Source organism: Chiroxiphia lanceolata, chromosome W, assembly GCF_009829145.1.
Source record: "Chiroxiphia lanceolata isolate bChiLan1 chromosome W, bChiLan1.pri, whole genome shotgun sequence".
Lineage (NCBI taxonomy): Eukaryota > Metazoa > Chordata > Aves > Passeriformes > Pipridae > Chiroxiphia > Chiroxiphia lanceolata.
Window position 1 is genome coordinate 10,271,523 of NC_045670.1, and position 66,432 is coordinate 10,337,954.

General features: G+C 41.1%; 1 protein-coding gene across 2 annotated transcripts; it reads right to left on the bottom strand.

Annotated features, from left to right (window-relative positions):
- Window positions 1-7,283: 7,283 nt before the first annotated feature.
- On the bottom strand, window positions 7,284-42,879 carry LOC116780031 (ubiquilin-1-like). 2 transcript variants are annotated; one of them, XM_032674534.1, is made up of 11 exons: window positions 42,721-42,879; window positions 34,858-35,009; window positions 17,847-17,962; window positions 16,460-16,722; window positions 15,507-15,665; window positions 14,628-14,868; window positions 13,978-14,120; window positions 12,810-12,893; window positions 10,527-10,642; window positions 9,160-9,328; window positions 7,284-7,436 (listed from the first exon to the last, which is right to left on the bottom strand). In XM_032674534.1, exons 1-11 carry the CDS (start codon window positions 42,877-42,879, stop codon window positions 7,284-7,286), a joined length of 1,755 nt encoding a protein of 584 aa, XP_032530425.1. The 2 variants fall into 2 exon arrangements, with proteins under 2 accessions (XP_032530425.1, XP_032530426.1); XM_032674535.1 differs by lacking the exon at window positions 12,810-12,893.
- Between the last annotated feature and the right edge of the window lie 23,553 nt (window positions 42,880-66,432).

The following is a 66,432-nucleotide window of genomic DNA, read 5'->3' on the forward strand; positions in this document are numbered from 1 at the left end:
GGGCCGTGGTGGGTAGTGTGGTGTAGAAAACCCTATCTGCCATCCTTCTTTTTCCCCTGTTGCTCCACTGCTAGTCACTAGATGTCCTGGAATTGAGAAGCTTGTATTTGTTAAATTTTGGGGTCCAGCCATGCCACTTCATGAGCACATGTTTCTTTCCTTTTTTCCCTTTTGCATCAATGCTCCTCCCAATTTTGTAGATTCTGTCCTCAGAATTCAATAAAGTTCTTTAGGGCAATATGTCCCCTCAATTGCTTTATCATAGTCTAATAAGTGGTACACAGGTATCTGTCCCCTTTCTCACAATTTCAGCTACCATGAAAATTTCGTCTGAGAATGTCTGCTCACAACCTTTCTCAAATATGTTTTGTGTCCCCCCTTTTTGAGCACAGGTGCAGATTATTTCATTTTAAACACACCACCACATACGGTTTTCCATACCCTTGTGGAGTTTTGAAGTGTTCACATCCACAGGCCTGGCTCGATAGTTCAGTGGAAGCTATAGTTTTATCTCTTTATAAACTCTGACAACACGTCAATGTAGCAAAAATGTTGAATGCTGTAAAAATATCTCCACGTCTTTCTTTTGAGCATCCTGTTGAAATGTTCTATGACTGAGGCTTTTACTTCATCATTAGTAATGGGTGAACATTACACTGCTTTAACAGCTTGTTTAAAGGCTGGTTTAAAAATTCTTTTCCTTGGTCAGTCTGTAATTTCTGAGTCTTGTACCCCCTGCTAAAAATTGTATTAAAAACCCTAGCTATTTCAGAACCTGTTTTACTTGTTTAGACTAATGACCCTGAGCATTCTTGGATACTATGTCTATCACCATTCAGATGTACTTAACAGCATTGTTGTGTTTGGAAAAGTTTGCACATCCACCAAGTCTACTTGCACTGTGCATCCACCTCTGCCACAATCACCTTGCTTCTTTTAAAGTGCTTTCTTGTAGGCTTGTGTAAGCTGCAAGCATCCTGGCTTGCAAGCCAGGTGGTTGCTTGCCTTCTTTTCAGATTGGCAATTTTCTTTTTAGCAGCTTCAAAAAGGTGATTTATACCCCCAAAGCTTCCCATCTCCCCAGGAACATAGTAAATCTCTTTTTACAGAAGCAGCAGTGTACACATGTCTACTGACATGCTGCTACTTCACACATGCACAAAATTAAACACTGGACAATCAATTTAACTCAAAAACAGAGAAACTTTATTAACAGGGTAAGTGGGGAGTTAGTTGCCAGTCAGACTTCTCCAGGTTTTTTCCTTTTTTTTTCCTTGAACGCATTTGTCACTTCTATGCTCACTTTCTTTGGTTGATGCAGGCCCAAACAGGAAGGCAGACCAGTCACAACATGCTCCAGACTTTTCAGTCAGTCGGATGGAGTTTTATGAAACATTCTATTGGCTATTCTAACTATAAGGAAACACATATAGCACCAGCCTGTATCCCAGAATGGTCTTACAGGTAGCTGTAAGATCTGATGCAATGATTGACAGAGGTAGCTGCCTCCTACCACCAACCCTCTCTGTGTGGTTCATCTCAAAATTCAGTTTACAGATCATGGACTCATTGGTCAGTTGTTCTGGTTTGCATGGTCCTTTTTGGGAATCCCTTCGGGTCTTTTCCTTGTTGCCCCCACTCACATGTTCTTTTCAAGTTGGCATTTTGCTCTGGCTTTTAATTTTCACAGCCAGCGTTACCTGTGTCTTGCAGCACTGTGCAAAGCCCAAAGTCTGCTCCAGTAATCCTGCATGGTCATCCTATTGTGTTGGGGCCAGATGCAAGGGTCTCTCAGTCCATGTCAAACAATTGACCTCTTTGCATATGAAAGGGTTTGTGCAGGTGGCTTCTTAGTGGGTCTTCTAGGAGGTCTTTCCATAGGCATGCTCCATCTTGTCCATGCTCCCCCACTCTTTGGTCACCCCTCTACCCTCTTGAAGTTCTCCCACACCCCATACATATCAGGGCTTGTCCTGCAGCCTGGTAAAGTAGGGGCCTTTTACTTCTGTTGAATTCCTTTCTATTCACATTTAAACTTTATTTATTCATCCCACCAGCTCCTAGTAAAAAATGTTTAATCCATTTTGCATGTATGTTTTTACCTGGAGATATATATATTCTATAGTTTTATAAATGTGTATACATATAAATATACACACATATAGAAGTATATATATAAAAATGTACCAATGTATAAATAAATAAAATATATATACACTCTTTTATATATATTTCTATATATGTATATATGTTATTGAAATGTATATAGTTTATATCTGAGCACTTCCTGGTCCAAAGGAAAAAATCAGCCAATCACAGTGATGCCTAAAATGGAAGAAAAATTCTCCAAACAATATTAGTATAGATAAGATAGAGAGCAGTCCTTTAATGAAGGCCTTCAGGTGCACACAATACATAGGCGCAACCCCTGTGTCCAGGGATTCTACAATTTTATAGTATTAATCCATCCGATCCGAGAACTATCTGCCCTCAGATCTTACCCAGATCTGCCCCCCCCCAGCAGGCCTCCCCAGAATTGAGTTGGAGGTCTCAAGATCCCTTTTTTCCTTCTCCTCCTCCTCCTCATTGTCTTTGGAGCTTCTCCAAGGTTTCTGGACCTTCAAGGTTGCTTTGGCTACAATGATATCTTATTTTCCCGGTCCAGGTGCATATGTCCTAAACAAGATGTGTTTGCTAGTGTCTTTTTCCTTGAGAAGAACATTAAACAAACCTAAAGAATTTAGAAAATTCAATATGAAGCGTGAGAACAGGGTTTGGGAACTGTCAACTGCTATTCTAAAGTGTGAGAAACTTTGCAGCCATACTAAAAATCCGTATTTGCTACAAATCTTAAAAATTCTAAGGCATCAACAGGGTTGGTTGACTTCCATTTGTGCACACTGAAATTGTGTGATCCTGCCCCTCTACTCAGCCCTGGTGAGGCCACATCTGGAGTACTGTGTTCAGTTCTGGGCTCCTAAGTACAAGAGGGACATGGAGATCTTGGAGCAAGTCCAGTGGAGGACTACAAAGATGATTAGGGGACTGGAGCATCTCACTTACAAGGAAAGGCTGATGGAACTGGGCCTGTTTAGCCTGGAGAAGATCAAGAGGAGATCTTATTAATGTTCTCCATGCAGTAGATATAGAGTACCTGCAGTGTGTTTGCACCTGAGAACTTACCCAGTCCAATTGCTGCTATGCTGCCTTCTGTTTGACTGCTATGAGCGCTGTTTGAGCCTGATGGCATGTGCTGCTTCCACATAACTGCCGATCCAGCTACATTGAGAGGGACTTTGACATCAGCAAGTGTCTTTTCTCAGGTCTGGTGTGTTTGAAGCGCCATTAGGAATTTGCTTCTAAGTCTAGTGTTCTTGACTTCAGAAATATTTTCCTGCAATCCTTCCACTGCCTGGCATTTTGGGGGTACCTGTGTGTTATCTTACTTCACGCTTCCATCTCAGCCTATACCCAGTCCAATATACACTTATGGATAGGTTTTCATACAACTGCTTTAAAACCTAAGATCAAGCAACTTCAAAAACATATTTCAACTTTTTTTGTGATCAGAAACTTCTAAATATAGTCAGTTACATAACTCACAAAATTTAAGGCTAAAATCCTCTTTTGAATTGACAAAAGGGTTTTTTAAGTCCTTGTTAAATAAGAGATGCCTCTTTAGCTTAACTTCATGAAAACTCTGTAGATAGTTTATGTAAGATTCTACAAGTCAGACCTGAACAGAATCATTGCCATATACAGTTAGCATAGATTATCATTTTTAACTTTGCCATGCAAATTTAGTCACTATGAAAATTAAAGCAAAGGCAACCTCTTGTGGTACCTTTGCTTTTAATGAAGTCTTCCTATTTTCCTAGTATACCATTTTACAAGCAAAGAACTTTTTGAATATACTCACTATTAAATGCAAATTTATGCTTACTTTTTTTAGACACAATATAACTAAATAATTCAGGAAACTACAGTGATAGGAAAGCAGCTGCATGACATATTTACCAAGCAGTAATGTTATGTTTCAAACCTTTATAACCAACAAGAAATTGGACATCTTCAAAAGTGAGTGCCTAAAAGACTAGAGAGACAGTGGCGAGAGTGTGCAAACAAACATTCTATTATGCCATTAAACCAAGTGTGATGTATCTTTTATTAATGAACACAATACATTTTTACCCCTATTACAAACCTTGTTTCATCTACTGCCACTTTTAACAATTAAGGTCTTCTCCTACAAAACCAAAAGTTCTCCTACACTAAATATGTCTCAGTGTTTTACCACTACTCAGTTACTAATTGTTATAACTAGTTGACAGTAGTTACATAGTTAAATTAATTATTAATTGTATCTCAACTTAGTTCAATGGTTCATTGTACAGTTTAGGTCAAATTCTACTTTTTCTTAAATTCTAATTGAATTTGACTTAAAATATCGCATCTCTGTTTTACTTACATAGGTGAACTGGATCTTGTCTCAAAAGAATATTCAATGGAGTTAAGATTCAGTACCTTAGTGATGCCTTAAGCCCCTAATGGTTTTTTATTTTTCTAATATTGGTAAGCCTTATAAGTTTTATAAGTAGATTCTAAAAGCAGCAACCCTCCCTCCTTTGTCCCTTGTCCCTTATCCTTTTCCCTCTAGTACCCTTGTTTACACATTCCTTAACCCTCTTACCCCATTCTATGTTCCCTATATCAATCCTACTCCTGAAACCAGTAGAAATGTTTAGTCTTTTGTCAAGGCAAGGCCTAGATTGTTGGCAGAACAGCATATCAAGGCCTAAACCACAGAATACGGTCAAGAATTAGGTAACTATGTACCCTTTGTGCTCTGACGATGGTGAAGATGGGATGAATGGGGGGTCCCGAAATACACCCCAGACCCATTTTAAGGGGTGGGCAAGAGTAAAGGCCACAGGGTGGACACATCTGGGATTGGATGGATGGTATTATAAAATGTAACCTCTCAGGCACGACCGGCGCGCGTCTTGTAACATCTTAGCCTTGGCAAATAAACCCTTTCTTATCTCACCCCTAATTAATTGCTCTGGAGATTTTTTCAGCACCTAAATCCCACGGCAACATTAGCAAAGCTTGGCAAAAGTCTCTCCCCTCCCTACTTCAGCTTTTCCCTTTCCATTTGACAGTGACCTTTTTGCAAGTTATGGATTGTATTCTTAGAAGGATATACCTTCTGAATTACTAGATATCTCACTTTTTTAAAGCAAACTTCCTACAGGGCATACTATAAGGTCAAGTTGAATTAGTTACTTTGAAGATCCTAAAATTAATTGTTAAAAAGTAGTGATTATTCTACAGAAACTACTTGCTATCACTTCCCTAAGAGCCTCAAACTCAACGCAGTGAAAGATACCCAAACAGAAGGCACTACGAAGGTCTAGTGCCTTGCAGGTTTACTATCATTGACTAAGAAATAAAAGTAATAATAATTTCCTACCCAAACTTTAAGTATTTTTAAAAACTTTGATCATATAAAACTCAAATCACCATGAGATTCTATTTTAATTGTTTTATTTGTTTAATATTCTACATTGCTTACCTATGAGATTTTGATCTAGAGGCAGAGATCTGTCAACCAATATATTTTCTTGAACTTTACGCAGCACTGTGCATCAGTAGTATTTGATCTATTTACTTACTGCTGAAGTAAGAGCCAAGATTACTGGACAGTAAAAACTTCTGAGAGAAGAATACAACACAGTTACTCCCTGTAAAATCTGCATGCTTGGCTTTGCCAAGTTTTATTAATTTCATTGTATGTAAAAGAAAGTGTGCTCAACGCCCTCCTTTATATCCCATTATAAATTTGTTTCATTTAACTTATTAACAATTTTGAGTCAAGGACAGTAACTTTAAACCATTTGCAAGCAATGTTTTTTTAGAACAAACTAGCTTTATATATGTACCAAAAGATTGTTCAGATGAAGCGTCTAATGAAATACAAGAATTAAATCAGAATGTTCACAATTACACTGACACCAAAGACCAATAAAAAGTAAGTGCTATTCTGTAACACACAGCAGAATGCTTTATTTCACTACTTTCACTTTATCTAAACAGTCTTCAGTATCATATGAGCCTTCCTCTCTGTCCTCCACTTTATACTCCAAGTATTGTTTGTTAATCTTAGCCCAAAGTCTGTAAATAGCCCCAGAGCTGACACTTCAATCATCTTGAGTCATCTTGAATGCTGGATAATCACCCATTGCAAACACACTGAAACAAGATGCTTAAATACTTTTAAATTAGTTTATTACCTGTGCACAAGAGGTAACTACCAATAAAAAATCAAGAGATATACAGTATTTTTTTACATGGTGGTTAAAATAATTAGAATATCACATGACAATGGCTGAAAGTAATGTTTCCAATTAAAAATCATAATGCTTGTTAGAATCTCAATGGAACAAGCCAAAATGCCTTAGAAACCTTTTCAGAGCACAAGGCAGTGCTCCTTTAATTTACACAAAGGTAATTTACAGTTAATCTGTAACAATGTTGCAATGAGACAATGTTACAGTGCAAGTTTCTTTATGGCTAGATGTGAAGATATAACTAGAACAGCAATTCTAATATATTTTAAGCGAACTTGCCTAAGTATTTTTTCTGAGATGTTTACCTAATATGCTGGAAGATTCTACACTAAACCCCATGTTTTACTACTTTTTTTTCCCCTGGTCTTTTTTGGTTACTTATAATTTCATTCTATTGCAATGTATAAATTTATAGAAATGAGATGTCTCCATTGTATATGTCGTGTTTATACTTCATCCAAATAAAAGCAAAAATGGTAGGTTACTCAAAGTGGTATAAATTTTACAGTATTTTTCTAGCAGAAAAAATACATGCCGAAATAATCATAAGCAGCACTGGTACCTACATGTTATAGCTTTCAATTGTTTCCTTTTGAATTTGTATCCTACATAAATTACTACTGAAGGCTAATGGTTTAGTAGTAAATAAATTGGACAGTTGCAAGTCAGACAAAACCTACTCAATCAACTGTGAAAGCTGATATTGTTCCAAAAAATTAAGAAATAATGAAGAACAAAAGTGATGCATACAACAACTGAGTGAAAATGCATCAATTCCCTATTTGAAGAAAACTACTGCACTTGACCTTAAAATGCATGACTTAGTTATAACAAGGAAAACACAAGAGTCAGAATGAAATAAAGCAACTGTTTTAAAGATTTAAGAGCTGTTATCAAAAATAAATTACATTTTTTCAAGTTAAAGAAACAGTGCTATGAAAGCTGAGCACCAAGCAGCCTTTCAATAGCTGCACTGATATCTCCTCCTGTTGCTATCAGAGCTTGTAAGTTTGCTTCATGGTTCAAAAAGCCCATTGCACTCAGCTGCTCCAGTTGTTGCTGAAATCTAACTTCTGGATTTTGTAACTGCTAAGAAAAAAAATCTCAAGCTATAAAAGCATAATACATATTTGGCAAAGTACAGGATTCAAACATAGTTGTTTCAGAACCACTTCTTGTCTTTAGTAATTTCTGAATGCATCTTTTCCAAATTCCCCAAATTTCATTCACAACTGAATTGTTGATGAAAGAAGTCAGATTAGCCTCAAATTTTAAGAGTACCTTCACGTATGTGACATTTTTGAACTACAAGCACAGTTGCTTGTTTGATAAAAAAGGAACACTTACATCTGATAAATGTGTCACAAGAACAGTTTGTTAATGATGCACATGCAGACTTTTTTTTTTATGAATTAATCTAATCTAGTAGTGTGGAATAGAAAATTTTTGAGAATTTCACTGCTGGCAACAGTGAATGTGGTAGGTTTTTTTTCTTCCTTGACATAAAAGTCAGTTGGTAAATTTAGTCAACAAATACTTGGAGCATTGTTGACTAAATTTACCAAAATTCTAGTTAAAAAGTTCAGCCTAAGGCAAAGTGACAGCTGTGCTTTATGAGTTGATCTTGCTCAAATAAATTGCTCATAAACTAAAGATAAAATTATGAATAATCTCAGTTGTATCATCTTCATCTTAGAGGCATTTGTGAAACAGAACAATTATATGAAAATATACTTTAGGTATATAAGGTCAGAGTAATTCTGAAAAGCTAGTTTTTGAAATGAGTGAGACAGTTTACATATCAACACAAGATTTTTGCACCTACTGCTAATTTTCCTTTTGTTCTACTTAAAGTTTCATCCAATTGAGAAATTCCTACCAGTATTTAAAAACTGCATATACTTCCAAACTAATAAAATGCAAACATACTGGTTGAAATGTAAACATTCCCCCCCACTCAAAAATACAAAAAAGAATACTGAATTGGTAGCGTAAGATCTAGAATGATAAAAATATCTATGAGAACATGGCTTCCTATAGCTATTCTTACCACCGTTTTCTCATAATTACATAAAGTAACATTTTTCTGCCAAATCAGCAAGCTGAACTGACTTATTCTGTGGCAACAGAGGAGATAAGAACAGCAGGTTTATCAACAGTCTGCCATTACACTGGATATGTACCACAGTGTATTGGTTCTGTTTCACAAAGCTGTCACCTTTGTTTGACTTCTGGAGCTCTCCAGAAAGCCTAAATCCCACTTGGTATGTTAACACAATGTACATTGTGCAATCTGAATCTGCAGGATGTCAGGGAAGCATGCTACAAATTCAGGCCCCAAATAACCTGAGCTACAACCATCAACACAAAGTACAGAGATAATGATGTTCAGTACACTTAAGTTCTTTTCTTGTCTGAGCCCACATTTCAGTTGCCAGGGAACCAGTCCTCCCTTTAACACCTTAATCTCCCTTCTTTCCAGGCATTTCAGAAACTCAAGGGTATGAAGATAGGTGTACCTATCAATCAACCATTCAGAGGACACTTTTACTCAAATGTGATGTTTTCCCAGCATTTATTTGCACAACTAGAACATCACTTTTAATCGTCCTCTGCTCTCCTTTGACCAGAAGCATTCTGTTTGTTTACAGTGGGGAAGGGTGTGTGTGTGGGATGGGGGGGAAGGGGTGTGTGTGTGGGTATCTGTGTGTCTGTCTCACTGGATATTTAAAAAAACTCAAACAAACAAAAACCCCACCAACCACACACACACAACAGACACACGCTAGAATACAGTGATCTACTTTACCTGAGCATTTGCACCAGCAAGTGCCTGTAACATTTGTTGGACAAACTGCTGGTGACCAGGATCAGTGGCCCCTGATGTTGGACTTGTATTTTCACTGGGAATTGAACTAGGTACAGTGGACCCTGTAGGAGCTCCAGTGCTTCCCAATTCACCTAAACCAGGATTGAATCTGCACAAATGACAGAGAAATACATCACTAAAGTAAAAAAATGGCTTAGTTGTAATGTCTTCCCATGAGATGTAATTACTAAGTAAAAATTCTGTCAAATAAAAAATGGATGACAACTTAAGCACTAAAACAAGACCATAGTCCGTTGTTTAAAAGTGTGTTGCAAACAAAAGTGTATGTCCTAGTTTTGCTTGCAGGTGCCGAGAACAGGGAAGAGCCTAGAACTCTGTGGGCATGGCTAGGTTGCTATTTGACACCACCCACTTCGTTGCTGGGGGGTGTGGTTTTGGGGTAAGAAAATATGAACACACTCTGGAAGCAGCGCCATTTTGTTCAATCTTTGCTTTGGGGAAGTTGCTGAGACCAGCCTTGTGGACCGTGTCCTTCTGCCACTGCCACCCATCCCTTCCCGTCCCCTTGGGAAGAAAGCAACTCCAAGCGTCAAACACAGTTAAACCCAGTGGAGTCCATGCGTGCGCCAATGCTGGAAGCAGCCGCGGGGAACGAAGCAGTGGCAAACCAAGATGAGAGGAGCCGAGTCCGAGCACAGTGGAGCAGAGTGGTCTGAAGCGGCGGTGCGGTGTGGGATTGAACTAGCAGATTGGAGCAGTCTGGAAGTGAGTGGTGCAATGCAGACAATCCAGCTTTTTGGGAGTTTGTCCAGGATTGTTTCTTCTTGTCTCAGGCTCAGGGGTGGGAAATGCTAGTTGTGGGAACATCCATCATCATGTCTTTGTCCTGGGACGCTATGTAACACTAGTCACGGGAATGTCCGTCATCTCATCTTTGTCTCAGCGGCCATGTGGAACTGAGTCAAGGTGGTGAACACCTTTTTTGTGTGTAAAGAACCTTCTCTTTTGCATACTTGCGTTATTAATATTGTTGCTGCTACTCTGTGTTTCTTATTTCGCTACTGTCTGTTTTCAGTAAATTGTTATCTCAACCCATAGTCTCTGTCTTTGTCCCTCTCTCACCAGGGGAAGGGGAGCGGTTTATTTAGAGTTTAATTCCCAGCTGTTTTTTTAAACCACCACAGTGTGACAGATTCTAAAATAAGTTGAGTGAAACTAAAAAATGCAAGAGGAACGATCTGTAAAAACTGGATAAACCTCTATATGTTAAAAAGAAAGACAAAAGCTGACAAAAACCCAAACACAAGAGAAAAGTTCTTGTATAAATTTGTATGACCAGTTCTTACCCTGGTATAAGTCCTGGTGCTTCCGTTGCTAATGTCTGCAAGCCCTGCTGAATCTGTAGCAAAGCCTGCATTGCTCTAGGGTTTGACATAGCTGATAACGTGTCAGGATTCTGCATCTAAAAACAGGAAACTCATAATATACAGATATTCAAAGTTGATCTTTATCACTAGATGTTTTATAGACTCTGATATCCTTTCAGAACTTGCTGTTTTTCAACTTTGTATTTGAATATTTACATTAAATCCTTCAGATTGGGTTTTTTTTGAGAAAACTTTCACAGGAGATGAATGAGTTCTCTAGACTCCTTTTAAATAAGGAGAACATAAGGAAAAGTATTTATCATTATTTCTTCTAGTAGACTTTATCATCTTCCAAAGTCATAGGAGTTTATTAGTTAAACATAATTCTAAATTAGTCTCCTATATCATAATACTGGTAAACAACAGGGCTGAATACAGTGAAACCTAAGAAGGTATCTAATACAGAAAGCTATAAAACATCTTTTTCTAGCTAAATTCAGACTACAGTTATTTGATAATTTGTGCACGTGTTCCTATCTGTAGTGCCATCAACATCTACTCTGCAAAACATACTAGCAAACATAATATTCATGAACCCTCATTCTTTGATTATCAGGACACGTGCCTAGTAGATGAAAAGAAGACAGTGGATGCAGTTTTTCTGGATTTCAGGAAGGCTTTTGATACTGTCCCTCACAGCACCTTTCTGGATAAGTTGTCCAGCTGTTGGATGAGCAGGTTCATGGTGCTGGGTGAAGAACTCACTGAACAGCAGGGCTCAAGAGGTTGTAGTGAATGGGACTACATATGGCTGGCTACCAGTCACCAGCGGTGTTCTTCAGGGCTCAATTCTAGGGCCAGCTCTGTTCAATATATTTATCAACAATCTGGATGCAGGAATTGAATGCACCATTAGAAAGTGTGCTGGTGATACTAAACTGTGAGGTGCTTGTGACTCTTGTGAGGGACAAGAGACCTTGCAGAGGGATCTAGATAGATTGGAGCATCAGACAATCATCAATGGCATGAAATTCATGTTATTTATTTTACTCATAACACTGGAATGAGATCCCAGCAGTACACATTTACTTTGAATTGTAAAGAGTGCCTAATGATAGAACTCATACACTGGATTCAATTTTTAATTCCGAAAAATTTTGCTTAGTCCTATTTAAAGGACACAATCCTTGTATACACTGTGACAGCTAAGATAAAGCAAATACTGGGGCTGTAACCACAACAGTGTAAGAGGGAAAGTTGGTGGTAAGGCAATCTTTAGAGGCAAACATCTTCAGAATCCACTTCACTTCTTTTGAATTAGCTTATGACTTGCATCTTTCAAGGCATGCTGTAAGGTCTCTTTACCCCAGATAATCAGGGCAGGGTGGAGGAAGTATGAGAAAAGTACCGTTAAAGCTTATCTTAGTAGTGGGAAAAGGAATAATATTTTTTCTTTATTTTGCAAAAGAAATCATGTAGGAAACAGGTTCTCTCTGGCTGGTGGGCAGTAAGAACAAGTAATTACTTCTAAGCAAAGGCACAAGAGCAAATCAAAGCAGTTGTGCTAGTCACAGACAAAAACATCCACTAAAAGCCAGATTTAACTTTTGAAAGGGATGGAGAGATAAATCAAGCATTTAATTATCAAGGGATGTAGGGACAGAAAGTTTAAACGTGGAAGATATAGATATATTCGAGGAGGAAAAAGAATTTTGCTCAAGATTTTTGCTACTGGAAAAACTAGGTCTAGGAAAAACCCAGTGTGGGAGAAAATTCTTTCCCATGAATAGTGCTACCTATTTTTCTGCCTGCTTGCTTTGAGAAGTTAACTCCCCTGTTGCAAGAAGAGATAAAAGTTCTCACAGACATGCTTCAGGGTCCTGCTGAGTGAGAGGGAGACCATAAAAAGCATAGAGGAGAACACAGACTTGAAGTTATGTGCATGCAAAAGGTGATGTTATAAAAGCACCATAATGGGCCTCCCGTTGTTTCTTTTTTTTTGCCCACTGCATGATTGAGCAGTGTATTTAGGGTTTCCAACTTCAGAATAAACTTTTCCTTAATATTCTAGCTGTGGTTTGGTCATCTGGGTTAACTTGTGTGTGTATCAATTCTTACAAGGGATAATGCAACTCAGTGTCTAAAGCTAATGAGAACACAGAATGCAGTTTTAAGTGAAATCAAGGAAAGGTAGTAGTTTGTTGCAAAAATTGCTCACTGAATTTCAGACATTAATTAACAAGACTTAGTATCTCATCTTACTCGTTGAAAGAAAGTAGGAAGCTGTCGTCTCATTTGCTCCTGAAGTTGAGAATTTCCAGCAAATAAAGGATTATTCAACATCATCTATGGGCCAAAAATATTTAACATCATGGATCAAGCAGTAGATCAAAAAGTAAATACTAGAGTGGATTTTAAGACAACTATTCACCATATACAAATCAGATAACAAGATAACAAGATAATAGCCTGTGATAACCTCAGAGTAATTATCTCCTTTGGCCAAAACTTGTTCTGAAAGAATGAACCACCACCCTGAGAATTGCCTGAAATAATTGGTGGTGTGGCTGTTGTTTTTTTGTTGTTCGGTTTTTTCTTTGTTTGGGTTTTTTGTGTCTTTTTTATTTATTTTTGGGTGTAGTTTTTGTTGTGTTTTTTGGGGGGATGGGGAAGTGGTGGCATTAAACTTCTGAAGTGAATCCTTGCCAGATCCTCACCAAAGCAACCTCAGTTATGCAACAAGAAATGCCTTTTCTAATCAACCTCCACTACTGATGTGATGGTTTCCCTGTAAATATTGTTTGCAAAAAACTTGGGATATTTCCAATTAACTGTTTAGTATACAAAATAATATTATCTCAGGTCAAGATTTGATTTTGGATATTATTGCTGTAAGTAAAATTGGAAAGCACTTCTACAATACCATTCATAAAACAGCAGTATCAACACTTTTATTGCACGCAAGGATCACAGGTGAGAAAGGAAAACCAGAATAACAGCTAGATATGGCACCAAATCCTTCCCCTCCACTTCTGTCCTCCCAAGCTAAGATGGATATGTATTTACAAGTAGATCTACCTTAATTTATGATCAAAGCATTTGTTTTGTTTAACTGGTTCTTATGCTAAGTCACAAAATTATAGGGCTGTATGAAACATACACAAACACAAGTTGTTACAAGAAAATGCCTGACATGATGTCCAACGACAAATTGAAGAAACTTACTGCAACAGATTGTTAAAGGTAACTAGGTAATAATTTCAGTAAGTCAGACATTAACATAATTTAAAAACTGGACCATTTGCAACAAACAGATTATTGTTGAGAAGTTAGCACGGTTATTCTGTATTGAAAATATAACTGTATGATAAATTCAACTCCTTTTTTCACTTCACTGTACACAACTCATTCCTACACAAAAAGCATTTACCTGTATTGCAAGATCAGGATTCTGGCTCAATGACTGCATCATGCTTCTCATATAGGGTGCAGACAACATATTTTGCATAAGTTGTGGATTTTCTGTTATCTGCTGGAACAAGCTCTGCATTCCTGGTGTGTTGAACATACCAACTTAAAAAAAAAAAAGTAAAAGGTCACTTTAGTAAAAACCTTGACTATAATCAAATTAATTAGACTGCCTAGAACTGGGATACAACTGTGTGGTTTTGTTTTGGGTTTTTTTAATAAGCTTTAGCCCCTTAAATACATCTCAGTGTGGTTCTGCTTACACAGATGCATCTGCCCTAGAAACAAAATAAGCCAGAAGTCATATCCAACAAACAGTCAGGTTAAGTATCTACATTATTAACTGTTTTCCTGTTTGTCTCCAAACAGAAAAAAATATTATCATTCATGTACAGATTCCCTACTTTTATTTTAAGACAGTACACAAGTATTGTTAGCGCTCTTGGTTTACTTTTCATGTTTGTTTTCCCACAGAGGACTTTGATACTAGTTAAATATTCAATGGAAATTAACAGCAACACAAACTTTTAATCAAAACATCAATAATAACAAAATATTTTCACTTAACTCCTGAATATTTGCAAATATATACAAGTGCAATAACAGACACACCTCCTAGTCCAGATCCCAAATTTGGTATAGTTGCACTCTGTCCCATACTAGCAGAGGTGCTATTTCCAACATTACTACTGCCACTGTTCTCACCACTGGTGCTGGTACTTGTGGAATTCTGAGAGCTGGACTGAGGAGCCCAGGGATTTGGTAAAGGATCTCTATTTTCTGTACGAGATGGTTGACTGTCTCCTCCTGATGATGCATTGTTTACTAAGGAAGCAAATGGGTTACCTCCAAACTACAGAAGGAGAAACAAACACATATTATCTATTAGTCGACTATTTTTAAGTCTGCTAGAAATGAATGGCAAGTTACGGTAATCAATTATAATCACCATCCTAAAATAAGTCATTGTAAATATTATCGTCAACAAGAAAAAAAAAGATAAGTTAATTACACCTTGTTTTAAATGCAGCATATGCTACAACACTAGTACTTTGATCACAGTAAGATTATATCTTGCATAGTGGTTTTCAACTTAGAAAAATTTCAAAGCCTCTTTTCTTCCCACCTTAGGTTCCAAGTTATACACTCAATTTTTCCTGAACCTCAGTAACTTTATAAGTCCAAGAATTAAACATAAATTTAGAATATATATAAGAAAAAATTATTAACATTAAAATAGCTTATCAAACTCACATAACAATCTTTATCCCTTCAAGTTTAAAAGAGCATAGGAACAAACCACACATTGACTTCAAGCTTCAAGAAATTAAGTTTTGACAAGTACACATTTGAAAAGTTACATTATTTATCTTCTTTCATATATGAAAATAACCCAAAAAACAACCCACAAAACCACACAAAAAACAAACAAAACCCCAACAACCAACTAAAACCCACTTACTTTCAGTGGCCCCTACAATCATTTCTCACCTGTTCCTGAGCTGCATTCAACATTGGCTCCTGAATATCTGTGTACATACGTTGTAAGGCATTGTAGCCACCTGGTATGCTTTCAAGGTTGCTCAAGGCTCGGTCTTGGTTTCGCATCATTTCCTGCATCATTGCAGGGTTTCTAGCAAGTTCTAGTGTCTAATGAAATAGAACGTAATTTGTATTCATAAAAAAATCCATTCTAAAGTGAAAACATCAGCATTTAGCAGTACCTCAGTTACTAATGTCTAACTCCATTTGAAATTAAGATTAAAGCCAAATCAAGACGTCAGTTTAGTGAGAGGAGACTCAATAGAATTTTGTATTTAGACAACATTCTGCCACAACTGTCAGTATGCTAGTTGAATCACAATGCATTGACTAAACAGAAGAAAAAGCTCTTGAATGTACCATCCTGTTCTTTCTTGTCTCATCTCAACACAATATGTTTCTCCCATTTCTAACCTCAGTCCAGCATGCATCTTGAAAAATAAATACCTACAGTTTCCAAAGCCTCCACTTGTTTCTTGATGCCCTCTGTCACATAAGGCATATCTTACATAACTTTAGAAGCAATCAGAAGTACCCACAGTTACATAAACTGGAAATAAGCAGTACTTTGGAGAATTATTACTTTATAGTAAACTCACTGTTGACTAGACAACAGAAGATTTCAAGTGGCATTCGACTGTTAACTCAGAATATATGATTATACAGTCTTCGGCATCTTTTAAAACTATGCTAGGTTTTTTTGTAAATTATCAGCTTATTTCAGACACCAGCAGCTAGAAAAACACCCCATCTATTTCCTATAGTGACCTTTTACAGATTGTCTAACAAGCCTAAATTCCTCAACAGTATTTCAGCACTCATATAAGCATGTCCAATTCTTGCTCTTTTATTCCCAGTTACAATATAATCAAAGTCATGACCTTAGAGTTCTTTCTACATACCTGTCTCATTATATCTGGATTATTCAGCATGTGACCGATTTCTGGATTTCTCTGTACCAGTTGCTGCATTTGAGGGTTAGCCATAATTAACTGTCTCATCAAGTCAGGATTTGAAAGCATGCTCTGAACAAATGGATTTTCCATTATCTGAACCATCATTTCTGGGTTGGACATAAGTTGTCGTTGCATCTGACTTTGCAACTCTGAAAAGTTTGATGCATTTAAACCCAGGCTACTCAGGCCTGTCAAACCTCCAAGGTCACCTTTAAGATGAAAGGAAAAAAAATTAAACTTTCAGTTTCTAATATATTTCTAAACACATCCAGGTTCTTTTTAAGTACAAAATACATAAATATAACCCACACTTCAAAATAATGAAATTCAATGGAAATTCTATCTTTGCAAGGTTGTTAAGGAGTCATTCACTAGGAGTTTGTTTCTGTACATAATGAGACATCTAGAAATCCAAATTGCATCTGAAATATAACTTGTTATGATTCTAACAGCTTTTCTTCTACTTTACTGTAGCTGAGGTACAAGGGATGTTTGAGTTTTAAGGCCTCAGGTTAATTCCCAACACTTTCCAATACATTTGTAATAATCATTTATAGAGACCACCACCATGAGGAATCTCTTAACATGATGCATACTCTATTCTAAACAAAAAGTAGAACTCTTCTTTTTGCTGATGCAACAAGAACTAATAATGCTTTAAATTCTCCTTTGCAGAGTTCAGTAAACAAAAGTTTCACATTTTTAGAAGGTACTAGTCAGTCTGGAGAACTGTTTACAACTAAAAAAAGCCAATTGCTTACCACAGTTTTCTGTTGTTTCATTTTTTGTTTTTAAAAAGAAAGCAAAGAAAGAGGATGAAGAACAAAATGTAGCAACTCTGAAAAAATATATTTTTAAATCAATAGACTTCTGTCTCTATTCCTTATAAAGAAGACCAATAATTCAATCAGACTCAGAACCTGAGAAATACTGGTTTGTAAGATATGAGTAACTTTGTTACTTCTGCTCCAAGTCATGATGTTATGGGTCCAACTTCAGTACTCTCTTCAGGCCAATTCAAATGCACTGTTAAGGAGAAGGAGACTGGAAGGAGTTTAATTACCTATAGTGCCAGAATACAAGATCAGTGGCACCTTATTACTGAAGATGAAACAGCACAAGCCCAAAGTTCTGTACATAAAAATTAAGGAAACAATTTACCTCTGATAACTTACTGATCAAAAACTTATCCCAACCAACACCACAGATTTTTGCAATCAGTAATTTTATAATATTTTTAAGTCCAGTTTACATTAGAATAAAGCTCCAGAGATCCTTAACTGAAACCAAGATACCTAAGATAGCCACCATGTTATCTAACAAATATTCTTACCCAAGGCAAAAGAATTGATATTTGTTGAAGTTGGTGTTGAGGTATTACTGCTCGATATTGATGTGGTAGCAATACTGCCAGTAGTGTGTGTTTGTTGATCTGGATGGTCTTGTGATCTATAAAAAGCAAGATTAAAAAATTACAATTTGAACAAGGTGCAGTAAGTTGACCCCAACCAGTTAAATCCCCACTCAGTTACAACATTATTTTCCCCTCACCCCAGGCAGGATGGGGGAGAGAATCAGAATGGTAAAACTGAGAAAAACTCATGGGTTGAGATAAAAACAGTCTAATAAGCAAAGAAAAAACCCCCAACCAATAAAATGAGAAAAGTGATGCGAAGACAATAACTCACCACCAGTCTCTGAGCAACAGCTACTTCGGAAAAGTTTCCCCTCAGTTTTATTGCTAAGCATGACATTATCTGGTATGCAATATCTTTGGTCAGCTTGATTCAACTGTCCTAGCTGTGTCCCCTTCCCAACACTAGCCTACTCACTGGCCATGATGCTGTACGAGCACTGTTCAGCAATAGTTAAAACATCAGTGTGTTATCAATGCTGTTAGGTCAAGAATCCAAAACACCTCACTATACAGGCTGCTATGAAGAAAGTAAAACTCCATCTGAACCAGATCCAGTACACAAGGTCTGGCATTTAATATAATAATGACATTTAATACAGGAACAGTATCATACTTGAAAATCCTAATTTACATTTTTTATTATTTCTAGAACCCCCATAAACTCTAGATGACTTCCTGACCAAACTCAAACAGAAAGTATACAGAGGTGGAAGCAAGGATGGGCAATCTGGGAGGAATACAAAGATATTGTCAGTCTCTTATATCGAGTTATGAAAGACAAAGCCCAAATGGAATTGAATTTGGCAAGGGATGTCAAAGACAACAAGAAGGGCTTCTATAAGTACATAGGTAACAAAAAGAAGACTAGGGAAAACATGCAACCGCTGCTTAATGAGACATGGGACCTGGTTACATAGAACACCAGGACAGAAAAGGCTGAGGTACTGAATGCTGCCTTTGCCTCAGTCTTTACTAGCAAGACTGGCTTTCAGGAAAACCAGGCCCCTGAGACCAGGGAAAAAGGCTGGAGCAAGGAAAATGTACCTTTGGTGGAAGAGGAACAGATCAGAGAATACTTAAGCAAACTGGACATACATAAAGTCCATGGGCCCTGATGGACCCATGAGGGTCAAAAGAGCCAGCAGATGTGAAACAGGAGGCTAGGCCCAAAAGAGTTAACTAAGAAATTTGGGCCTGCTAACAAGTTACTAACATCCAAAATGATCTGTGCTTGTTCTGTTCTACTTGCTGGACCAAAGCTTAAGAGAATAGTACAAGAACATGTAATAGGTCTAGAGGTAATAAATTAGAAATGCAGTAGGATAAGGTAGACATTTGAATAGAAGAAATAGACCAGGAGTCAGGGCTTTTTCCAAGCTTCAGTGAGCGGGTCAAGAACAATGGAAGAGAAGGAAGGTCAAGTTGAGGAAGATGAGTTTAAGCCCCCAGACCCATGGAGAAAGAGTGGAAGTACCCTCAGGATTGAGGGCCAAGAGAAGCACTGCCCCAAGCCCCGCCTGAGCTCCACCTATACTCCGCCTATTATTAATATGCATAGATAGATGTTGTAATCACTTGAATATGCATTTAATCACATCTGAAGATTGTATAAAAATGCTGATTTTGTGTGAAGCCTTCGAGCAAGTTTGTCCAGCGCGAGTTGGCTTGTTCCCAACGTTGAATAAACAAATACCTTGCTGCTTAAAGATAAAAAAGTCTCTGAGCAGTTTCTCGGACCGATTTTTCGGATTCATTTGGCGACCTGCAGCAGTACACCTTCTCCACCTGGCTGCAGAATCCCTCGGAGGACGGGACCCCCTTGGGCGTCCTCGGGTAAGTCTTTTTACCCAAAGGGGCTCCCTTCTTCGGTGGCTTCTTGCGGGGACTGGACAAGAACACTGCCTGTTGATAAAAGGTATTTGTGTCTGGTTTCTGGTTTTGTTTATTCTGGTTCTGGTTATTCTGGTTCTGGATACCCGTAAGTCGAAGGTGGGACACCGTCTCTCGCAGGGATATGGGAGAGGATGTTCTCCCAGGGGAATATCCCCTCTGGTCTGGTCTGGTTTTGTTTGTATTTGGTCAAATATTGTTATTGTGTACCTGATATATCTTGCTTACCTTGAAACATCCTGGAGCACATAGTTAAAGGTATTATCATGCTAAGAGTTACTATATGAGAGGTAGTGCTGAAGAGTTAACTATAAGCACATCACTTTGGATAAGACCTAGAATTAAGATTTGCCAGTTTTGCAACTGTTAGTTATATGTATGAGTCTTGTGTAACAGATGTAAGGTTTGCCTCCCCAACAGACAAAGTTGGGTCAGAACCAGTGTGCATATTGCAGAAAAGAGGGACACTGGAAGCAAGAATGCCCTGAATTAACAGGTGGAAATACAGGCACAGGAGGGGCTGTTGTTGCTTACAGAATACTGAGTGAAGGGGGGAGCCGGCAGGCCAGTGCCTAGGGGACCTGCTGGTAAAAATTAAGCTAGGGGAAGAAAAAGAAGAATTAGATTTTCTAATTGATACTGGGGCTACATTTTCTGTTTTGAATTAATATCTAAAAGTGATAAATATGTTTAAGTCGTGGGTGCCACTGGCCAATCAGAAAAGCTTTCTTTGAAACCCCTAAAGTTCAAAATTGGAAAACAAATGGGAGTGCATCAGTTTTGGTATTTACCAAATTTATCCAAACTCTTATTGGGCAGAGACCTACTAGAAAATCTGGGAGCTGTAATAGAATGCAAACAAGGTAAAATTGAACTTAAGGTAAAGGAAGAACAATTAATAGCAGCTCTGAGTTTAGCAATGAGCTATGTGGAGCCAAGTCAGGGTAATTCAAATGTCAATCAAATTTTAGATCAGGTATATCCAGGAGTTTGGGTTATTGAAACACCAGGAAAGTCGAAAAGGGCAGCTCCCATTGAAATAGAATTACGGTCAGGAGCAAACCCAGTAATTAGGAAGCAATATGCACTGAGGCTGGAAGATAGAAGAGGAATTGAGTCAATAATAGATAACTTTTTGAAATTAGGGCTTTCGTAGAGTGTGAATCAGATTTCAACACCCCAATTTTACCAGTCAAAAAGCTAAATGAAACACATAGGTTGGTTCAGGATTTAAGAGCAGTAAATAAAACAGCTAAAACATACATGCAGCTGTTGCAAACCTATATACCCTATTAACAATATTAAAAGAAAGTGTAATTTGGTTCACAGTATTAGACTTAAGAGATACCTTTTTCTGCCTTCCCTTAACACAGGAAAGTCAAAGGATATTTACCTTCAAGTGGGAAAATCCCACCATAGGAAGGAAAACTCCGCTCATTTGGACAGTGTTACCTTAAGGGTCCGAAAATATTCCCACAATTTTGGGAATTAATTAGCTAAAGAATTGGAACAATGGCAGTCACCACCGGGAAAGGGTGTACTTTTATAATATGTGAATGATCTATTGATTGTTACTGAAAAACAAGAAGAATGTGTCCAATGGACAATAAACCTTAAACTTTTTGGACTTAAATGGGTATCAAGTCTCTCAACAGAAAGCACAGCCGGTGCAGAAACAAGTGGTGTACCTGGATTATGAAGTATCTGAAGGACAATGATCACTGGGGACAACAAGAAAGGAAACCATCTGTCAGACACCGAAACCACAGATGGTGAGAAACCTCCAAACCTTTCTAGGAATGACAGGTCGGTGTTGTTTATAGATATATCAGTATGGACTAATTGCAAAGCCTTTATATGACCTGCTGAAAATAACTAAGGGCAACCTTATCTGGACCCCCGAAGCAAATGGAGCCTTCAAGCAACTGAGATGAGAACTCATGAGGACTCCGGCGTTGGGATTGCCTGACGTAACGGAGTCCTTTTGTTTGTTCTCGCATGAACGGCAAGGAATGGCTCTGGGGGTCCTGGCTCAGCAACAAGGGCCATACAAAAGAACAGTAGTCTACTTCTCCAAGCAATTGGATGAAGTAAGCAAAGGATGGCCCACCTGCCTAAGGGCAGTAGCAACAATGATCATAAATATAGAAGAAGCCAGGAAATGTACAATGGGACAGAAAATGACTGTGTTAGTGTCCCACACAGTATCTACAGTACTGGAACAGAAAGGAAATCATTGGTTGTCACCCTCCCAGTTTCTGAAATATCGGGTAATCCTGGCTGAATCAGATGACATAACCATTCAGGTGACTAACATTGTTAACCCAGCTTCATTCCTAGAAGGAAGAATCTCGGCTGCACCTGTTGTGCATGACTGCCTGGAAACCATTGAAGCAGTGCACTCCAGCTGCCTGGACCTTAAAGAAGAACCACCCCTGGATGCAGAAGACTGGTTTACTGATGGCAGCAGTTTCATAAGACAAGGTGTGAAGATGGTTGGGTATGCTGCGACCACCACTACTGAGGTAATCAAATCAAATCCTTTGCCTGCAGGAACCTCAGTCCAGAAAGCAGAACTGATGGCTCTCATTCGAGCTTTAGGATTGGCAGAAGGAAAACAAATTAACACCTGGACTGACTCCAAATATGCCTTTGGCATAGTTCACGCTCACGGAGCAATTTGGAAAGAAAGGGGACTTTTAACTCTTCAAGGAAAAGTTGTGAAATATGCTGAAGAAACTCTACAATTACTAGAAGCTGTACAACTCTCCTCTCAGGTGGCAATTATGCACTGCCAAGGACACCTGAAAGGTAACACTATCCTGGAAATAAGAAACAGAAAAGTTGATGCAGAAGCTGAATTAGCTGCTGCAAGAAGTAAAGAGATACCAGTAGCAGCTTTAGTGCTAGAAGAACTAGACACAGATCAACAGGTAGAATATCAAGAAACAGATTATAAGTGGATATATGAAAATGAAGGTAAGGTGTTAGACAATGGGTGAGGTTAACTAAAAACAGGTCAGTTAATACTATTAGAAAAATTAGTGTGGCAATTTGTAAAAGTAAAACATGATAAAACTATTGGGGCTTAGACTCATTGTATTAACATTTAAGGGCCAGAGTAGCAGGACCAAATTTATTACCACAATAGAGCAAGTCACATCCCAATGTGAACTTTGTCTGAAATACTGGAACAAAAAATACACCAAGGGGCATTTCCCAGGTGAAATTTGGCAAATTAATTTCTCTGAGCTCCCAAGAAAAGAGGGGGGAGTTCTGTTATCTCTTAATTTTGACTGACACATTTTCTGGATGGTCTGAAGTTTTCCCATGTAGAAAAATGAATCAAAAGGAGTGGTTAAAGTCTTGTTGAACGAGATTATACCACAGTTTGGAATGCCTAAGAGCATCTCTTTAGATAGAGGTTCACACTTTTGTGCACGAATTGTACAAGCAATAAGTAAAGCACTAAAAATCAATTGGCAACTGTATATGCCCTACAGACTCCAAGTAAGTGGGCAAGTAGAAAAAAAATGAATCATTAAACAACAAATTGCTAAAATATGTCAAGAAACAAATTTTCATTGGTATCGAGCTTTACCTATTGCTTTAATCAGGCTGAGTCAAGCCAAGATCAAAAGAGAAACTGAGTCCATTTGAAATTCTATTCGCAGACCCTACATGATTCAAACTGTGAATAGTGAAGCTGTAGATCAAATCAGTAATCAGTATGTGTATGATCATGTTATGGTTGTAGGAAAACAATTGCAGAAAAATGCTACAGTGGTGTTAGAACACCAACTCAAGCAGCCTGATTGTAAGTTACATCCATTCAACCCTGGTGATTGGGTATATGTTAAGAATCTTTCAGGAGATCCACTACGGGAGAAGTGGGATGGACCCTACCAGGTGTTGATGACCACCTTCACAGCGATCTGGGTGAAAGAGAAACCCATGTGGATCCACTACTCTCGAGTCAAGAGAGTTCCAGGGGAAGCATGGACCTCGGGAGAGGAATCATCTGCTCTCAAGCCTTCTCAATGCTGATCTTTGGACTGATAAGTACATTGGTGTTAAATCAAACTCTTGCCCAAAAATCATTATGGTCTCAGGCCTATAATGGGAGTTCTGGTCTACGATTTGCTATAAATACAGATATTCTGAATTCATCTGAACTGAACCAATACAATCCATCTGTCATAGTCCTCCAAGGAACAAGGGTACTGAATAATTGGTAAAATCCTGGTACCCCATACAATGCAAGTGTTTTAATAGGCACAGATTAGATGACCACCCAAAACTGACGTTACTGTGAAAAGTAATTAGTGGCTGATCAATGTTGGCACACCTTCACTCTAGATAAATCAGTTTCTGTGATGTGTCAGTGGACATTTAGGAAAGGAAATATAACCAGGAGATTTCTGACTACTAAACCTCCTACCACCACCACCTCACAACTCCTTCTCCGACCAGTGGTAATGTCCACAATTTGACTTTTGCTGGACCTTACATAATTAGACACTCAAATGAAGAGAAGCTGTTGTTAGATCCCACGTATTCACTGAAGAGGGTTTGAATAAACCTTCAAGTAAACTTATCAAGCATACAAAAAGATTGTCAGCCCTATATTCAGCAAAGCCTTAAAGGCTGGCATGCATGGATGATGGCCAGATCCCCTCGTACCAGAATTCAAAGAGATGTAACTGGATGGTTTGGCACAGGATTAGGTGTATTAAACACCATAGATCAAGAAGTATTAGTGAATAAACTAAGTGCTGTCACATCTGATCTAGGAAAACTCAAAATCCCTTTAAGATCATCTTTGCTCACTTTGGCAGAAACACAATCATTGGCAGTTAAATTGTTAACATTAGTAGCTAACCACACTGCAAAGGATTTCACCAAGATTATTGACTATGCTGGTGTCATCCATAAAAGATTTGCACTTGCAATACAATGTCTCCAAACTCAACAGTGGGTACAATCTGTAGCTGCAGGAATATTAAGGGAAGGAACCTCAGGAATATTACCACAAGAAGTAAGAGAAATAATAACTAGAAACAGTTCTACTACACAATTTGAGGGAAATTACCAAGCGTGGTGGCAGTTAGTGAATTTGACTCACAATCCTCAATATGAACAAACTGAAGTTTATGTACTCACTATCAGTGCAGCTAAAGAAAAGACCACCTTTCCCATCCTGACATTAGGAGCCATACACCAAAACATAATTGTCAGACCCATAGACCATAATGTTTGGGCAAGTTACGATCACACTAAGAAAAAGTGACAGTCAGTCAGTCAGTCCTGAGGCATCTATTCCTAAAGGACAATTAGGATATATCTGTGAAAATGCTGTAGTAGAAAATGAAGATTTATGCTTAGATACTGAAGATAGTGTGTGTACATTTGAAATGCTTCCCCATGCTAAAACCCAATCACAAGTCTACTACGTAGGAAATGGATATGCATGTGTTAGAATCTTTTGTGTTAATTTTACCATAGATACTTGTCATGAAGTAGTGAGTTGTACTAATTTTTTTGTTTTACTAAAATAATAGGTTGTGACTTTGATTATATCATTCTAGTGACTACTAGACAACTGATTGAAGCTGATTATACCATGTATCATGACGTGCCGAAATTGCAGATAGGAATGAACATTAATCTTCTAAAGCAATGCTTAAACATCCTGATATAGAAAAACTGGTCCAGGAAGTAAACAGAACGACTAAACAAATGCTCTGGCAAGTAGAACATGACACTGAAAATATAACAACTGTTTTAACCAAAGTGGAAAAAGTGGGAGAGCACCACTGGTGGGACATCTTTACAGGATACTCCCCTACAGCATCGCAAGTGTTTCACTATTTAATACATCCAATATTGGTTTTAGGAGTTGGCATGATTCTACTATTGGTCTTAATTGTTTGACTATGGTACAAATCAAGTACCATGGTCAGAAGGATGCAGATAATGTGGGCTGTGATGAATACCTATCAAAACCCATTGGAACTTGACGAAGGAATTCATAAGTTATAAGTAAAAGGGGGGAATGAAACAGGAGGCTAGGCCCAAAAGAGTTAACTAAGAAATTTGGGCCTGCTAACAAGTTACTAACATCCAAAATGATCTGTGCTTGTTCTGTTCTACTTGCTGGACCAAAGCTTAAGAGAATAGTACAAGAACATGTAATAGGTCTAGAGGTAATAAATTAGAAATGCAGTAGGATAAGGTAGACATTTGAATAGAAGAAATAGGCCAGGAGCCAGGGCTTTTTCCAAGCTTCAGTGAGCGGGTCAAGAACAATGGAAAAGGAAGGTCAAGCTGAGGAAGATGAGTTTAAGCCCCCAGACCCATGGAGAAAGAGTGGAAGTACCCTCAGGATTGAGGGCCAAGAGAAGCACTGCCCCAAGCCCCGCCTGAGCTCCACCTATACTCCGCCTATTATTAATATGCATAGATAGATGTTGTAATCACTTGAATATGCATTTAATCACATCTGAAGATTGTATAAAAATGCTGATTTTGTGTGAAGCCTTCGAGCAAGTTTGTCCAGCGCGAGCTGGCTTGCTCCCAACGTTGAATAAACAAATACCTTGCTTAAAGATAAAAAAGTCTCTGAGCAGTTTCTCGGACCGATTTTTCAGATTCAGATGTCATTGTGAGGCCACTCTTGATAATCGTTGATCGATTATGGTTACTGGGAGAAGTGTCCGAAGACTGGACGAAAGCAAATACCACTCCTATCTTCAAGAAGGGCAAGGAGGAGGACCCAGAAAACTACTGGTCAGCCAGCCTCACCTCGATGTCCAGGAAGGTGATGAAGCAGCTAATTCTGGAAACCATTTCCAGACAAATGAAGGCCAAGAAAGCCATCAGGAGTAGTCAGCATGAATTCACCAAAGGGAAGTCACGCTTGACCAACTTGATAACCTTCTGTAATGAAATGACTGGCCCTGTAGATGAGGGGAAAGCAGTGGACTTCTAGTTGGACTTCATGAAGACTTTCAACAGTGTCTCCCTTAGCATCCTCATAGAGAAGCTGAAGAAATAGGAGCAGGATGAGAAGAATGGAAAACTGGCTGAGTGACCAGATCCAGAGGGTGGTGATCAGTGGAACAAAGTCTAGTTGAAGGTCAGTGACTAGCAGCGGACCCCAGTGGTCCTGTTTAAGATCTTCATTAATTATCTGGATGATGGGGCAGAGTATACCCTCAACAAGCTTGTAGATGACTCAGAACTGGGAGAAGTAGCTGATATGCCATAGGGTCATGTTGCCATCTGGAGAGAACTTGATAGGCTGCAGAAATGGGCTGACAGGAACCTCATGAAATTGAACAAGTGGAACTGGTGCAAAGTCCTGCACCTGGAAAGGAACAACCCCTAGGCACCAATATAGGATGAGGACCACCCAGCTGGAAAGCACCTTGGTAGAAAAGGCCCTAGGTCTCGGTGAACACCAGGGTGAACATGAGCCAGCACTGTGCCCTGATCAAAACCAGCAACTTCTCGTCCTGTACTGGGGCCTGGCCTGTGCCTATTGAGCCACAGTTCAGTACTCTCAGAGGATTGTAGTGGAGGGAAGGACCCAAACTGCTCTGGAGGACACTATGGCTGAGATAGGGACTCAAACCACAACAAATATAGTATTTGCCCCAGTAGTGAAAAGGAAAAAATGGATAAGGCAAGTTACAGGTGCATATTGATTATAAGGAGAAGGAGAAAAACGAGGGGAGTGAGCAGATCAAGAAGCTGGTCCATCAACAAAGAAATCAAAAGGAGTGAGACAAATCTAACAGGAAACCAAAGTTAGCCAGTCCTTGACCTCATCAGAACTTCAATACATGCGGAAAGATTACAGCTGCCAGGCCGGTGAACGGAGTCCTACCTGGTTGCTTCAATGCTGGGATAACAGATCTGATAGTCAGCAACTAGAAGGTCATGAAGCCCAACAGCTTGGATCCCTTGCTAGAGAGAGGAATTGGAAAAGAAAGAACAATTTGCAGTCTTTGGAGACAGCTCCTCTCAGGCATGAGGGCAAGGTATCTGTTCAAGGAAGATCTAATGAACTCCCCAGGAAAGTGGGCCACTGCAGATGAAGTTATCCAGTACTTGAGAGAATTAGCAGTGCTGGAAATCATCTATAGTAACCTAAGAAGTGATAACACCCCTAAAGATCCAGAGTATGTTCCTTGCACGATGGTCATGTGGAGGAAGGTGGTTCAAAGTGCCCCTGCATCATATTCCAATAGCCTGGTAGCATTATATTACCCAAAGATGGATGCACCAACTGTAGAGGTGACATCCTCCTGGTTCCAAAACTTAGAAGAAACTCTAGACACTTCCTCTTTCCCACGGGCCAGCACCTCAGCTCTCAGGAACAGCCCAAGAGATCGGTCGTCTCCCGCCCCAGTCAGGGGGAAAGGAACCCCCAAGTGCAGGCCACGTGGTGAACTCTGGTTCTTTCTGCATGACCAGGGGGAAGACATGAAGAAGTGGGATGCTGAACCCACCTCTAAGTTGGAAGTACAAGTATGTGAATTAAGAGGGAAGAGAACTGTTAAGAAGGGGTCACCCAGGAAAGCTGTCCATGTAGTTGCTGCAGAAACCCAGGAAAGCAATCAGTGACCTCTCAGACGTAAAAGGACTGAAATCAACTCCTTTGATCCTGGTGAGGGGACCTCTGGTCTGGCATCACAAAGGTCAGACAGTGAATACTCTGACCAGGAACAGGAATAGAGAGTCCCTGCCTTTGACCAAGAGAAAGAAAGGGATGACCAGGCATACTAGACTGTGTGGATTCGATGGTCTGGCACATCAGATCCACAGAGGTATAGAACTTTGGTGGATACTGGTGCTCAGTGTACACTGATGCCATAAAGGTACAGAAGTGCGGAACCCATCTGGATCTCTGGAGTGACAGGGGGATGCCAGGAGTTGTCTTTATTAGTGGTTGAAGTTTAACAGGGGCCAAGTGGGAAAAGCACCCCATTGTGACTGGTCGAGAGGCCCCTTGTATCCTTGGCATTGATTACCTCAGGAGGGGAGACTTCAAAGATCCAAAGGGGTATCGATGGGCTTTTGGTGTAGCTACTGTGGCTACAGAGAAGATCAGTTATCTACCCTGCCTGGCCTCTCAGAAGATCCCTTCATTGTGGAATTGATGCAAGTTGAAGACCAACGAGTGCCAATTGCCACCAGAACAGTACACCGACAGCAATATTGCACCAAGACTCCATAAACTCCCATCCATGAGCTAATTCATTGACTGGAGAGGCAAGGAGCAGGACCCGCTCACCCTTTAACAGCCCCATATGGCCAGTGCAAAAGTCTAATGGAGAATGAAGGCTGACAGTGGACTACTGTGGCCTGAATGAAGTCATGCCACCTCTGAGTGCTGCTGTGCTGGACATGTTGGAACTTCAATTTGAGTTGGACTCAAAAGCAGCCAAGTGGTGCCACAATTGACATCATTAATGTGTTTTTCTCCATTCCTCTAGCAACAGAGTGCAGGTTACAGTTTGCCTTCACTTGGAGGGGTGTCCAGTATACCTGGAATCGACTGTCCCAGGGGTGGAAGCACAGCCCAACCATCTGCCATGGACTGATCCAGACTGCACTGGAACAGGGGGAAGCTCCAGAACACCTGTACTATATTGATAATATCATTGTGTGTGGCAAGACAGCAGAAGTTTTTGAGAAAGGGAGGAAAATAATCCAAATTCTTCTGAAAACTGGTTTTACCATAAAACAAAGTAAGGTAAAGGGACCTGCATGGGAGATCTAGTTCTTGGGAATAAAATGGCAGGATGGATGTCATCATGTGCCCATGGATGTGGTGAACAAAATAGCAACTATGTCTCCACCTCTGGCAGAGAACATCAGGCGAAACCCAAGGTCAGCCATTAGGGTTTTAGGGTCGGGGTCATCGAGGATCGGAAGCCCACTGCATGCCAACTGAAAAGGAGATATTAGCAGCCTATGAGGGGGTTTGAGCCGCCTCAGAAGTTGTTGAGACAGAAGCATGTCTCCTCTTGGCACCGCAATTGCCTGTGCTGCACTGGATGTTCAAAGGAAACATCCCCTTGACACATCACGCAACCAGTGCTACATGGAGTAAGTGGGTAGCTTTGATTACACAATGAGCCTGAATGGGAAAACCCAATTTCCTGGGAATCCTGGAAGAGATTATGGACTGGCCAGAAAGCAGAGATTTTGGAGCGTGGTCTGAAGAGGCGACTCATGCCCAAGAAGCACCATCATATAACTAGTTACCAGAAAATGAAAGAAACTATGCTCTGTTTACTGATGGATCTTGCCGTGTGGTAGGAAACCATCTGAGGTGGAAAGCTGCTGTGTGGAGTCCTACATAATGGGTCGTTGAGGCTGCTGAAGAAGAGGGTGAGTCAAGCCAATTAGCAGAATTGAAAGCCATCCAGCTAGCCCTAAAGATTGCTGAATGAGAAAGGTGGTCTGTACTGTATCTCTACACTGACTCGCGGATGGTGGTTAATGCCCTGTGGGGGTGGTTACAGCAATAGAAGAAGACCAATTGGCAATGCAGGGGTAAACCCATCTGGGCTGTTGCATTGTGGAAGGACATCGTTGCATGGGTGGAAAACATGACTCTGAAAGTGCGTCACATTGATGCTCACATGCCCAAAGGTCGTGCCACTGAAGAACATCAGAACAATGAGCAGGTGGATAAGGCTGCCAAGATTGGAATAGCTCAGATAGACTGTGAGCAGAAGAGTGAGTTATTTATAGCCCAATGGGCTGTCATGGTTTGAGATAGCCCCAAAATCCAATTCCCTAGCTCCATCCCCCTCCCACATCTCAACCCAATGTGAGATGGGTTTTTCCAGACAAAACACAACCAGACTCAGAATGGGGGAAAGGGAATATATTACAATGACTGTACAAATAAATACTATAACACATTATACACACGATCACAACTATCTCTACCATGACATATAGTATTTACAATGGATCAGATCTCTTCTCCCCTCCAAATAAAAGTCCAAGAGGGAAAGAAGGACAGATCCCCTCCAGTCACTAAGCAGCAGCATCTTCTAAGGCAGCAGGTTCTCCTCATCTCATGCATGCAGCTGATAGCTGGATCTCTGCCAGCACTCACGAGGGAGGTATCCAAGCTCCCTCGGCCCCTTGACGCAGGCAAAGGGGTCTTCCGTGGGCTTCGTAACCCCAGACAAGGTCGTTTCACCACATCATATCACGAAGACGCAGGGGGTCTTCGTGACGGTCTGGTATCTCCAGGAGATTCAAACTCCTTGCAGGGCCTCTGTGCCCTGTCTCAGGCTGCGAGCTTCTTTGTAGCTTGCAGCAAGGGAGGGCCCCCAAGGCCAACCTCCCACACCGTCCTGGTTCAGCTCTCAGGACGACCGAACTTCTCAGCTCCTCTCTCTCTCCGCTGCTGCATGTACTTCAAGGCTCCTCTCAAATAGGAGTCCATCTATTCCTCCTTCTCGGAGGTCTCAAAGGAGTTTTGGGGGGTCTGGTATCAGTTCTTACCCCCAAGAACTCTGTAGAACTCAGCTGCTGGTTTCTGCTGCTTCTCCGGTTCAGTTCTTATCTGTCCTGGCTCTTAGCCAGAGTCTCCGGACGCTGCGTCTGCTGCTGCTGTCTCTGCTCACATTGAGGAATCATTCCCCAGTTCATAGCTACAGATACATAGTCCAGCTTAACACTGTTCCACGTCCCTGTAGCCCCCAACCGGGGTTGGGGGGGGGGCCCAGAGGCCCCGAGGGGCTCAGAGCCCCTTCCACGTGGCTCTACAACATAGCTACCTCTTCCAACAACCAAAACTACAACTCTTCTCTTCCGGTCTGGTTGTGATATGTTTACATTTTTGCAGGAGCGCCTATTGGGCAGAATTTCAAAACTTCCAGGGGTTTCCACCCCTTGGGGGCTACCACTTTCTTAGCCTCTGGGGGAAAACAAAATCCAAACCACTACATGGGCCCATGAAACATCAGGACATCTAGGAAGACATGCGACGTACAGATGGGCTCGTGATCGAGAGGGCTGGACCTGACCATGGAGGCCATCACACAGGTTATTCAGGAATGTGAAACACTGGGGCAATCAAGCGAGCCATGTGAGTAAAATCTCCCTGAAATAGAGGGCAGTGTCTGGGTTTCCAATATGGTGAGGCCTGGCATATTGACTACATTGGACCACTGCCAAGAGCACGCCAGGGCAAGAGCTACATGCTCACCATGGCGATGGCAACAACTGGTTGGCTGGAAACATATCCTGTAAACCAGGTCACTGCTTGAAACACCATCTTAGGCCTCGAGGTACATTCTGTGGCAACATGGGACCCCAGAGAGAATTGAATCAGATAATGGGACTCACTTTCAGAATAATCTTATAAGTTCTTGGGCAAAGAAACACAGCATCAAGTGGATCTATCATATCCCTTATCACCCACAAGCCTCTGGGAAGATTGAGAGGTATAATGGACTGTTGAAGACTATGTTAAGAGCATTAGGTAATGGGACATGGAAGCATTGGGAGGCAAATTTAGCTGAAGTCACTTGGTTGGTCAACACTAGGGGATCTGCCAACCACCCTGGTCCTGCCCAAACAAAACCCCTATACACTGTGGGAGGGGATAAGGTTCCTGTACTACACGTAAGGAAGTAGTTGGGGAAGTTGGTGTGGGTTTCTCCTCCCATGAGAAAAGGCAAACCCATCCGTGGGATTGTCTTTGCTCAGGGGCCAGGGTGTACCTGATGGGTAATGCGGGAGGATGGGGAGACCTGGTGTGTGCCTCAAGGAGATTTAACCTTGTGGGAAAAATAATCTGTGTTTTAAGTCATATGTTGCAGGAAGTAAAGTAGCAGGACAGCGAAGAACAAATTTTGCGAGGAGGAAGGAGAGTGCAACAATGACCCGAGCTGGGTTGGTGTCAGTGCCCAACGACCAATTGTGTTGCTTCTCCCGTCCTGAGTACCCCTCCTGATGGAATGGAGCCCAAGATCTGGAGGGGTGAAAGAAGGTCATAAAATGGGAAAAAATAATATCTATCTGTGAAACCATGGGAGATAATCAGAAGATATATAGATTATGTGGGATCTGAGTATGACGCAAATGGTATGGAATAAGGGGTGGAGATTGTATTGGATCTGGCTGAGATGGAGTTCATTTCCTCATAGCAGCCCTCACAGTGCTGTGCTGTGCATTGATAGCTAGATGGGTGTTGATAATACACCAGTGTTTTGGTTACTGCTGAGCACAGCACCAGTACTGTAACATTCCTTCCTCAATCAAGGTCAAGATTCTGGGAGGGGACACAACCAGGCCAGCTGACTCCAACTAACTAAACGGATATTCCATACCATATAACATCAGCTCAGGTATAAAAGCTAAGGAAAGGAGCAGGAAGGGGGCTATTTGTTGTTTCCAATGGCTGCCTGCTAAAAAACCAGTACATGTGCTGAAGCCCTTCTTCTCGGGAAGTGGCCAGACATCGCTGCTGATGGGAAGTAGAATATTAATCCTGTTATTTTTTCCTTCGCTTTTGCGCATGCAAGCTTTTGTTTTGCTTTTGCTCTAGTAAACTGCCTTATCCCAACCCACGAATTGTTTTCCAGCTTATTCTCTCTCCCCTTTATGGCTGGGAAGGGGAGTGATAGAGGACTGGGTGGGCACCTGGCGTCCAGCCAAGGTCAACCCACCAAGGCTGCAAAGAAGGCAAATGGTATCCTGGGTTGCATTATAGGAGTGTTGTCAGCAGGTAGAGGGAGGTGATCCTTCCCCTCTGCTCAGCACTGGTGAGGCCACACCTGGAGTCCTGTGACTAGTTCTTGGCTACCCAGTACAAGCAAGACATGGACATACTGAAGGGAGTCCAACAAGGAGCCACAAAAATGACGAAAGGACTGGAACATCCCTTCTACAAGAAAAGGCTGAGAGAGCTGGGACTGTTTAGACTGGAGAGGAGAAGGCTCAGGGGAGATCTCATCAATGTATGTAAATACCTGAAGAGAGGGTGCAAAGAGATGGAGCCAGGCTCTTGTCAGTGGTGCCCAGTGACAGGACCAGAGGCAACTGGCACAAATTGAAACATAGGAGGTTCTTTTCTGATCAGAATGAAAGACTTTTTTTTTCTATTGTGAGGGCGACTGAGCACTGGAATAGGTTGCCCAGGGAGCTTGAGGAGTCCCCCTCCTTGGAGATGTTCAAAAGCCACCTGGACATGTTCCAGGGCAAATGGCTCCAGGTGGCCCTGCTTGAGCAGGGGTGTTGGACCAGATAACCTTGAGAATCCCTTTCAACCTCTATCATGCTGTGATTCTCAGATATCTATAATCTCATCACTTCTTCAGAACAGTAATTTCTAACACTAAGAAAATGGATGAGCATCACTGCAACTGTTACCATCTTTTTATACTATCCTTAAAGGAGAGAAGGCTACCAAGATCTATAATACAGGATCTATTCCATACCATACCATTAGTAGGTCACCCCACTGAACATCAAATTAAGTTAAAGTCTTATTTCATCACTAGAATAATATCAGAAATCCAATATTCTTTAATACTGTAAGAGCATGGTAACAATGTAGTTACACAAAGTTAATGCCATCATAAATTAGCACAAGCACTAGAGGCTGCTTGCCCAATTTGTATGCTCACCACACCTGTCTACTGTAGGGGCATAAGCATGGATGCTATCACACAGTGAAACAGATCAAGGACTGTTCAGATTGTATTCAGACTGCTATTCTGCACCAACTACAACTAAGAAGCCAATTCAAGTGATTTAATAGTAATGGTTCAGTTTAGAAGATAACATTAACTTTCAAAAAGTGTATGCATAATATTTAGGGACACGACCGCACACATTTTGGGGTTGCTTCTCTTGTGCAAGAGTATTTGCACTGCTTTTGAAAACTTTTTAGTCAAACCTAGGTTTGCCCATCAGAAAGTTATCACATTAGAAATTAAGAATATTTTTACTACTTTGAGGTAAAAATAAGATTGTTCATCATCAGTCAGGTTACCTGTTTTGCATTTTGATGACCAGGTGAACAGTGAGTCCATCGTGAATCCCATGCTGAATCAAAGTATCTTGATCTTTTAAAATTTTTCCAGCAAATATCAAAACAAGTTGATCAGTGTGGGACTTGAAATGCTTAGAGATTTCTTCCTTGAACTAAACAAAAGTTAATATAATATAATTATGTAATTGAATACTGAACTATTATTTTTTTAATAATTTGAGGAAGAACTATTTTGCTCACATTTATTATATTAATCTACTTCCACAATATGTTTTGCTTTATACAACCTAGAAACATGCTATTGAAACAATCCATTGCTGACATGCTGGGAATGCAACAAAACATTATGTTAATTCAGTCCAAATTTGTGCAGATACTGAAAGGAGCAGTATCCTTTCTTCTTGGACATATTACTGCTACCTTTCACACATCAAAACTAGCAATCCTTTACACACAGTCAAAAACTATTTCTTGGGTCACTCTGCTCTCTCATCCAACTCATGACAGCTACATAAAATGTGCTTCCAGCCCAGGGCATAGTGAACAGACACATAGTTCAGCTGATCATGAAATCATACCTTGATTAAAACAATCGAACCTGGAAAAGCAATTGTATTTCTTCCTGCCTTCTTAACCAATAACAACCATGTTATGCTTTGACTGACTTCTGAGATTCATTATTCTACATAAAAGTACTCTCACAGAAAAAACAAAATATAAAAAGGCAAATATAAGAAAATCAAATAAATTTGTTCAACATGACTAGTCAGTAGACTAAATGTTTCTGAACGGATCTTAGGCATTTGGAAAGTCCTCCAGAAGTTAACAATATTTAACATTTTTCAAGTAGTACAGTCAACTTGATTTTTAAAAGAATCGTATTCCAAACATCCTAGTGAACTCTCATACGGGAACTCCAAACATTTATCTTGCAATGACTTATTATTAAATAATTATATAAGAGGTAAGGTTAAAAAAAAACCAAAATGGAAACCCCCACTGTATTATTACTCTGAAGGCAAGTCCCTAATTGAAAAGGTTTATAGTAAAGTAAGAGACAAAACAGAACCCCAGAAAATGAACCCGAGATACAACAGAGGTAGGAAATCTCTGTGCCTGGGTAGCAAGGTAGCATTTGTTCAGTTAGCAGTCTGCTCACACAGAGTTGGTTCCAGTTCTTAGAGAAACATCTTTTAAGTCTATACTGGTGTCCTGGTTCCAGCCAGGACAGAGTTAATTTTTTGCAGTAGCCGTGAAGGGGCGGAGCCTGGAGCCATGAGCATGGCTAGGAGGTTATTCTATACCACCTCAAGTCATTGCCAGGGGTGGGGGTAAGGGACTCTGGCTTCCAAGAAGAAGGTCAGGGCTTCTGGTGGAGAAAGTGTGGCAGGAGGGAGAAAGCTGTCCACTATTTGTTCATTTTTGCCTGAGGGCTGCGGTGAGCATTTCTGCATGTGAATCACCCTCTCTTTTCTATACTTTTGTTATTAATATTGTTGCTGTCACTGTTCATTTTCTTATTTCTGTTTCCAGTAAATTGTTCTTATCTGAACTCGTGATCTTTGCCTTTTGTACCTCCCATCAGAGAGGAGGGGAGGGGAGCGGGACGCAGTCTTTTTAGTGGGAGTACTAAATTGGGGAATACCATCTCTATACCATGACAACTGGTAACATTTAGACTTGCAAGCATCCTAGAAAACCATTTAATCTGTTCCTGCCTGAAGTAGATTACTTAAATTATTCAGACATTGCAGTGGGTTTACCTTGGTGTCATGGTCTAGCAATAGTACTCCCCAATTTAGTGTTCCCACTGAGACTCTCCAAACCACCCTGCCACTTGCTCCCTCCCCCTTCCCCCTGCAGGTGGCTGGAGAGGAAAATTGGAGGCACAAAAGGTAAAGATTGTGGATTGAGATAAGAACAATTTACTGGAAACAGCAATGAGATAAGAAAACAAACAGTAACAGCAACAATATTAAAAAACATGCAAAATGTTCACTGCGGAGGAGCCTGGCCCAGCCTGACCGCAGCCACACTACCCCGACTGGAAGAGACCCTTTCTCCCTGGAAGAGATTCCCTTCTCCCCACCACCGGCAATGACGTGAGGGGGTGTGGGAGAACACGCGAAATATGAATCATGGAAAGAACGCCTTTAGAAAAGGAGCCACCACGGCAGCAGCTCTGGAATTCGGCAAACTGAAAACACAGTCTATTTGCATTTTTATTGTATGAGTTTCCCTTAAAGCTCTGTTGTTTCCCTCACCCATGCGGTCTCCCTGTACAGTGCCATGCTGTCTTCCTCACTGAGCCAGCCCCCGCCCCTGTTGTAACCCCATTGGTCTTCTCACCTGTCTCTCCCCAATCCCTGGTTTTCTATTGGAGTTCAATCCCCCTGTTTCCCCGTTGGCTAGCCAACTCTCCAAACCATTTCCCCCCTTCCCCCCCCCCGCCTGTACCCAATCACAGCCCCCTTCCTAATCCCTCCCACAGAGGGGATAAAAACCCCCTGCTGCTTTGAATAAATTGCTTTTTCACCACCGGACTTCAATGCACAGTGTGGTTTCTGCCACCAGCACGGGGCTTGCACAACCCAGCCCCGGCATGGAAAGGTTACGAGTGAGGGAGCCGTGATCCCCTCTCAACCTCTGTTAAGGGGGTATAGAATAACCTCTGGGTCCTGGCCATGCCCCCTCCTGGCTACTGCAAAAATTAACCCTGTCCTGGTGTAGTGGGTTTCTGTGGCTGGGTTTGGTAGTGGGGGGGCTACAGGGATGGCTTCTGTTAGAAGCTGCTAGAAGCTTCCCCTGTCTAGTGGAGCCAATGCCAGCCGGCTCCAGGACAGCCAATTAGGAATGATAGTAACGCCTCCATGATAACATATTTAAGAACAGAAAGTTATTGCACAGATGAAAACTGCAGCCAGGGAAGAGTGGAGTGAGAACATGGGAACAACAACATAGACACCAAGGTCAGTGCAGAAGGAGGGGGAGGAGGTTCTCCAGGTGCTGGAGCTGAGGCCCCTGCAGCCCGTGGAAGCTTCCCCTGTCCTGTGGAGCCAATGCCAGCCAGCTCCAGGACGGACTTCCTGCCACTAGCCAAGGCCAAGAAAATTAGGAGTAACAGTGATAACATATTTAAGAAAAGAAGGTTGTTGCGCAGAAGGAATTCCAGCCAGGGAAGGACGGAGTGGGAACAAGGGAACAACAAGGTAGACACCACGGTCAGTGCAGAAGGAGGGGGAGGAGATGCTCCAGGTGCTGGAACTGAGGTCCCTGCAGCCCATGGTGCAGACCATGGTGGAGCAGCTGTGCCCCTGCAGCCCATGGAGGACCATTGGGGTGCAGAGACCCACCTGCAGCCCATGGAGGAGCCCACGCTGGAGCAGGTGGATATCTGAAGGAGGCTGTGACCCTGTGGGAGGCCCAAGATGGAGCAGGGTCCTGCTGGAGACCTGCAGCCTGTGGAGAGGGAAGCCCACGCTGGAGCAGGTTTTTCCCGGGTAGGACTTGTGGCCCCTGTGGGGGACCCACGTCAGTACAGCTCATTCATGAAGGACTGCACCCCATGGAGGAGTGACCCACGGGACAGCAGTTTGGGAAGAACTGCTGCCCGAGGGATGGACTCATGCCAGCAAGGATTGTGAAGGACTGTCTTCCCGTGGGAGAGACCCCATGGGAGCAGGGGAAGGACTCCTCTCTCTGAGCAGCGGCAGAAACAACAGCTGACTGCAACCCCCATTCCCTGTCTCCCTGCACTGCTGGGGGGGAGCAGGGAGAACTTAGAAGGAATGAGGGGTGGGGGAAAGGTGTTTTTTAAGATTATTTTACTTCTCACTCTTTTGTTCTGATCCTGTTAGTAATAAATTTAAGTACTATCCCTACTTTGAGTCTGTTTTGCCCATGAAGGTAATTAGTAAGTGACCTCTCCCAGCTGTTATCTCAACTCATGAATTCTTTGCTGTTTTTTCTCTCTCCTCTGTCCAGTTGCAGAGGGCATTGAGAGAGTGGTTTTAGTGGGTATCTGGCATCCAGCCAGGGTCAACCCACTACATCTGGCCAGAACCAAAACACTTGGTTAGCTGCCAGGTGCCCAAGAAGCCACTCTATCACTCGCCTTTCTCAACTGGACAGGGGAAGAGAGAAAATACGATGAAAGGCTTCTGGGTCAAGATAAAGACAGGGAGAGAAAAAGACTTGACTTGGGCTAATTAATATAATTTATTACCAATCAAAGTCAGAGTAGGATAATGAGAAAGAACAAATCTAAAAACCATCTTCCCCCCCACCCCTCCCTTCTTCCCAAGCTCAGCTTCACTCCAGACTTCTCTACCTTTTCCCCCCAAGCAGCAGAAGGGGACAGGAAATGGGGGTTGCAGTCAGTTCATCACACACTGTCTCTGCCGCTCCTTCCTCCTCACACTCTTCCCCTGCTCCAGCATTGAGGTCCCACCCACACGACACAGTCCTTCACAAACTTCTCTAATGTGGATCCTTCCCACAGGCTGCAGTTCTTCACAAACTGCTTCAGCATGGGTCCTTTCCTTTTTTGCCTGTGACGGTAATTGGTGAGTGATCTCTCCCTGTCTTTATCTTGACCCAGAAGCCTTTCATCGTATTTTCTCTCTTCCCCTGTCCAGTTGAGAAAGGTGAGTGATAGAGTAGCTTGTTGGGCACCTGGCGGCTAGCCAAGGTAAACACACTGCAATGTCTGAATAATTCAGGTAAGTAATCTACTTCAGGCAGGAACAGATTAAATGGCTTTCTAGAATGCTTGCAAGTCTAAATATTACCATTATAAAGTTGACTTAAAATATGTTTCTCCAAGTCCTGAATAGTTAATCGCACAGGATTTCTTTATTTCAAAGAAATGTCTCAGGTGAAAGAACGAGAGGAAATGGCCTTAAGTTGCGCCAGGGGAGGTTCAGATTAGATATTAGAAAAAAAATTTTCACTGAAAGAGTGGTCAGGCATTGGAATAAGTTGCCCAGGGAGGTGGTGGAGTCACTGTCTCTGGAAATGTTCAAGAGGCATTGGGATGTGGTACACAGAGATATAGTTTAGGGGTGATTATAGTGGTACAAGGTTGACAGTTGAACTAGATAGATCATAATATTGAAAAAGAACAATAGGTTGGACTACGTGATTTCCAACCTCTTTTGGTCATACCATTCAATACACTCTGTACTACAGGCAAGACAGAACTGGTTATATTAAAAGAACTGAAATTAAGTTGTCCTTATGAAATAAAGCATTATAAGAAATATCAAAAGCATACAGAAGTTAGGAAAGATGTTCTACTATCAAATCACCCAATGTTCTCCTTAACATGTACACATGAACTTTATATGCCAAACATGGCCAACTTGTGATTGTAAAAACCAGGCACAAATCTGAAACCCTGGACTTCTGGATTTAGAGTTTCGACAATAATATTTATTCAAATTTTAAACAGAGAATAGAACTCTAACCAGATCTTGTCAATGAAGAGAGTCCCAACGCAATGTATACATTTACACATATAGTTCAGTAGATGAGTTTATTTATAATTCAGTGCAGTACAGAAAGCACAATTTTCAGGTATATAATTAGTTTAAAAATATACTACATGTTGATAATAATTTATTACTACTGAAAACTATATTCACTGAAGAAAGGTTGACATTAAATAAAAATAGAGAAAAAATAATTTAAACTGTTTTCTATGGTTATATGGATGAAATTTGATTTCACTAACATTTCAAAACAGACATTATCCTGAAATTTTCAGGTAATCATAGGATTGACAATAATTCTCTGCAAGAACTGCAGGCTTTTAAAATTAATAGCATACATTTGCTATATCCAAACTCTGTTAGCCTAATAATTAAAAATATAAAGCAATCAATGTTATTCTCTAAAAGTTACAGTGTTCACAAAATGAATCATTTTGATACCTTAAAGTCTGCATATGTGCTGGTGGATAGTAACACTAAATCAATTACAATAACATTTTGAACTTTGCCAATGTTGCTATGTTGGCATTCCAAGAATACCTACAGGGTAAACAAACTAAATTAAGAAAGTAAAACTGCTTTTAATGGAACCGGTTCCAACATATCATCACTCAGCGAATTAGTCATTCACTAAGAGGAGACAGCAGTGCATGAGTAGTCTGTAATATGACTGCCCACTCTCTCTGTGTATGAGTTTTACCAAAACACACTGTTAAGTCAAGCCCACAGAACCCATAAAATAAAACAAAGGAAAAAAATGGAAGACAAGCAGAGCTAACTGAGCTAGTCTCCTGCATATTGGGATTTCAAACCAGCAGACTTATAGGTATTCATCTTTACCTACCACGAATAGAAGTCTTTGTACAGAGCAGTGTATGGGCCTGCAAGTTCAGTATCACACCAAGTCAAGAAAGCAAATATTTGGTCCTTGTCCTAATACTGAACCAAGCTGTGCTCAACATAATCAAATAAGTTCCATGGAAAATAAAGACAGATGGGTGGCACTTAAACTGACCTCCCAGAGCAGTTTGGTACTTGAGGGTTATTTTCCATTCTAACCTACATAACTGCCTGTTCTTAGAGACACAACATAGGATCAGCAATAACAAACCCTTTGTTACTGAAGTCTTCTAACATAGGAAAATCTTCCTCAAATTTGAACTGTTGCAAACCTGACTTACATCAATGGAGCAACATAAAATACACTTTGTGTAGCCCTAAATTTAGGCTAGATAACCCAAAATATTTATCTTAAAGACTTGGGGGGGGGTTGCTGTATTCTGAAGTGACTAAACAAAATCAAGTCACTAAGTGATATTATTAGCTACAGGAACACACAGCAAACTAAAAGCTATTAGGTTGTATGAATTCAGATCTTTCCTCCCCTCCAACAGGGCAGACATTGTCAGTTTGCCTATACCAACAGAACAACCCACTTGCTGATCCCATATGCATTTGAACAGATACTCAATTTGTTTATTTGAGGCTAATCTATTTTCAGGGCTGGCTCTAGAAACCTCACATCTATTGTTATTATGCCAATATATTGTTATTATGCAACATAATGCTTATTATTAACAACAGTTTATTTTGACTGTTTAAGAAATACAGCAAATACTAGTCACACTATAGTCTTGCGTATTTTTTTGTGCTAGCTGTAACTTTGTGCAGAAATCAAAGCAAATGGTGGACCCACAGGGGCAGCAGCAGTCTTACTTCAGAGGAAAATTCAACTGCATATTTAATCTGTTAATATCAGCTCAAAGGGACACCAAGATAATATTTAAAGTTTAAGATATCTATAGACAATGAAGATATTTTAAAGCAATATGTTCTATTAATCACTTAAATTTTATTAGTTTTTTCAGTAAAAAAATATCGGTTTGTTAGCTTGTATAACTATTTCAGTTTTTAAGACAACCATCTATTAGAAAAACCTGATATTCCTATTGGGATTCACATTTGAAATCATGCTGTTAAAAGTTAGATATATTATGAATTTACATCTTAAATGAATTTAGTTATAATTTAGTTATAATTCCTATTGCCAGACCGAGTCAGCTCAGCAGGGCAACTCAGAATTACGAAACGAGCTACGTCCACCTCCCGGGCCGGCTCTCAGAATCGCAAAAGGGAGGAGCCGTGGAGGAGACGACGCAGAAGGTTTCTTCACCACTCCCAATAACCTGTTAGCAGCGGCCCTCCACAAGGCCGGGCCAGCCCCGATACTCGCCCAACAGCACCGAAAACAGCTCGGATAAGCAGAAGCTGCTTTATCATCGCGAAGGACCCTCACCCTCCAGCGTGGGAGGTGGAAACCACAGGCCAAGGCTCTTGCCCCTGGCTGCACTCCCCGCCCCCAACCCCTCACCTGTTGGATGCTGCTGGTCTCGGGCACAGCGAACTCTTCCTTCTCCTTGGGAGTCTTCACCGTGATTTTGATGATCCGCGGCTCGGCAGCAGCGAAGCTCTGAGCGGAGGACTCAGAGGAGCTGTGGGTCTCCGCAGAACTTTCCGCACTCTCCGACATGGCAGGTAGGGCCCGACTCGCTCCAACCACACGGTTCCAGGCGAGTCCTCCGCGCCGCGGCCTCAGTCCTAAAGCGGCGGACAGAAACAACCCAACTCACCCGCGGCGCGCACTGATGACGATCCGAATCAGGGAAGTTACTAGAAAGGGAGAACTGTCTCCCCGGGCGTGAGTTCATCTTCGGCGCGCTTGCGCGCTAGGGGCGGTAGTTTGAAGATTTTAAATCTGAAAAAGAAACAGTGACAAACAGTTCCTTAAACTGCCATATGGAAGTTTTAAATTTATTTTCGATATAGTCAGGTGACTTCAGTACTCTGAAGATCCAAATAAATACAATAAAATGTTATTATGAGTTTTAGAATATTAAAGTGTTGATGTCCTACATATAATTACACTATTACTTGCTTATAATATAATGCACAATGATATTGTATGAAGTCATGGCTAGGCTTCGCGAACGAAGATTTGGGGTTGTATGAAGTAACAAAGCCGTATCATGACCTGTATGACTTTCTTGTTAAAAAGAGGGAGAAAAATTACATACAGCTTCTGAACCCATGTAAAGAGAGATCATAAATTTGCCTTTTGCTTCTAGGTTACTTGTTTAGCATCAGCTTAAGGGTAAAACTTAATATCTCAAATAACAACCTTTTACTACTTTAGAACTATAATTACTATGGAAGTGTTCCATAGCTGGGAATCAGATTTTCCTCAAACTTGGACGAAAAAGACACAACCCCCCCCCCCATACCACCCCCCCCCCACCCCCCAATCCATACTTAAATTTAGTATCACCAAATTAGGTCCTGTCCCAAAACATTAATGATTTTCCTATCCATCAGATAGGAAATTCCACATTCATATCCCTGTTTTAGTATCAAATATATGGATAGCTTTAAATTCTAGAGTCAGATGTCCTTTCTTATCCTTTGTTGGCTTGGTCTACTACTGGGATAATTTCACATAAACTATTTAAATTATTTCAGGTTTATTTAACCACTGAACCTTTCCTTGGTCATGCTGTTTCCTTTTCCACACATTAGAACTTGACCCTACAAAGTATTGAATTCTGATCCAGGAGAGCACTTGACACATGCTAGTGATACATTGTCCTATTAACAAGCAGACTGAGGGCCATTATGAAATAACATTTTGCACTGCAATCAAGTAGTGATTTCAAGCAGAAATCAAATCAAAGGACAAGATGTTCCTCATCCATGGCTCTTAGTTTATATGCTAGCTTATGCTGACTATATCATTTTACACTGCTGTATGGTATTATAACTTTGAGTACAGTTTGTACTGAAATAGCACAAATGCTACCTGCTTTAACTTATTGGAGATTTACTAATTTTCATGTTTACAAGTCAGATGAGAGAATTAATAATCAGTGTTATTTAATGAGAATATCCGAGGGACAAAGAATACAAATACATATAAAAGAATAACTTGCAAATCATAAAAAGCCCTTAATTAAGCAAAGAGGAAATTTTAATGGTAGTTTCATAATCTTAATTTTAGTACAGATAAAATGAAAAAGTGAGTTTATTTGCCTATATTGAGTCAAGGTAGAAAATACCCTGAAACATGTCAACATATTTGTGTGTTCAAATTGAGATAGTTCAGAATACAGCTTATACACAATACATAGAAAATGAAAATGATCCAGCAAAGTATTTTGAGTTCTTTCTCTTCCATAGGCTGTTTTTATTTTGAACTTCTTTTTATTTTTAATTTCTTGGGTTTATTTTTTTCCCTACTTCCTTCCTCCTGTGCTTTTATTACCTCTTTCAATAATCATCTATTACGATAGACAGGGACAGAGTAATCCTGGTTATACATACAAATTGGGGAACAAGAGGCTGGAGAGCAGCCCTGCAGAAAGAGATCTGGGGGTTTGGCTTGATGGTAAAAGACAGAAATCTTGCACATCTCTCCTTCCAGTGAAGTCTCTAAACTTAAGCAGCTGGGTCAGACCACTAATGTGAACTTTACCAGGTGCTGTAAATGTTCATTAGAAGTCAAATTCTGAGCATTCTTCCATATAGTTTAAAATACTTTATACTCCTAATAATTCCAAATAATGTAATTTTCAAAATTGTTTAATTGTTTCTTGTTAACACATATCTGAAAATAAGAAAATTCTGCCTTTTATCTAATAGACCTGATTTACTCCAAGTCAAGCATCTCACCAGTTGTTGGTGTGCTGGCTTTGTGGAATACCACTGAGCACCCAGGCTTGCACAACTCTGAAATAAATAATCAGTGTCACTTTTGAGTATGTAATTATTGGCTTGTTGCACACTGGGTAATGAATCTGATTTTGCGGACAACAGGAGCATTAGACAGGAACAGAGCCCTGAGCTTCTGAACTAAGACTGCTAGTTCTTAGATGGAATCACTCTTTCAAAGTCTAGAGAGAGATAGAAAAAGAAAAAAGAAAAAAACAAACCAAAAACCCCCAACATTCATCAGTTTTATTATCCTAAGCAGTAGACAGGCAGTTTCCAATTAGACTCTACTATCTAAGCATTAGCCCTATTTATTTTTGTTGTTTTATGCACAGTATTATCTCAGTAAATATGAGTCTTTCTCTTCTTTCTCTCTGTTCTGAATTTCTGTCATCTCATCTCATCTTTGGTCTTGAAACTGGGAATTTTTATTTTTTTTTTTTTTAAAGGCATAATATTTATTTGCTGAGTCTTGCTATATATGTTGCTACATACACAATTTACAGCTTATTTCAAAGCAACAAGGACAAATACAGAATACTGTTGAAGATTTGTACTGGAAATCAGAAGAGTGACAAATCTGCCTATACATCATGGCTAGGCTTCGCGAACAAAGATTTGGGAAGGACTCTACCCACATTTGCTACAAGCGCACTGGTGGCTAAAAAGGCCAGTGCGAGATAGACAAGTCCGGTTGCAAAAGGCACAGCAGAAAGACTCCTTAGGTGATATCGACAAGACACGATTCTTTCTGCATTGTCTTTTCTCCTCAAGAGTGATCCTGCACGTGTTCTCAAAAGAAGCAGCAGTGTTATAGATAGTGTGTCTCCAGACCTCCTGATTGGAGGTCAGAGTAGACCAGTTATGTTGATCAATATGGCCAAGGCTGAGATGTTGTTTCAGGGAGTCCTTGTATCTTTTCTTCAGGGTTCCTCTCTTGCGGCAGCCAGTGGCAAGTTCACCATAGAGCACGATCTTAGGGAGGCGGTGGTCCTTCATCCTTGAGATGTGTCCTGCCCAACGCAGCTGTGTTCTCAGCAACATGGCCTCTATACTCGTAAGTGCTGCCCATTCTAGAACAGACGTATTGGTCACATAATCTGACCAATGGATGTTTAGGATTGTATGGAGACAGCGTTGATGGAAGCGTTCTAGGAGTCACAGCTGGTGGCAGTAAATGACCCATGATTCAGATCCATATAAAAGAGTAGACAGTACAATGACTGTAAACACTGATCTTTGTACTTTTCTTCAGGTGTTTATTTTGCCAAACTCTTATGGAGTTTTCCAAAAGCTCTATATGCCTTTGTTAACCTGTTGTCTATCTCTCCATCAATCTTACCATCCGAGGAGATGATGCTACCTAGGTAATTAAACTGCTGGACTGATTTGAGCTCTGATTCCCCAATGGTGATATGGGGATGATGGAAGACGTCCTGAGGTGCAGGTTGATAGAAAACTTCTGTCTTCTTCAAGCTGACTTCCAGCCCAAAAAGCTCAGCAGCGTCTGCAAAGCAGGATGTTAAACGCTGCAGAGCTACTTCTGTGTGGGCGATGAGGGCGACATCATCAGCATAAAGCAACTCCCGGACAAGATGATTTAAGGTCTTAGTATGGACCTTCAGTCGCCTTAGGTTAAATAGGCTTCCATCAGTACGATATTGAATGTAGATACCATCTTCTTCATCGAGGTCTGCCATGGCCTTTTGGAGCATCATGCTGAAGAAGACTGTGAATGGAGTTGGTGCAAGAACGCAACCTCGTTTCACACCACTGGATATTAGAAAGGGCTCAGAAAGTGCATTGCCATATCTGACTTGACTGCGCTGATCCTCATGAAGTAAGATGATCATTTTAAGGAACTTGGGGGGACATCTTAAACATTCCAAAATCTCCCATAGACCTTTTCTGCTCACGGTATTGAAAGCCTTGGTGAGATCAACAAAGGTTACATAGAGACCTTTGTTCTGTTCCCTACGCTTCTCTTGCAGTTGTCTGAGAACAAATACCATGTCTGTGCTACTCCTGTTGACTCTGAAACCACATTGGCTTTCAGGTAGAATTCCTTCTGCAATAGCGGTTATTAGTCTGTTCAAGAGTATTCTTGCCAGGATTTTGCCAGCAATGGAGAGCAGAGTAATACCATGGTAATTTGAACAGTCTGATTTATCTCCCTTCTTCTTATACAAGGTGATGATGACTGCATCCCGAAGGTCTGATGGTAGTTCGCCTAGTTCCCAACAGTGCACCACAAACTCATGAAATTTAGCATGGAGTGCTTGGCCTCCATGTTTCCAGGCTTCAGGTGGAATTCCATCAGCCCCAACTGCCTTGCCAGTCTTCATCTGCTGTACTAAGTAGAGAAATCCACTGATGACCTGGTTTCTGAACTTTGTTATCAGCTATAAATCTGTCAATTGCAGATAAGAAGCAAAGGTTCTTGACCAACAGCAACTCCTCAGGGGTGTTTTCATGCCAGGCATGGCTCTTATTAGTGTTGTCCACAAAGATCAGATTTGTTAGCTGGTGTGCAACAACCCAATAATTACGCACTTGAGAGAGACACTGATTATTTATTCCAGAGTTGTGCAAGCCTGGGTGCTCAGTGGTATTCCGTAAATCAAACACACCAACTATCAAATCTGCCTATACACTTGCAATCTAAAATGAATCATATTATGGAAAAGTAGCAAGAGAATTGCTAAATTTTCAGAAGAAAGCATACTGGGAGTGTGTGTGTGTCTGTCCCCCTGTACCCCCTCTCCCCTTTTCTCATCCCAGCTCCCCAAAACAGGCTGCAACAACTATAAAATAAGCTTTCTCTTTATGAACATTCAGTTATTACAAATGTAAAAGGAACAAGATATGGAAAAATAGCATTCCTCCCCCCCAACAGTCATACACAACTAACTTCTAAGAATAAAGGTGACATAGTGGAGAACAAATCAGCTGATTAAAGAATTTCCTTGCAATTTATACTGAACTGTTTAGCTATTATATCAAGTGGTGAAATGGGAAAGGAGGACTGAGATTAATTGTTGAACAATGAGAATTGTATTCAGCATTGCCCAAATTAGAAGTGTGTCTCTATTTCTTTAGCAGTTAAAAACAGAATAAGCTTTTTATGAGGAGATGAACATGCATTTTTAGAATACTTCTTCTTTTTCCTTTTAATAGAATTCCTTCTGCTGCTAATCAACAAGCATTATACAAGCTAATTTTCATTTATGTCAAACTCAATAAGACAAGAAAAAACACTGTTCCACAGTGCTGGGGGGAGGACACGACAACAGACAGACACCTTTTACTGATGGTCAGGGTGTTGCAAAATGTGGAATATGTCAAAATTATCTTGTCAGGATTTTCTTTGATGTTTGATCTTTGTATACTTTCAAACCTATTCAGCAAGAAAGGAAACTTCATCAGTAGAACAGGTGGTAGTTAGCATCCCTTAGTCAGGGACATCCTGTAACTAACAAGCTTTAAGGATATAGTAAATTGAGATGTTGATGTATATGTTGCCAACTGGGCAAAAGACTCAAGGTCCATGTATCCTATAACTGAACTATCTTCATTATAGTACTAAAAATCAAGCCTACAGGTCAAAAAGACCCCTGCCCAGGTAAAGATCCTTCCCCTGGGCATGCGTAGAAGTTAGATGGGATTACGTAATTTGTATGGAAATTACTAACCAATTGTAATAGAGGAGTTGTACTTGGGAGGTTACTAACACTGAATTTCTATGTATAAATAATGGTGCGGACAGTCCAGAGGGGCATCCTTGATTTGTGGAATACCACTGAGCACCCAGGCTTGTGCAACTCTGAAATAAATAAATAATCAATTACTCTCTCAAGTGTTTAATTATTAACTTGTTGCACACGGGATAATGAATTCAATTTTTGTGGACAACAAGTGGTAAAATCTATGTCAAGGAGGGACAGAAGGGTAATTTAAAATTTACAGGAAGACAAAGTAAAAGAGTAGTGGAAGACAATCTGTTGGCTTTTGGCTTCGAGACATCTGAAGTGATACAGCTCTGAATTCTTATCTCTAAATATAATTTAACAATTTAGTGATGACTTGAAACAGTGGTTGGATTTCAGGAAAAGCTATATCCTGGATTTCCTAATTCAAAATTGCTCACAAATATGAATATATTGAAAGAAGGTATATCTTAAAATTACAAACCTTTTTTGGGGAAAAGAAATATTTCTCAAGGAACAACAGATAATGAAAAACAAACAAGGAAGCAAAAAAGAATTGGAGTTTTTAAATTTGAATTAGACTATTAAAAAACATTACTTTGATCCACCTAGTAATGTTTTATCTATTAGGTCAAGATGCTGCAGTTCCTATTTGGTCACAGAACACAGTTTGGAAAAGCAGTATCAGTGCAGGTTACACCAATTCCAAAGTGTCATCAGTCCCTAGGATGCAGTATTTGGAAGTAAATTTTGAAGAGCTGGTCAGAACAACAACCACCACAACAAAACACACACACACACAACCACAAAACTACTACAACCTAGGATAAATAAGTCTGTGAAGCAAGACTGCCAGTATTATGACATTTAAATAATTTTGGACTATTAGCTATAACATCTAATTTCTTGAACTTTTATTCCACTGTTAGCACCTTCATGCTATTAATTTTCAGAAGTCACTGATAACTAGAAAAGTTTAATAGATTCATGGTATCAAGAAATCAATTGATAAAGACCTTTTTCCTACTTTCCTGTCTCCTAATGAAGTGCCATATTCATACATATCTTGCTTTGAAAATTACTCAGTGCTTCATTGCATTAAAATGTTTCTTTTTTGCTCTTTTTTCTAATTTTCCAATTTTAGAACTACAGTTATATTGCTTTGTTTCCTCCTTATTCTCTTCTCTGTTTTTTTCCTTCCAGCTCCTGTGTTCTCTGCTGACTGCCCAGGCACCTAATAGGGATTTACTAACCCAATTTAAGTCAGGCAGCTCCTATTTGTACTCTGTAATACACCACTTCAACAACTATCCCAGTAAAATAAAACACGATTCCGGGATTTAGTTCTAAATTCAGTGCTGCACAAACAATTTTGCATTTTCATAACCATATCATACTCACTGACAGTACTGTCAGAGACTGAAACGGTTAATGATTTATGCATTCTAGGATTGCCAAGGGACTTTTGCAGGCTTCTGCAGGACTTTTGCATTATACCTCTGATGGCCCATCAAAGCCCATCCTCCCCCCTCTGCCAGTCTTGAAGGGCGGGAAAAACCCTTTGGCCAGGCCCCTCACGAAAACTCAGCTCAGACCCAGGAGATGTTGGAGGCTCATGGCATGCCCTGCGACACTAACCGTGGATATAGTAACTCATAACTTCTTTGAGTGTGGGGGCTGCCCTCCTTCACCCCCAACGGATCAAGGTCACCACTTCAACTGACAGACATGAAAGCTGCAACTACCAAGTTTCATCGTTGGACCCCATGGGCAGTGACTATATACATCTTTCCACTCTCAACTTTTCTTTCCCTTACTCTCCCCTACCCTTATCCTGTCTTTCCTTTCTCTCCCTAATGCATTTTCCCCCCAGGGGTTATCCCTATGATAGATAATATAGATGACAACACCCAAAATGCTAACATACCTGTTCAAACAAAATTGTTAAAATAAGCCCTACCTATATATGTTTTCAGATACCGATTATTCAGTGTCTTTTCACTCTAATCCACCCCAAGGGAATTATTGATAAGAACCTGAGTTACCCCCCTCCCCTTTTTCTGGAGTGGGTCATAACAAGTACACATGGAGCAAAAAAAGTTTGAATTTTGTCTCTTAGCACAAGATGAACTATTTACTACTGGGCATGTTCTGAGGCAAGACACAGGGCATTTTTCAGGGCCAAAAGATAGAAAAGCTCTTTTTATATGGTAGTTGCATGTGCTAGCTTCTGTATATTGCAACTGAAACACACATATATACACATACAGTGGAAATAAAAGAATACAGATGTACTATACAGAGAGAGGAAATAATGATTGTTGAGATTAATTAGATTCAGATTCAGCCACAGGAAGATGGCTTTGCCTGAGCTGCCTCATTTTTAGTTTTGGTTTGGTGAAACTTTCACCATTTGCACACTAATGCGTTTATATCTTGATAGTCATTAAATGAAGTATTCCTAATTGAGAAATTTTAAGAAAGCAGGAATTCAAACATACAAATGGAAGACTAAGTTTTATTTAATTGTGAAAAACTAATTATAGCATTTCAATTAGAGTTTAAGCTTTGCTAGAATACTAGTAGAAAGTGCAACAGATCAATCATTTAGAATGTTAGTCAAACTAGTAATTGTTAATTTCTCTTCAAAAACTGCATAGTTGAGCAGGGGGGGTTTTGAGGGCTTTTTTGTGGTTTGGGGTTTTTTGTTTGGAAGAGATCACCTGCACTGGTCATATTTCTAATGCTTTTCCCCTATTTTTCCACTCTGTGACAGAATTTAAAAAAATGTTTAGCTAATATACTAGACACTTTATATCTGCAATTATTTTCCATATTAAAGTATTATAAATTTACAAGATAAAGACTCAGGATTTGTTTAAACTGCATACTTTTCTAAATAATACAAGTTTATTTATATGGGACACAAACCCATCTGAATACCGGATATCAATATAAACACAACTGAGATAACATCTGAGGATAAAACCCACACTGGTTTGTTGCTTGTCTTTTTTTTTTTCTTCTTTTTGTTTTGAACCCACTCATACATTTTTGGTTTGGGTTTTTTTTTAAAGAACTTCCTAGTATTTCAATAAAGAAGGTAAATCCAATGTTAATAAAGACAACAGCACAAGAAAATTAGTAGTATTAGAAGAGTTATTCTGGGCAGACTGGGAGGATTATAGGAGAGAATAACAAAAGCAGTAATGATGATCCCTGCAAGGCAGACAAGACTGAATTTTCAAAAAGAAAGATGTGTAAAGATAGCAGCATATTAGATGGGGGGGAGCAAAATGAGCAAGGAAGGGAATGATTTCGTAGTAATTATGAAGCATGAAACAAAGACCAAGGTTTTTTGTCAATTCTTTTGCTCTTATTCTGTTAATTTATTACAATTAATTGCAAAATGGTTATTTTTTTTATTCACAAGTATAAATTATAATTCTCATGGGACCAAATAACTACACTCTAAGTCCTCAGAAGTTTAAGCAGCATACTATTTATATGAAAGTTAACTGAAATTCACTAACATGAGATGCATTTGCAGCCAAATTGAACAAAACAGCATATGCACAATCAGCACTGATCTTATCACTCACGTTTCAACATAATTTGCTTTGAATGTCCTTTGAAGACTTGGCTACATACAGAAACAAGATATAGAATATGTGAAAGACCACATGGCAAAAAAAGCCATGAAGTCTAAATTATCTAGGTACACACAGTTTGAGTATGAAAGGAATTTGTTGGGTTTGCTGTTTATTTACCAGCATACTTCAAGAAGTTTCAAAGCACAAAATGGGCAAAGTTCTACTTGCCAAAACTGTGCTTTAGATTTGCTCCTGTTTTTTCCTTACAGTACGAATCACTACAGATTTTTTTTTAAACCTGAAAAAAAACAGAGCTAAGTCAGTTCAAAGCACATTACTTGATGTAACTGAGACCATCTTGAAAAAATGGTAAACTTATATCTACAGAAAATAAGAATACCTGATATTTTATTAATTCTGGATCTTTCTTGCTCTAATGCAACATGAAGCATAGTTACCTAAAAACACATAGAATGTTAATTTATAAAATATGCTTTACATCCACAAGTTTACCAAATTAAAATAGTTGTCTGTTAGTATCTAACAGAATTGATTGTAGCAACTCCTTGCTTGCGGTTTCTCAGAGAAGGTCTCAGTGACGCGGTCCCCCTTTGATAGGAGGAAAGAACCACCAAGACTCTCCTCTGGATTCCAGGGCAAAAAGTGGTTTATTTGAAACTCCCGTGGGCTTTTAAGGTCTCCGGGGGAGGGCTTAGAAGGAGGAACGTGATTGGACCAAGGTCCGGGGGAAAGGGAGTGGCTTGAGGGCTCTGCTAACCAATGGGGGATACAGGAGGACCAAAGTCCAATAACAAGTGAGGGATTGGGGAGAAGCGGATGAGACAACCAATCATGCTTGTGCAGGGGCGGGGACCGGTTCCGGGAGAGGAGACAACATGGCGCTGCGCAGGGGGAGCCGCGTGAGTAGGGGAATTACATAGTCCAAGGGAAAACCGTACAATAAAAATGCAAATCGTCGGTGTTTTTCCACTCCGCTCAATCCAGGAGAGCTGCTGCTGTGACAGACCCGCTTCTAAAGTCGTTCTTTCCAGGATTCATAATCTTTGCATTCCCCCACAAGTATCATGTTGGACAAACAGGCAATACATGCTGGTTTCAAGAAAGATTAACACTATGATTGTGCATGAACTGAAAGTACAAGTAAAATATTGCATAATGACAATTATTTCCCAAGCAACATTCATTGATTTACCTCTATAATGGTACAAAGTTACAAAGTTAGGAACTCTTCCAAGTTTTGGACTCTGCATTAATTCCTGCCATAGAGCACTTAAGTGATATAATATTATGCAATACAGATGATCTTATTACATCACCCTCAAAAATTAGTAGTGTTCTATGATACTAGGTTTGTGCAAGTTAAGGACTTCGAACTAACAGTCACTGCAAAACAAAACTAAATGCAGACATTGCATGTTCTTTACTACAGTGGCTTATTAACAGAATCACAGAATATGCTGAGTTGGAAGGGACTCACAAGGATTATCAAGTCCAACTCCTGGTCCTGCACACAAGAGTCACACCATGTGCCTGAGAGCACTGTCCAAACACTTCTTGAACACTGTCAGGCTTGGTGCTGTGACCACTTCTCTGGGGAGCCTGTTCCAGTGCCCAACCACCCTCTGGGTGAAGAACATTTTTCTAATATCCACCCTAAACCTCCCTTGACACAACTTCAGACCATTCCCTTGGGTCCTGCCACTGGTCACGAGAGAGAAGAGACCAGTGTCTGCCCCTCTTCTTCCCCTCACAAGGAAGTTGTAACTGCAATGAGGTCTCTCCTCAGTCTCTTCCAGGCTGAACAGACCAAGTGACCTCAGATGCTCCTCATATGGCTTCCCCTCAAGGCCCTTCACCATCTTCATTGCCCTCCTTTGGACACTCTCTAATGGCTTAATATCTTTCTTATATTGCAATGAACAAAATTGCCCCAATATTCAAGGTGAGGCCGCCCCAGTGCAGAGCAGAGCAGGACAATCACCTCCCTCGACCGGCTGGCAATGCTGGGCCTGATACACCCCAGGACATGATTGGCCCTCCTGGCTGCCAGGGAACACTGCTGACTCATATTCAACTTTCCGTTGACCAGGACCCCTGGGTCCCTTTCCATGGCACTGCTTTCCAGCATCTCATTCCCCAGTCTATACAACCATCCAGGTTTGCCCCATCCCAGGTGCAGAATCTGGCACTTTCTCTTGTTGAACTTCATATGGTTGGTGATTGCCCAGTCCTCTGATTTGTTGAGGTCTCTCTGAAGGGCCTCTCTGCCTTTGAGGGAGTCAACAACTCCTTCCAGTTTTGTGCCATCTGCAAACTTGCTTAGTATCCCATTCCAGTTGTGTCCAAGTCATTTATGAAGATGCTGAAGAACACAGGGCCTAAGATGGAGCCCTGTGGAACCCCACTAGTTATGTCCATAAATAATTCATTGCTTAGTTAATTTGGTAAACCAACCATTTTCAAACTTGAGACTAGAAAGCAAAAAAAAAGGGAAACAAGTACCTTCTTTTGCAGTATCTTTCAGAACTTCCTAAGCTTGGGTTACCAGGTGATGATATTCTTAAAGTGCTGTTGAGGGTGAAATCCTTTTAGGCATGCTGAAGTATGTCTTTCCAGAAATAGCTTGTTACTCTTGATTTTTTTGCTTGTTAGTCAACTCATTGGTGTGTGCCACAATAAATTACATCTTTGAAACAGTCATGAAATTTTATATTAAGAAATCCTTGCTTACCTGTAAGGTCAGTTCATTTTTAATACTTTGCAATTCATCAACCTGTAGGAGTATTCCTACTTTGTCTTTCACTACATAGAAAGACACTGAGTGTGAGAATTTTTCTAGATTTACAGCTCTTCATCTGCAGCAGCACTGTGATATTTCTCTATTTCACTGTTTTAAAATAGCTCCCATTTTCACTGAGAGAACAGTAGATGCTAATTAAAAAACAACCATTAGTTACCTGTGCTATTAGTAGCAGCTTGAAAAGTTCTGAAGAGTAATCCTCAATGTGGTGAGAGACCGATTTGTGCCAGAGCTTAGCACTAGTTACTGAAGTAAACAAGGCTTCGACCTTGTTTTTTATCTATGGAAAGGTAGCCAGTAGGTAAGGAAGTGTAAGTAAAATTTTAACTACAGGATATTCTGTAACAGAAGATAAGGAAATGTCTCAAGACAGACAAAAAGGGTGCCTGAAGACTGCAAGAGCAAATCAGAAGACAACCCCCCCAAGATTGGATGAGCAGAAGAGCCATCAGGAAATCAAGCAACTTATTGAGACTATAAAATCCAGTAATAATCAACAGGCAGGGTTCCTCTCCAGAGGCACACAGCACGAGCTGTAACTACTATTGCATATTAAACATAGTAGTGATGCCTTAAGACCCTTTTAGTTTCTTATTTTTCTAATTTTGTAAGCTTTATAAGTTTTATAAGAAGTAGAAGCAGCAGCCCTTGTTCCCTCACCCTGTAGCACAAGTAGTTTACACATTCCTCAACCCTCTTACCACATTCCATGCTCCCCATATCAATCCTACCCCTGAATTCAGTAGAAATGTTTAGTCTTTTGTCAAGGCAAGGCCTATGCTGTTTAGAGAACACTCATATCTTGACCTGAACAACAGAACACAGTCAAGAACTAGGTGACCGTGTACCCTTTGTGCTCTGAAGATGGTGATGGTGATGAAAAGGTGGTCCCAAAAAGTCCCCAGACCCAATTCCCAGGAGGTGGGCCTGGGGCGGACCAGACCAAAGGCTACGAGGTGGAAACACTTGGGATTGGACAGATAGTATTATAAAATGTAACATCTCAGGCACAGCTGACGCGCATCCTGTAACATCTATGCCTTGGCACAAATTAAACCCTTTCCTTATCTCACCCTCAATTAACTGCTCCTGAGTTTTTTTCTTTAGCATCAGCAACAGGCATCAGCTGTTTGCCCGAATGGGGAAACTTGGACTTCTCCAGATCGTGCAGGAATTCCTCAACAAGCCGGCATTTTATCTGAGATAATTTCCGCCCCGGTCTGAGAAAACCAGCTCCACAGAACCCACAGAAGCAAGCACGGAGCATAGAGGTGAGATAAGAAAAGGCAAAATAAGGGAAAAAGGTACCTTCTTCGGTTAGCAGCTGCGGAAGAGTTTTGTGTTTCTGGGAGATAGGGAACATGGGAAGACTGGAAAGGGAATTTAAGACTTGGGCCCATATAGTCGCGAGAGTCACTTTCCAGTGGGCAAAAGGGTTTTCCACCAATCCAGGTCAGAGCGGGTTTCAGCGTAGGGCTGGGTTGTGTTTCAGTCAGAAGGGGACGCCCTTTTAGTGCGCTCTGATTCTGTGAGGAGCCGGGTGGGCTCTGGAGCCAGGTAGGCTTGGTAGTTAAGAGGTTACAGTAACAGCTTCGTAATCCTAAAGTAACAAGTTCGAATCCTAGTGTGTGGTTTGTTTGTGTTTTGCAATCATGGGTTGTGTGGATTCAAAGGTTAAGATTCCTAAGGAATCTCCCCTAAGTTTAGTTTTGAAACACTGGAAGACTTTAACCGGTCCTGAAACAATTTTAAGAAAGGAAGAACTTTGTAGGCTATCTGTAAGTGCATGGCCTTTGTTTGGACAAATGAGAGGAGTGACTTGGCCGGAATTTGGTTCTTTTGAGCTAGACACAGTATTGAAATTAATTTCGCTCCTTAATGCAGAACAGAAATGGGAAGAAATCCTGGATTGAGAGAAGGAGATAAGAAAAACGAAAGCTCAGAAAAGGTAGAAAAATCAGAAATGGTTTTAGAAAAAGGGAAGAAGAAAGATCGAGTTAAGACTACTCCTGTCCCACGAATTTTATTTAAAAACACAGGGAATGATGATTTGAATATGTTAATATCACCTGATAGGAGAGGAAACAGCCCAGGGGGAGCTGAAGCTGTAGGAGTGGCGGCCCCTGGACCAGCTCCTACTGCACAGGTGGGGGATGGGCAGGCGGGAGCCGCTGGAAGACTCCTTGGTGCGGCCGCACCGGGAGGAATTGGACAAGTTGGGGCCTCTGGAGGAGTTGGCTCGGGGCCTGCGGGAGTGAGTCCTGCTGTAGATAATGGAACAGAGGCTGTCGGTTTAGCTGGAGTAAACACAGTGTCGCGGATAAGATCTATAAGGTCCGCTTTTGTTGAAACTGCTTTCGGCACGGCAGAACCGGGCGGGAGTTATACAGACACTGCAGGGCTAGCTAGCTCAGAGATAATATCTAGTTTGGTCGCAACAGGGGCAACAGCAGGAGCGGCTCCTGGCCCCACGGGGCAATGGAAGCGGGCCCCTCCCTGCCTGTTCCAGTGAGCGTGAAGGGAGCAACCCCTAACCTTGCAGCTGCCGGCGGCTTTGCCGGAGCAGACAAAGTTGTCATGGTAACAGCAGAGGTGAGCGCGGGAATAGCAGAGCAAGTGAGAGCTGAAGTTGATAATTCTACTAGTGACGTGATAAGAACTGTGAGGTCTGAAAGGTCAGCTTTTACTAGAGTTGCTTTTGGCGTGGTAACACCAGAGAAAGTTATTATAGATGCGGCATCTGTTGTAGAAGCAAAGGAGACTAGAAATCATGGCAAAAGCGCCGCCGGAACCGGCCAGTGTAGTGACGGCAGCAGGCGTAAGAGTCTCTGGCTCTGACGGTGGCAGTAAAGTGAAGGCGTCAGCCCCAGGAGGGGTGACAGCCCCAAGGGTGCTTGTGAGACCGAGCAGCCCAGCACCGCAGATGGGTGCTGAGGCCGTTGATTCTATCAGTGGCAGTAGCGGCGTGAGAGCTGTAAAAACGGAGCTGTATGCCCCCAGTGCAGGAGAGACGCCAGAATTGACTGTTGCGAACACAGCAGGCTGTACTACTGCAGTGGTAAATACAAAGGAAATAAGCTGGTCTAAAATGTATGAGGTTAGACAAGAGACAAGTGAGTTGCCCACAGATTTTTTGAATAGACTGAAAGATGTCATCAGGAAATATACTGATATTGATATAGAATCAGAGCTAGGGAAAAAACACCTAGTGTATTTGTTTGTGGGACAGTCCACAAATGATATAAAGAGAAAACTGCAAAGAGCAGGTGGTAATGAGAAGGATATTGGTGAATTATTAGATATAGCTTGGACGGTGTATCAGAATAGAGAACAGAAAGCGAGTACGGTGGGGGGTGGAGTGATTGTGAGAACAGACGTTGCCACGTGTGCTGGTTTAAAGGTAAACCAGCAGGAGAAATGAACTCAACTCAAAAGAGAGATTATAAGTCAGAATAACAATTTAATAAAATAATACAATAAGTACGATTATACAGACAAACAATTGGTTTTAACCCACAAAACCCAAATGTATAATCCAGCACTCTGGGGCATGAACAAAGTGGTGTTCTTTGGGCCCCTTGAGTCCAAAGTAAAGGGAGAGGGGAAAAACCTGTTGGTGAGAGTGCTGTTGCAGTCTGGTCAAGAGTGGTGGTTGCAGTTCGGTCGAGGGTGGTGGTTACAGTCTGGTTGAAGAGTGGTGGTTGCAGTCCAGTCGAGAGCAGTGGTCTCGGTCTGGTTGAGAGTGGTGGTCTGCAGTCTTCCTCTGGATCCCACGAGTGGTTGAAAATGTTCCAAGACTGCAAGGTTATATATTCTCCAGTTCAGGCAGGAATGCTCAGTACTTCCCTCAGGGCGAGGAGTTCCACAAAGGCTGTGAGGACAGAAGCACCCTCCTATCTCGCAGGCCTCTTAACACCTAGTTTATAGCCTGAGGAGTCAGGCTGCTCTGGGCAGAGGGTGCAAATAGTCTATTGACAACAGTTTCTGGGAAATGGCATGGAAGGCTATAGAATACACAGTTTTGGGTTACACCCATCCAGTGATGAACTGGTCCCAGCTGTTCTAACTAGGACACCGTGGCAACGGAACTCCCAGCTCAGAGGTTACTGGAACGGTCATTACCATGGCAACAGAGCTAGCTGGTGCAGGGAAAAGAAAGTTGTTGCCTGTTTCTGGTGCTGTGAGAATGCGCATAACAGGGCAAAACCAAGCAAAGGTTGTCCCAGCTATACTAACAGGCGAGAAAGGAGGAGAAGACCCGGGGACAGAGAGAGTGAGGCTCGAGCAGGGAGCGATCCTGAAGTTTAAGACCGTGGCAAGCACAGTGAGGCAGGGACAGGTAAAGCTAGTCCCAGTTGTTACTTTAACTGATGAGGAGGCTTTGGTCCCTGCTAGTGTAACTCAAGCAGGGACAGCAAATGCGAGTGCTGTAAAAGCTGTAAAACCGTTAGGCGTGACAACACGAGGGAGTGCTAGGGTCACTAACTTTGCGGAAGTGATGGAACCCAGCACTACCCCTACTATTCTGAGAACTGCTCCAGGCATAACAAGCGCGACCATAGGTCGAGTCGTAGCAAAGGCACCGGGAGCTACAAGAAAGGCAAGGACAAAGAGAATGAATGAGCATGTAAAACCTCCCCAACCTATATTAACTAACATGGAAAGGGTAGCCCTTTCCTCTGGAGCAGCTGATCCCATGCAAGCAGCTGCGGTGGATGCGGGTGTTGTGGAGATTTTAAAACCACCCGACGACTTTACGGTTGTCATAGCAATAAGGATGCCTACTCCCATAACAAGCAGAGCAGGGCCGAGGGCGAGAGCGGCCAGCGTCCAACCTACCCCAACGTGTAGGAAAGGAAGAGGGAAATCACGTGACGGTCACAGGTGCCACCACTGCTCTGTGAGCACAGGAGCAGCGTTGACCACCGGCACAGCGAGAATAAGTCCAACCACGGGACAATTAGAATCTAGGTTTGGTACAGGAGCTGCTGCCGCTCCTGCAGACGGAGCAGGGGCCGCAGTGGGTGCAAGAGCAAATCACTTCCTAACTGTGGCAAATACAAACAGAACTGATCATAATACCTGGGCAACTAAAGGCAAAAGACCGACTAAAAGTGCAGAAGCTGCAGAAAAACCTAAAGCAGTGTCTGTAACTGGAGTCTCAGCACAGCCTGACACGGGACCCTCTGGCTCCGCCATTAGGGGCGGAGACAGAACTGTCACTCACCCTCTAGCCCTCCCAAGCCTCCACAATCCACACCTTCCCACCAGACCGAAAAGGGGGGGGCAAAATCAGTGTGCGTTCCCAACAAACATAAAAGCTGAAACTCACCAGTGTAATATATGTGATAGGTGCAAAAATTTCTCTAACACAGACACAAGCACATCTGATTACAAAGCAGACTATAGCTCAGGAAAATCCATGACATATCTCCAGCTCGAAAAACTGTGAGAGCTATATAGATCTGAAAGAGAAGCAACCAGTTTGTCCCCTGTCTTCTAAAATTGTCACAGGCTCATAACCTGTGAATGAATATTTCTACCCTAACTCAGTAAGGGGGAGTACTGTTTTATTTTAAATGTAAACTAACAATGTGTCAGAAGTTAACTGTTTGCAGATAGTCTGTTCCAACAAGCAGACCTGAAAGCTGTACCACCAAAATTCACACTGAGAGTCATAAAAACAACTTTTGTGTAGAAGTAAACAAACGTCTTTTGTCAAGGCAAGGCCTATGCTGTTTAGAGAACACTCATATCTTGGCCTGAACAACAGAACACAGTCAAGAACTAGGTGACCGTGTACCCTTTGTGCTCTGAAGATGGTGATGGTGATGGTGATGAAAAGGTGGTCCCAAAAAGTCCCCAGACCCAATTCCCAGGAGGTGGGCCTGGGGCGGACCAGACCAAAGGCTACGAGGTGGAAACACTTGGGATTGGACAGATAGTATTATAAAATGTAACATCTCAGGCACAGCTGACGCGCATCCTGTAACATCTATGCCTTGGCACAAATTAAACCCTTTCCTTATCTCACCCTCAATTAACTGCTCCTGAGTTTTTTTCTTTAGCATCAGCAACAGGCATCAGTAGAAAAAGGAACTGTCTGATTCTTTTATTAAAGTGGAACCTAGGGACAAACCCTGTTTAGGTAGTGTCTGCCTAATTCCTACCATGGTCTAGGTGGCATCCACATAATTCCTACAACACCCAACCTTGCTCTAGTTTCACCATAGTTAACCCTGTAGGCAGCATGGATTTGATAGACATCCATTGTGAACAAAATCCATAGGAAAACTGAATCTTGACCATGGGTCAAGATTCTGAGACTTTAAACTTCATGTGTGAGTTCAAACATAGCTATGAAAACCTATACTAAGATTAAAGATTTACCAAAATAAGGATATTTAAACTTTTTATTTAATTAACATGAATGAAATATCTATGCATAACTTAAAAGTCTCAATATGCAGAAACTAAGGTTTTTCAAGCTCAGTTCTGCAATGAACTGTCTTTCCTCCAAATAGAGAATATTTCTAAAGAAGATTAGACTTGGTAAAACCACAGAATTACTATTTTTTTAGTACTATTCCACAAACATGGGGCGAGTGGGGAACAACTCAAAAAAACCCCAACCTTAAGCAAGAACTTCATCTATTTCCTTTCAAAATGAAATATTTCATCTTGGCTCAGACGCTGACCTGAAGTAATAAAGTTCCAACAAGTTAAAATTTGCAGTGCTCAATGACATTGTGAACATCTGGACTGGCTTAGCCATAGCTTGTTTGTAAACATATTTTAAGCAACAAAAATTCAGCTCTTTTTTTAGTTCAAAAATTTAGTCTGGGAAGAAACTACACTTAAGAGCTAAATTAAAAACTTGAAAAGGCAATTTTATAAACATATTTAGTGTGCCTGGTCTCATATGATGAAGAATATTAAAGAATAACTACAAGTAACAAGACACCAGGAAATTTAATTATATGTTCAATCTTTGACACCAAGTTCTGAATTATAAAAACTATGAATAGTGTTGCAACAAGAGAAAGTTATCACACAGTTACATATATGCACCGTCGCAGGTTCAATCCCCATACGGGCCAGTCACTTAAGAGTTGGACTCGATGATTCTTGTGGGTCCCTTTCAACTCAGAATATTTTGTAATCTGTGATATAACACTCTTTGAATGTTAGTTTAGTTGGCCCTATTCATTGTATGGCAAAAAATTTGCTTAGATGTAGTATTACATTTCCAACAGTTCAAAGCACAGCTTTGAACTAAACATCTTCCTTGAGGGTTTGAACAGAGATTAGGGTCAGATCAGTATAGAAGAAATTAAGTCACTGGTAAAGGAAAGTCTACTTCAACTGTTCACTCATTTTTTAGGCATTACTGGAATTAATCAGTTGCATTTTAATATAATTATTTGAAAGATAATTATATAATCAGAAATGCAATATTGTTTGGTCGAAATTGCATATTTCACTAGTCACTGCATATTAATAACTTCCTAGTTCTTTATATTTGTGTGGTGGTTTGAAACTCCCAAGAATCTAATTTTAAAGTTCAAGCCCCCCTCCCACAGTTTGCCCCTGTGAGAGGGTTTAGTGATGGTATGGACTTGGTATCTTTTTCACCCCATGTGGAGAGTTTTCAGACAAAACACAACCATTCATTATTGGGGGGAAGGGGAAAATATTTACCAAGGTTTATTTACACCCACATATATATTTACATTAAATTAAATTTCTCCTCTTCTTCAATAAAAGTCCAAGAAGAAAAGAGAAAAGTCTTTCTGTCACTCCTCAGGTCACAGTTCCTTCATTTCAGTTTTTTGTGGCACTGGTTAGTGTCCTTCATTTTCCTGAGGCAGTAGATTTAAGTATGGCAGCCAGGATTTTTATTCTTTGTGGAAATTCCAACCCCGAGCCCGAGCCTTTGGGGAATTTGCTTGTAGATCTTCACTCCTCTTGGGTTAGAACATTTAGGGCAGCTTTCAGTTCAGTCTTACCAAAGCTCTTTTGCTCTGTCCCAGCTTGACAGCTTGATAGAAACAGCAACAACAGCAGCAGCAGCAGAGGGCATGGCCACCTCCTCCGCATTCTGTCCTGGCTCAGCTCTCAGGACAAACTCTGGGTTTTCAGCTCCTTTCTCCCTCTCTCTAACTGCTGCTGCATTTAGGGACTCCCTAAGGGTTTGGAAGTCCACCCCTCCTCTTCAGAGAGTCTCTGGTTTTGGGAAAATAATACAGTCTTACCCCAAACCAGCTCTGTTGAGTTTTCCTCTGTTTCGTTGCCAGCTCTCCCTCCTGCAGGAACATCTCTGTGTCTTTCAGCCAACTTCATGTTATCTCGTTGCTACTGGCTATCTTTTGGCTTTCAGTCATCGCTGTCTCTGTTCAGGGTTGCTCCGCTGCTGCTTTCAGTGTCTTCTGCTGCTGCTGACAGTAAGGAAACTTTTCCAGTTCTTGATTACGGGACCCGGTCCAACTTTGACACTATATTGGGTCTCCCGTAGCCTCGGTTGGGATGTGGGGGTCCTTGGTCCCCAGAGGGGCTCACTGGCCCCCTGCCTCCTCGTGGCTCAGATCATGGCTACTTCCTTCTACACTATCTTCGCTACCTTCTCTTCCGTTTCTGTGGGCATGTAATTTCCGTAGGGCGCACGTGGACTATTGATTGGTCCAGTATTATCAGTGGGGTAAACCATTACTACTTCAGAGAAAAGGTTTCTCAAACCACCACAATTTGTCACTGTATCAACTTCTTTTTATAAAGATGCTTTGAAAGTGCTTTCCAGATTTTTAAAAGAACTTTCAAGTTTGTGTGACAAAACTCTACTTTCATTTTGTTGTATTATTTTCAGAAGTTGTGCATTTCTTGGTTTTGCGTCATGATACTGTCTCAGTTTAATGAGACTGAAGTGTTTTGCTAAGAAGGATAAGTTATGAGGAAGACCAAGCTCCTCCCTCTAAGCAATTGTAAATCCGAAATTAAGAGGCTCCAATTGAGGAAGTATGGAGAAAGAAAAAAATAACAGCCCTTTATTAAAGGATATATTTGTATTGGTAGAACAACAAAAGAACATAAAAACAACTAAACAATAATCCTGTACCCAAAAGTCCCCTTCAAAAAGGAAACAGTTTGGTACTTTCTGCCTTTTGGCGAAATTCTAACCACAATCGGGGTGGCGCTGTTCTATCTCTGGAGGAGCAGAGCCTGCAGTTGCTTGGTGTTGGCCAGTAGGGGGCACTGTTGGGCTCTGGTGGTCACCGCGTGGGGGCCCCAGTGCACAGGAGAAGCTGAAAATGGAGATCTCCCCCCCATTGAGAAGGAGAAGGGGAGATGGGGAAAAAAAAGGGGTTCTTCCCACGAACTCACGCTGTCGGTGGCTGGCTCCCACCGGGACTCCCCCAAAGGTTCCTTCACAGTTAGGTCAAGACTCTCCAATGAAATCTGAGCAAGTCTGGGTTGGGGGCAGAACAGGGCGCAGGAGAACGGAGGTGAACCGGAGCCAGAAGCAGCCAGATGACCCAGCCGAAAACAAAGTAAACTTGGAGCCTTTCCACACACACACCCTCCCTGAGTCAGGGCAAAAGTGAAGTGCCTGCCATTTCCAAGAAGAGGGAAAAAACCTCATCACCTCTCCCCCCCCAGTCTTCTGAGGGCTATCAGCCTGGAATGTGGATCTGCTAGCTAGTTCCTTTGTGTGTGTCAATCACCCTGGGCAAACACCCTCCCCCTCCCTCATTCAACATCTTTCTTTTACAACAATGCAGGGGAAGGAAAAAAGATTCCCCCTTGGTTTTTTTAGAACAAGTAAACCTATGACAGATACTTTGCCATGTATTAAAGATATTGAATTATTCGATATATACCCTATAAAAGAAGTATTTTATAAAATCAGCATGAATGAAATGTTAAAGTTGAAAACTATTACTTCTGCAGAGAATCTGATGCTTTTGTCTTAAACTACAGCCAAAGACAATAATGTTCCAGAGGAGAAGTGGGTTAATAACTGAGAGTACAGAAATTAATGTAAGCATAAGGTTTAGAGCAAGTTTTACATATATATATATATATTTAAAATATGAATAAAAAATGTCAGTCCCAGGGGCAGGACCCCCTGCTGGGGGAGCCTCCCGTGCCTCGTGGCCCAGAGCCCCGGGCTGCCGCGGGCCTTTCCCGCGCCGCGCACGCTCCGCGAGCGTGGTTGTGCCCCCGGACGCGGCCGTTGCAGGAGAAAGGAGAGACAAGGGGAGCCTTGCCGGCAGGTACTGCGCCTCCATGAAAGAGGAGAAAGAAGCTTCGGAGCACTCAGAGGTTTGGCGTTCCAGGGTTGGGGGGGGAGGGGGGGGAGGGGTTGGGGGAGGGGGGGAGGATTAGCGTAGTGTGTCAAGCGGGCTGTGGGGGTCCGTCGACCAGCAGGAGGGAGCGCGGCACAATCCCGTATGAAATGTCGCAGGTGAGTAGTGTGCCTGAAGATATGTGGAAACACAGTGGGGGAAGGATAAGGTCAGGGTGGATAGTGGGTTCTTTTAGAATAATGGGGGGCCCCGCCAGGCTGGGGCCAATAAAAGGCACCCCCGCCTCGATAGGTACTGGGGTCAGAATGTTTGCTTTGTTTGTTCTGTCTGTCTGGTTTTGGTTCTCCTGTGGCTATTGCCCAGGTTCGGCATGTTCTGGATATACTTGCTTTGCTCTGTTACATCCTGAAACGGTGGACAGGACAAAGGGTTGTCCCTGGGTACCTCCTCCAGTTTGTTTATAGGTAGATGATAATAAAGCAGAAAATGAAAGACTTGCCCAAAGCGTTCTAATAGGAACATAGTCTCTATAGCCCTGTGTGGTTGCAAGCTATATGGTACATGCCTCCAGAAGGGTCACCCATGCCAGAAAGATCAAAACCTCTCTCTTATTTCTTGAGGCAAAATTCCTGGTGTTCCTTCTCTTATAACTCCTGCAGCAACGAATTGTATCCATTGTTGGGTTTGAATGCACTGTATTGCTATCGAGACATTTTCTTGTAAACCTCCAAAGACATAAGTCACAACCTGAAAATCTTCAGATGTGTGTTCAGTCAACAAGATCATCAAGTCTGCGGTAAGAAATTGTGCTTCAGCTATAGTCATTAATGATGATCTTAGTGGTTGTCTCAGTCTGAAGAGACTGGAATGTTTGCTAAAGAGGATGAGTTATAAGAT

Bases quoted from the DNA above. Each gene is read 5' to 3' on its own strand.
- LOC116780031 (XM_032674534.1), bottom strand. From the start codon at position 42,879: ATGTCGGAGAGTGCGGAAAGTTCTGCGGAGACCCACAGCTCCTCTGAG. The intron at 14,869-15,506 runs GTGAGAAATGAT...CTCCTTCTGTAG, and splicing joins TGAATGCAGCTCAGGAACAG to TTTGGAGGTAACCCATTTGC. The intron at 12,894-13,977 runs GTAAATGCTTTT...TTTGGCCCATAG, and splicing joins ATCCTGATCTTGCAATACAG to ATGATGTTGAATAATCCTTT.